Source organism: Oncorhynchus keta, chromosome 35 (assembly GCF_023373465.1).
Source record: "Oncorhynchus keta strain PuntledgeMale-10-30-2019 chromosome 35, Oket_V2, whole genome shotgun sequence".
Taxonomy (NCBI): Eukaryota; Metazoa; Chordata; class Actinopteri; order Salmoniformes; family Salmonidae; genus Oncorhynchus; species Oncorhynchus keta.
In genome coordinates, this window is record NC_068455.1 from 39238666 (window position 1) to 39306166 (window position 67501).

At 42.6% G+C, this 67501-nt stretch overlaps 2 protein-coding genes, 1 long non-coding RNA gene and 1 pseudogene across 7 annotated transcripts in view; 3 read left to right on the forward strand and 1 right to left on the reverse strand.

Annotated features, from left to right (window-relative positions):
• The first annotated feature begins 10534 nt into the window (after positions 1–10534).
• LOC127915502 (zinc finger protein 79-like) lies at positions 10535–11492 on the forward strand (annotated as a pseudogene).
• Positions 11493–12483: 991 nt separating this feature from the next.
• On the reverse strand, positions 12484–34222 carry LOC118371410 (saccharopine dehydrogenase-like oxidoreductase). Its single transcript, XM_052496982.1, has 12 exons — positions 33789–34222; positions 29075–29187; positions 18740–18820; positions 18422–18551; positions 16534–16583; positions 16257–16387; positions 16047–16164; positions 13879–13998; positions 13731–13787; positions 13510–13621; positions 13338–13419; positions 12484–13236 (listed from the first exon to the last, which is right to left on the reverse strand). The coding sequence occupies exons 1-12, from the start codon at positions 33985–33987 to the stop codon at positions 13146–13148; spliced, it is 1284 nt and encodes a 427-aa protein (XP_052352942.1). The 5' UTR covers positions 33988–34222; the 3' UTR covers positions 12484–13145.
• A 260-nt stretch (positions 34223–34482) lies between these two features.
• On the forward strand, positions 34483–49934 carry LOC118371409 (uncharacterized). Its single transcript, XR_004822992.1, has 2 exons — positions 34483–34694; positions 48853–49934. It is a non-coding gene; the product is annotated as an uncharacterized LOC118371409 (long non-coding RNA).
• Positions 49935–57282: 7348 nt separating this feature from the next.
• Positions 57283–67501, forward strand: part of LOC118371403 (consortin-like) — a 30057-nt gene continuing 19838 nt past the window's right edge. For 3 of the 5 annotated variants that reach the window (XM_052496985.1, XM_052496986.1, XM_052496987.1), the window contains exons 1-4: positions 57283–57413; positions 59216–59302; positions 60303–60635; positions 62635–63260. In XM_052496985.1, coding sequence (XP_052352945.1) covers positions 59293–59302; positions 60303–60635; positions 62635–63260 — 969 coding nt within the window. In that variant the 5' untranslated portion in view covers positions 57283–57413; positions 59216–59292. The remainder of the gene's footprint in view (positions 57414–59215; positions 59303–60302; positions 60636–62634; positions 63261–67501) is intronic. The other 2 variants (XM_052496983.1, XM_052496984.1) reach the window with 2 other exon arrangements.

Genomic DNA, 67501 nt, shown 5'->3' on the forward strand with positions numbered 1-67501 from the left:
CAGTAGCGAGGCTATAAAAGTAGCGAGGCTACATACAGACACCGGTTAGTCAGGCTGATTGAGGTAGAATGTACATGTAAATATGGTTAAAGTGACTATGCATATATGATGAACAGAGAGTAGCAGTAGCGTAAAGAGGGGTTGGCGGGTGGTGGGACACAATGCAGATAGCCCAGTTAGCCAATGTGCGGGAGCACTGGTTGGTTTGGCCAATTGAGGTAGCATGTACATATATGTCCATGAATGTATAGTTAAACTGACTGTGCATATATGATAAACAGAGAGTAGCAGCAGCGTAAAAGAGGGGTTGGGAGGGGAACACAATGCAAATAGTCCGGTTAGCCATTTGATTACCTGTTCAGGAGTCTTATGGCTTGGGGGTAAAAACTGTTAAGAAGCCTTTTTGTCCAGACTTGGCACTCCAGTACCGCTTACCATGCGGTATCAGAGAGAACAGTATGACTGGGGTGGCTGGGGTCTTTGACCATTTTTAGGGCCATCCTCTGACACGCCTGGTGTAGAGGTCCTGGATGGCAGGCAGCTTTGCCCCAGTGATGTACTGGGCTGTACGTACTACCCTCTGTAGTGCCTTGCTGTTGGAGGCCGAGCAATTGCCGTACCATGCAGTGATGCAACCAGTCAGGTTGCAGTTCTATGCTCTCGATGTTGCAGCTGTCAAACTTTTTGAGGATCTCAGGACCCATGCCAAATCTTTTTAGTTTCCTGACTGGTTGCATCACGGCGGCAGCGTAGCCTAGTGGTTAGAGCGTTGGACTAGTAACCGGAAGGTTGCGAGTTCAAACCCCTGAGCTGACAAGGTACAAATCTGTCGTTCTGCCCCTGAACAGGTAGTTAACCCACTGTTCCCAGGCCGTCATTGAAAATAAGAATGTGTTCTTAACTGACTTGCCTGGTTAAATAAAAGTTTTTAAAAATCACTGCTTGGTACGGCATTTGCTAGTTTCCTGTATTTCTTTAAATTGCTTTTTTGCCTCAGCAGTTGTCCCAATGTGTTTTACAGATACTGTGGGAGATTATTCAATGTAACTAGGTGCAGTTGCTATGCTGAGAAAACATCAAGCATTGGCCGGATGCAGAAATTATGTCATCTAGTGCATGACTTCAATATTAGCAGGCAGTTTTTAGACTGTCCACTTTGAAGAGCGAAGACAGAATGGCTATATAAGGAATGGAACATATAGGACCAGGGTCCCGCTGCCATTATAAACTATACAGTTGTCAAATGTGGGCGTTAACAAGCAAGAACTGAAATGAAAAGATAATGATGGAGAAAGGTCAAGGGAAGCTAGGCTTGGCTTTGTTACGTTTGTAATAAAGTCTATTTTGAATTCACAAGTTCTAGTAAGAGTGTTATATTTCTGAGTCAATATTCCACCACAATCATGTAATAACCAAAAACGTGTTAAATCAAAATGTATTTCATATTTGAGATTCTTCAAATAGCCATCCTTTGCCTTGATGACAGCTTTGCACGCTCCTGCGTTGGCTGTGTGTCTTGGCTGTGTGCTTAGGTTCGTTGTCGTGTTGGAAGGTGAACCTTCGCCCCCAGTCTGAGGTCCTGAGTGCCCTGGAGCAGGTTTTCATCAAGGATCTCTTTGTACTTTGCCCCATCCATCTTTGCCTCGATCCTGGTGAGTTTCCCAGTCCCTGCCACTGAAAAACATCCCCACAGCATGATGCTGCCACCACCATGCTTCACTGTAGGGATGGTGCAAGGTTTCCTCCAGATGTGATGCTTGGCATTCAGGCCAAAGGGTTTAATCTTGGTTTCATCAGACGAGAGAATCTTGTTTCTCATGGTCAAAGTCTTTAGGTGCCTTTTGGCAAACTGCAAGCGGGCTGTCATGTGCCTTTTACTGAGGAGTGGCTTCCGTCTGGCCACTGTACCATAAGGGCCTGATTGGTATAGTGGTGCAGAGATGGTTGTCCTTTTGGAATGTTCTCCCATCTCCACAGAGGAACTCTAGAGCTCTGTCAGAATGACCATCGGGTTCTTGGTCACCTCCCTGACCAAGGCCCTTCTCCACCGATTGCTCAGTTTGGTCGGATGGCCAGCTCTAGCAAGAGCCTTGGTGGTTCCAAACTTCTTCCATTTAAGAATGATGGAGGCCATGGTGTTCTTGGGGACCTTCAATGCTGAATCATTTTTTTGGTACCCTTCCCCAGATCTGTGCCCTCGACACAATCCTGTCTCCGAGCTCTATAGACAATTCCTTCAATCTCATGGTTTGGTTTTTGCTCTGACATGCACTGTCAACTAAGGTACCTTATATAGACAGGTGTGTGCCTTTCCAGATCATGTCCCACCAACTGAATTTGCCACAGGTGGACTCCAATTAAGTTGTATTGTCACGTTCTGACCTTTATTTCCATTGTTTTGTCATTATTTATTATGGTCAGGGCGTGAGTTGGGGTGGGCAGTCTGTGTTTGTTTTTCTATGATTTTGGGATTTGTACGTTTCGGCCAAGTATGGTTCTCAATCAGAGGCAGGTGTCATTAGTTGTCTCTGATTGAGAAACATACTTAGGTAGCCTGGGTTTCACTGTTTGTTTGTGGGTGTTTGTTTCCGTGTCTGTGCTTTTCACCACACGGTACTGTTTTCGGTTTTCGTTCGTTCTACGTTTATTGTTTTTGTATCAGTTGTGTTCATGTTGAGATTTTCTTATTAAAAGAACCATGGACACTTACCACGCTGCATATTGGTCCTCCGATCCTTCTCGCCTCTCCTCTTCAGACGAAGAGGAAGAAAACCCTTACATGTATAAACATCTCAACGTTGATCAATGGACACAGGATGCACCTGAGCTTAATTTCAAGTCTCATAGCAAAGGGTCTGAATACCTATATGAATAAGGTATTTCTGTTTTTTATTTTTTTTATAAATTTGCACAAATTTCTAAACCTGTTTTGACTTTGTCATTATGGGGTATTGTGTGTAGATTGCTGATTGCTGTTTTATTTAATTAATCTATTTTAACTTAAGGCTGTAACGTGAAAAAAGTCAAGGGTTCTGAATACTTTCTGAATGCACAGTAGATTATCACTTGGGAATGATGCCAAGCGTAAACCAAGAAACAAAGTGTTTTTTTGCAACTTTTTCTAATCATAGTCGCACACTTCATGTAGCCTAGCCCATATGTTTTGATAAGGCTTGTATCACAACTAAAGTGGCCGAATAACTTCTTAAAATGTAACACATTAATCCGCTTTACAAGGGGTGCAGAGCCTAACTGGCATACATAAGCAGCGCATGAGTTTGGGTTAGATAACTTTCACCATAAAAAAATGTTTTTAATAGAAGCATTAGAGAATACAATAGACGACATGTGTCCGTAAGTGATTGACGACCTATTTTATGTGTCACGTGGTTATGTCCATTTATGTACATCCTGTCTGGATGTTCTCACGCTATTTCCATCCTGTCCAGATGTTTTCACGCTATTTCCATCCTGTCCAGATGTTTTCACGCTATCGAGTGAGTGCTTATGTAACCTGATAGTGCAGCTGTTTTGGGTAACGCATGTGTTTGCAATAAAGCTGTCCTGGTGATTGTGTTGTGACCTTTTTGAACTGAAAGAAAATGTGAAACAGTGGGACAATGTAGTGAACTTATGGATCTGCCGTTTAGGGATCGTGTATATGAAAAAGTAATTTCCGGGGTAGGTATGGATGAGTATAAGCAGGTGTTAGACTTGTCCAATGACAAGTCTAACACATATAAACCACAGAAAACATGGCTCCAATTCATTCATGACCAATTCTAGGTGTATTGTGATTTACCGTCAATCAATGAAATCGCTGTCTCTCTCTGTCTCTCGCCCCCCCTTGGGGTGTGTGTGTGTGTGTGTGTGTGAGGCCTGGTGTCAGGTTATGGGAGAGAGAGAGAACCCTTCCAGAGGTCTTCATTTCTAAGACATGAAAAGATCTGTCTTTCCAACAATTGAAAGTAATTGTACATTTAAAATATATATTTTGTGGTAATGTGTGATGTGTATGATATTTATAAAGGTTTAGTAAAAAAAACTAACAGGTATAGTTAAATATTGCATGGTAACTTTTAATAATAGTAATATGTTAATGGGGAAATAAAGGGTTTTAAAATGTAATTGACCTTTTAATGAAATATCATGCTCTGTCTCTGTGTGTGTGTGTGTGTCTGTGGGTGTGGGTGTGTATATGTGAGCATGAGCATGTGTGTGGGTGAGGCATGGGGTTACTGAAAACATTATTTTCTAAGACAAATACATTTAAAAAAACAGCCTTCCTACAATAAACGAATTATACATGTAAACATTTAATGGGAATTAAAGTGTAGTATTGTTGTGATAATAATACGTATGATTTATATAAATGGCATTTACAGTGGGGCAAAAAAGTATTTAGTCAGCCACCAATTGTGCAAGTTCTCCCAATTAAAAAAGATAAGGCCTGTAATTTTCATCATAGGTACACTTCAACTATGACAGACAAAATGAGAAAAAAAGTACCAGATAATCACATTGTAGGATTTGTTATGAATTTATTTGCAAATTATGGTGGAAAATAAGTATTTGGTCAATAACAAAAGTTTCTCAATACTTTGTTATATACCCGTTGTTGGCAATGACAGAGGTCAAACATTTTCTGTAAGTCTTCACAAGGTTTTCACACACTGTTGCTGGTATTTTGGCCCATTCCTCCATGCAGATCTCCTCTAGAGCAGTGATGTTTTGGGGCTGTTGCTGGGCAACACAGACATTCAACTCCCTCCAAATATTTTCTATGGGGTTGAGATCTGGAGACTGGCTAGGCCACTCCAGGAGCTTAAAATGCTTCTTACGTTGCCCGGGGAGTGTGTTTGGGATCATTGTCATGCTGAAAGACCCAGCCACGTTTCATCTTCAATGCCCTTGCTGATGGACAGAGGTTTTCACTCAAAATCTCACGATACATGGCCCCATTCATTCTTTCTTTTACACGGATCAGTCGTCCTGGTCCCTTTGCAGAAAAACAGCCCCAACGATGTTTCCACCCCCATGCTTCACAGTAGGTATGGTGTTCTTTGGATGCAACTCAGCATTCTTTGTCCTCCAAACACAACGAGTTGAGTTTTTACCAAAAAGTTATATTTTGGTTTCATCTGACCATATGACATTCTCCCAATCTTCTTCTGGAACATCCACATGCTCTCTAGCAAACTTCAGACGGGCCTGGACATGTACTGGTTTAAGCAGGTGGGCACGTCTGGCACTGCAGGATTTGAGTCCCTGGCGGCGTAGTGTGTTACTGATGGTAGGCTTTGTTACTTTGGTCCCAGCTCTCTGCAGGTCATTCACTAGGTCCCCCCGTGTGGTTCTGCGATTTTTGCTCACCCCTCTTGTGATCATTTTAACCCCACGGGGTGAGATCTTGCGTGGAGCCCCAGATCGAGTTAGATTATCAGTGGTCTTGTATGTCTTCCATTTCCTAATAATTGCTCCCACAGTTGATTTCTTCAAACCAAGCTGCTTACCTATTGTAGATTCAGTCTTCCCAGCCTGGTGCAGGTCTACAATTTTGTTTCCTTTGACAGCTCTTTGGTCTTGGCCATAGTGGAGTTTGGAGTGTGACTGTTTGAGGTTGTGGACAGGTGTCTTTTATACGGATAACAAGTTCAAACAGGTGCCATTAATACAGGTAACGAGTGGAGGACAGAGGAGCCTCTTAAAAAAGAAGTTACAGGTCTGTGAGAGCCAGAAATCTTGCTTGTTTGTAGGTGACCAAATACTTATTTTCCACCATAATTTGCAAATAAATTCATTAAAAATCCTACAATGTGATTTTCTGGATTTGTCTCATTTTGCCTTACAGGCCTCTCTCATATTTTTTAAGTAGGAGAACTTGCACAATTGGTGGCTGACTAAATACTTTTTTGCTCCACTGTATGTTTTGTTCGATAAAGTTCATATTTATATCCAGAAATCTCAGTTTACATTGGCGTGTTACGTTCAGTAATGTTTTGATTCCAAAACATCCGGTGATTTTGCAGAGAGCCAAATCAATTTACAGAAATACTCATAAAACATTGATAAAAGATACAAGTGTTTTACATGGAACTTTAGATAAGAAGTTTAATGCAACCGCTGTATCAGATTTTTAAAAAACGTTACGGAAAAAGCACAACATGCAATAATCTGAGTACAGCACTCAGACACAAAAACAAGCCATACAGGTACCTGCCTTGTTCTGGAGTCAACAGAAGTCAGAAATAGCATTATAGATATTCACTTACCTTTGATGATCTTCATCATAATGCACTCAGAGGAATCCCAGTACCACAAATGTTTGTTTTGTTCGATAAAGTCCATAATTTATGTCCAAATACCTCCTTTTTGTTCACGCGTTTAATTCCAAAATCCAAATTCATGACGCGTAAGACCAGACGAAAAGTAAAAAAATTCCATTACAGTTCGTAGAAACATGTCAAACGGTGTATAGAATCAATCTTTAGGATGTTTTAAACATAAATCTTAAATAATGTTTCAACCCGAGAATTTCTTTGTCTGTAGAAATGCAGCTAACTCTCACGGGGGCGCGCCTGAGTGAGCTCGTGGCACTCTGCCAGACCCCTGACTCAATCAGCTCTCATTCCTCAATCTTTCACATTAGAAGCATCAAACAAGGTTCTAACGACTGTTGACAGCTAGAGGAAGCCTTAGACACTGCATACTGGAAGCCCATAGACACTGTATATTGGATAGGCAAACCTCAGATTTCCCACTTCCTGGTCAGATTTCTTCTCTGGTTTTTGCCTGCCATATGAGTTATGTCATACTCATAGACATCATTCAAACAATTTTAGAAACTTCAGAGTTTTTTTTATCCAAATCTACTAATATTATGCATATCTTAGCTTCTGGGCCTGAGTAGCAGGCAGTTTACTCTGGGCACCTTATTCATCCAAGCTACTCAATACTACCCCCAGCCATAGGTTTAACTGCCTTGTTCAGGGGTAGAACGACAGATTTTTACCTTGTCAGCTCGGGGATTCGATCTTGCAACCTTTCGGTTACTAGTCCAACGCTCTAACCACTAGGCTACCCTGCGGCCTCTCATGAGTTACATTTTTTTTTGTGGTCCCCACCCCCATCAAATGTTGCCTATCCTTGATATATTCGAATGCAACTGCCTTTGGGTTGCTAGAGGTTCGGGTTAGACATCCACCCACCCTACTTTGGTGGTTACTTAAGGCAAAAACTAATCTCATGTGACCATACCAAAGGTACCAATTATTTTTTTGTGGCCCCTACCCCCCATCAAAGTTGCCCATCCTTGATCAATATGAACGCAGCTGCCACTTCATTAAAGACATTAGATGCAGTTTATCATAGTTCATCATGGCAATGCCTTTGACGCTATGTTAAGTTTGGCATTTAAAAAAAATAAGGAAACTATTAAAAATTCTCTTTTTGGACTATAATGCTGTTTAAAAGAATCAAATCTTCTCATGGACTCATTACAATAGTCCCTAAAGTGTTTGAGAAAATCTTGTTGATGCATTGATGGCCACTATACCAGTAAATGCATGTTAGGACATATGCTTTTATGCAACAAAAAAAACGTGTAAAAAATCTTCTTCTAATGAACCACAGGACCAAATGACACCACGTTTAAAATGTATGCCCATGGTACATGTCTTAACTTAGTTTGGGAAAGGCGAATGGATTCAAAAGATGACTGATTTTATTGACCAATCAAAAAAAGAATCTGATTTTACGTGTCCATTTAAACCACTAAATTCCCTCCACAGTGCCTATCAACTTGTCATCGCTATCACCGACATCCCTAAGATGAACCACACTAAATATGTTATTGATATCTCAAAAACAAGGAAACTATTAACTCATTCTGTGCATATGTAACGCTAATGCTAAATATTTCAAATATTGCCTCACTGTATTCAAATATTGCCGCACTGTACCTAGAGGCACATATGCTAATGCTAAAAGAATACTTAATCTTATAATGCTTTCACTAATTGCACATAAAGGACGATACAGTACCAGGCAAAAGCAGCCAACAAGTACATGATTCCATATGTGTCATTTCATAGTTTTGATGGCTTCACTATTATTCAACAATGTAGAAAATTGTTTTAAAAAAAAGGAACCCTGGAATGGGTAGGTGTGTAAACTTTTAACCGGTACTGAACATGATAGTTCTTGCTTTGTTATCCAACTCATCTCGTCCTTTGTCAAGTTGTGAACCCCGTACATTGCTGCTTGCAGATATATTTCAGGCTACACAGTGGAACTAAGCATTTATCAGTTATATTTTTCAATAATCAGTGCTTATATATCAAATTCTGACAGAAATGTATCAATTGCAGATAACCGAGAGCAGACTCTTTAATCTTTATATTTATCTTATGTGAAAATGGTTAAATCCATATTTATGCTACATTTGACAGTTACCCATCTCAGCAAAGATAGTTAATGACTTAATGCAACCAGAATTGGCACATTTATCCTAGGGACCTTTTAAAGCATTCAATTGAGTGTATGTATCCGTTAATGAGTGAGACTGGTTTGATCACGAAAGTAAATAATCCCAACTAGTCTATCATACCTAAACTTGCCACTATACCCTAAACCGAGAACCAAATACATTTTTATTTCAATATTCGTATCTTAATGTAACGATGTGTGTTTGTTATTTTAGGATAGAGAAGACAAGCGCTCCTTCCCTCTCAAGAGGCTGACTGTAATCCTGACAGACTACAGGAAGATACAGGTCATTATTCATAAACCAACCAGACTCTACATCCTGGGAAAAATAAACCCAGTCAACATTTGGTGTTGATGGTACATAAAAGCTCTTTTAATTTAGAATGTGGATACTTTTGAGATTGGAAAAGGTTCAGAATTCATGTAAGACAGCACAGTTAAAATACATGGCACATGGAAATCAAGAGAGGGTGGTCTACAGATATAGGTGGGATGGGCTGAGAGAAGCTGAGGGGGTGGGATTAAAAACTCATGAACTGTAACAGTTAGGACCGAAAGCACCAGATCATGTATATCGTATGTCTGAATCTATTTAATGTGTAAATCCAACAATATTTTATCATGTAACACTGTGTATAGAAGTACCATGTGTGTGAAATAGATTATTCATACATGTAACAAAGTGGCTGGGAAAAAAAAACTAAATGTAAAAAAGTTGTGTTTGTCCTCTGAAGAGAATGGGCCAATAAGACATCTTTAAATCAATGCAAAACATTATTATGCATTTAGATATCTTATACCTAAAAGTCAAAGTTTCAATTAATGGAATATGCTTGTTTTTGAAAAATATGATATGAGTGTGGCCTGTAGCCTAGTGGTGTGTTTTATAATTGTAGGATACAGAAGACCAGTCAGAGCCCAGAGAAGCCGAACTGGGTTCTGACTAACAGTGGAGTCCAGCACTCCTTTCCTCCCCCCAAGAAGCTGTCTGTAAGCATGACAAACTGCAGGAAAACAATGGACATCAGGGATTGGATTTCTCAGAGTAAGGGCATGTTTTATTAGAGCTCTGTGCAATGTTCCCTCTACTTTTCTTCAGCACTGAGCAAATTTCAGGTCTGCTGAGTGCAAACTTGAACGCTGTGAAAACTCTGTGCAACTTCCAGTGTGTTTAATTGAAACACTGAGGCTGTATCTGCTTTGAATTAGTTTCAGACAATGGTCAAGTAGGCTACTGTGGTAAACACAGTCCAGTTCAAAATGAACGGCACAGATGCGTATATAGAAATGGTTTATTTGCATATAGGCCTACTGCAGCTCGGCTTATGCCGCACCAGTGTGCGTCTCAATGCAATAGAATCCTACTCCCATGCGTTCTGCCTACAACAAAATCTCTTGCATCGAGTTGTTTCGGTATGTTGCATTGAAAGTGGCTAATATTGCGTTGATTCGATCACAATTCCCACAGTAAAGGGAAACATTAACTAAGAGGTAAACTCCAGAAAGTTGAATGAAGTTCAATCTTGTTCTTCTCTGCACGGTCTGATATTTCTTCTGCGCTGCAGTCCCGGGAGCTACGCGCAGCTTAGAGGGAACATTGGCTCTGTGCACTTTAAGGATATTTTCAAATATGCAACATACCACAATATTCAGCCACAATTCTGGAATTACAAATAGATTCATAGCAATTTCATAAACCCAGGTTTTTGCTGAAATCCTGTGCAAGTGTTTGATTGTGCTACCCCAGTCTCTCATTTCAACAGAAGAAAGACCCAACCCTCACCCTGCTCCAGGAGAAGCCAAACAACATCAGAAAACCAAAGCCAAGAAACCGATCAACTGCTCTCAACGTGAGAAGAAATGTATGTTTAACATTCCTGAAAATACACGAGCTTGTACATACAGGAGAGAAGCCATACCACTGCTCCCAGTGTGGGAAGAGATTCCGTGGTTTATCAGGCCTGCATGTACACAAGCGTATACATACAGGAGACAGCCCTTACCCCTGCTCTGACTGTGGAAAGAGTTTCAAAACAAACTGGATTAAAAATACAGAGTTCATACGGGAGAAAAACCTTACCACTGCTCTGACTGCAATAAGAGCTTCTCTCAAGCAGGAAATATGGCAAAGCATCAGAGAGTACATACTGGAGAGAAACCATATTACTGTTCTGAATGTGGGCATAGATTTTCTCGATTAGCACATTTAACAAGACACCAGCAGATACATACTGGGGAGAAACATTATCACTGCACTGAATGTGGGAAAAATTTCAGAGCAATGAGTGCTCTTAAATCACATCAGATGTTACATACAGGAGAGAAGAGGTATGGCTGCTCTGACTGTGGGAAAAGGGGTGTTACCTCAGGAAGCCTAATCAGTCACAAGCGCATACACACTGGAGAAAAACCTTACTGTTCTTACTGTGACAAGAAATTTGCACACCGCAATTCCTTAGCAGCACACAAGCGGTTGCACACAGGAGAAAATCCTTATCACTGTCCTGACTGTGGGAAATCATTCTCTCAGCTCAGTAACCTAAAAAGACACCAGCATGTACACAGGAGAAAACCCCTACTACTGCTCTGACTGTGGGAAGAAATGTATCTCCATGAACACACCAGAGGATACACACTGGAGAGAAGCCATATCACTGCTCTGACTGGGGATGTGTTTTGCAACATTAAGTGTATTAGTAGTACGTAAGCGAGTTCATACTGGAGAGAAACCATACAACTGCACTGAGTGTGGGAAACACTTCAATATGTCGCCATATCTTACTCTTCATCATAGAGCACATACCGGAGAGAAGCCCTACCATTGCTCTGACTGTGGGAGGGGTTTCACATTCGCATCCAACTTGAAAGAGCATCAAGAAAACAGTGTATGAGAGATCATGGAACTTAAACCATTAATGGAGTTAAGTGATTAGAATCCCAACCATGGATAGCCTTGACAAGAGCAGTAGAGTCCCAACTGTATGTTTGTATAATATACTTTACACTGGAGGTAATGAGCCATATTCAAAGATCACATATTCAAAAGTGGAAAATAATTCATATTGGATACGTTCCCTGAAATATTAATATGCAGTACTGCAGATTCTGGTACTTCTGAAGATCAAGAGTAATAATAGTAAAGGCGTACTACCCTTTTAATGGTGCAGTAACACAACCAGGCATGTTTATGACCAACCAGGCAGGTTTACTTAAGTAGGCTATACCTGGGCATGTTCGTCAACAAAAAAAATAATTCCTGTGTCTAAAACAGTGCACCCGCCCTTTGATGGAGGCAATTAACACAAGTGTAATGACAGACACACTTATAGCAGGAGTTGATTGATGTATCCGTCTGTCCCAGCCAGTCATTTGACTGTTTACCTCAAACCACACCGAACTGAAGCTATTACCACCCATTTAAGTTCATTCGCTAATTTCTCATGCAGTAATGATAAATGGTGTATTAGCCTGTTTTCTTTCCATCTTTGTTTTAATTATGATAGGCTCATGTTTTACCAGTATGCCGTAATGGCCCTTTTATGCCAGTAATCACCCGATTGAATCTGAATGGCACAACCAAAGGGTGATGATTGTAATAAAGATTGTTAACCGTTTTCAATTCGGACGTCTGGTCTCTTCTTGCCCAGACTCTAACCATTTCCAGCCTTCCAATATCCTGCATGCACATTCAAGTAATTAAATGGACCTACGTCCATCAACACTGCTTTACATTTCAATATACCTCAACACTTGAAATAGTTCTGAGCCAACTACATCAAATATTAACTGTAGAGCCAAAATAAAGCCAATGTTCCAGTGTTTGCGGAGACTGCAATCACGGCAAACGCTGCACGTCGAGTCAATCTGAAATTACCTTCATTTTTTTTATTGCAGATCTTCTGCAATATGGATTTAATCCCCCGTTTAGAGTTGTCAGACCGGGACCTCTGTGAAACTAAACTGACTGGTCAAGTGAGGAATCAGACACGAGGCTAGTTTATTTCAGTAGTGTTGGGTTTTATTCAGCCAAGTAGAGAAGACCTACAGCCCTAGGAGAACAGAACCTGTCCAACACACACTCAGTGAATCACAGAAGACACTGCAAAGTTGTGGGAAGTGTCATCCCAGCTTTGTGTGTATGTAGTACCCAAACAACCATTTAACAAGCAGCAAGCACTACTTTGTTGATCATTCCTTGATCCTGCTAAACTATATTTAATTACAGCACACCATCGTTCAAAGGAGGAATTTCTGATCCTCTTGAAGTAAGGTAGGTTTCAGACAGTGTTTGGAAATTAAACCAGCATTGATCAGAGGAAGGACAGAAGCATCATAATGCAGTCAAGCTTTTTTTGAGAGAGAAACAGGCACTCACAGGCATTAATCTACTGAGCCATGACAAACTGCACATCCATTGGCGAGTTAGAGCGGGGGCACCATTATTTAACAAGAAGGAAACTGTCTCTTTAAAAACTAGTCACAGACAAGCAGAAGGTCTTCATTATTGGGCCATGTTGCAAAGTTGAAAGGACCCCCCCCCAAACATCAGATTTTAAACACTGAAACGTAACCTTGATTAACTAAATGTTGCCGCTAGCCAAGTTTCACTTTGCAGCATGACCATCTAGTGATAAGTCATGGGGGTCACGGGTCACACATTAGATGACAGAGAACTGGATGCCATGCTTGTTGAGACGCTCCACCAGCTTAGTTTTGGCAAAGGTTGCTCCTGGGGTGTACACACCTCCCCTAAAGAGAGAGGAGGTTGAGATAACATACATCAGATGTAATACATGCATCAGATGTAATACAATAGCCACACAAACACTACCCTGTGTGTGTGAACTCACTTCTTGGGGAGGGCTGTGGGCTCGTTCAGGATGGTGATAGCGGCCTGTACCATGGCGATTGGCGTGGCCACGTAGCCCGCCTCTGAAACAGGGAGAGAAGCATTGTGTTAACCCCAGCGGTGGCAGATTACGTGGAGGGCTTGGACTAGTACGTTTTTGAGTGTTCAAGTACCTGGTCCTTGGACTAGTGTGCGGATCTTAGCATTGGGTCGTCCCTGGCTGGGGTCCTGTCCCTCAGTGTAACCTTCTCCGTAGAAGGCAAACTTGAAGGACGAACCCTCCATCTGAGTGACACAGAAATACACCAACCACTGACTAGAAGGACCAACCATCCATCTGAGTGACACTCAAACACGGCAATTTTGCAAACAAGAGATATTCATAAAACTGTACCTGCTTTCTTGTCGGGCCATCCTTGGAGAAGAAACCAAAGGAGAAAAACTCTGGATACTAAAGACAGAGAAGAGAGAGGGAAGATAGTGAGAGAGGTTTGAATATATATATATATATCATGTGTGTGTGTGTGTGTGTCCTTGTTCACCTTAATCAACAGGTCTTGTCCAAAGCTGAATTTGACCAGGAACCAGAACATCATCCCAGCGAATAGCATCTTGACAATGTTGGCCACACCTCCTACTCCTGCATATGCACCATACTGGACCTGGGGTCACACAAAAGGCCAAACAGGTCACAGAGGTCCATTTCTCAACTGGGTTTGGACGGGAGAGCCACATCACACTAAATGTGCGGATTGCCCAGAGAGAGAGAGTAAGCGAGAAAGGGGGGCTGAAGCTCATTAGCTAGAATTTGAATTGCAAGGGGGTTGGGCCCACAAGGGAGGAAATGTAGGGAAAATTGCATGGCATAGCTTCAAGAAAAGTCACTTTCAAACCTAGGGAATTCATGGCTGATCGAGGTGAAACAGTCGTTCTGCTCATGGATTATCCTCTTAAATGGAACGACATCATTTGAAACCACTAGTAATGCGGTGTACTCCATGAATGGTTCAATTGCCGAGGTGCAGTCACTTGAACATAAGCTCAAGTACACAGTACAAATATTTTACTGTACATTATGTATTTCCTATTGAACAAAAACATATGAATAAGGCTTGAAATGACATGTTTTCTCAATATAGTATTATCAAATTATAAAAGCACTAACTATAAGATGTAACCTTCCTCATAACTGTGAAATACATACTTGTATGTTTAGTGTTAGAGAAAATGTGCATATATTCAAAAGATTTCTCGATTAAAACATCTGCCCCCATCGCTATGAACGTCACAGAGCTGTAGCTTGGCTTCCTGAACTCGTGAGGAACTCACCTTTCATCTCATAATAATCTTGTCCATCTATGACAAACAAAGTGTTTAAAATCTATGGATTATTTTTAGATGAATGGCTACAAACCGATCTCAATGTGCTATAGTGATGAAACCACTCCCCTGCTGTGCTACGATGTAAGGATTGCAGGCATGTGCTTTGTCAGTGGCTGTGACGCAGGGCTCAGCAAGGAGTTGATGGACAGTCGGAAAACGGAATGAAATGGTAGGAGGGACATCCCAGCTTCAAGTTGTTTCAGATTTCACATCCTATGTCACACAGGTGCAAAAAACATACTACCGTGTCTGTGGGAACCAGGGCTATCGCTCAATCGTAACTGGTTACAGAACCACGCAGGTCCCCTAAACAGAGGACTTTACACCTAAGATTATGTATGTAGTAACTACACATTGACACAGAGCCCAAAGCGGGAGGTTTAAATTTTTTTAACAACTTTGTTATTCGTACCAGAGCGTGTCTTTCTTTGACTTGAATGCCGTTGTAAACTGCCAACCTTCCAGGACATAGACATGTCTTACATGGGAAGAAAGCTTCAATTGTTGTTACTCTAACTGCACTGTCCAATTTACAGTAGCTATTGCAGAAAAATAATACCATGCTATTGCTTGAGGATAGTGCACAACAACACATTTATTACAGCAACTGGTTTGATATATTCACCTCTGAAGGTAAATAATGTCCTTAAATTCAGTAATCTTGCTCCGATTTGTCATCCTGAGGGTCCCAGAGATAAAGTGTAGTTTTGTTTGATAAAAATATATTTCTATATTCAAATGTAGGAACTGGGGTCTACAGTTTGACCCCACTGCTGTCTCTGGCCCCACACCCACCCCGCCATCTAGATGTGTGAAGGTTAGTTAGTATATTTTCTGTAGGGAAGCTAATGATCCATCATGTTTGACATTCCTGGGAGTGTGTAAACATATTATTTTATTAGAATAGCATTTTTAGTATGTTCTCTATAGTTATGTAGTTGACGATGTATCAATTGACCAATTCGGTACAATTATTAATTTCACATTTCCACAAACTTCAGTGTTTCCTTTCAAATAGTATCAAGAATATGCATATCCTTGCTTCAGGTCCTGAGCTACAGGCAGTTAGATCTGGGTATGTCATTTTAGGAGGAAATTGAAACAAAATGGTCCGATCCTAAAGACGTTTTAAAATAAATAAGGCTTACATCAACTAAATGTACTCAATTATCATATCCTATTTCTCACGTTCAGACAGAGCCACATCCCACTAAAATTGCACTGTGCAAAATTGCACTGCAAAATTGCACAAGAACACACACTGGTCTCTCGCTCTGTGTGTGTCTGTGTGTGTGTGTGTGTGTGTGTGTGTGTGTGAGAGACCTACAGGAGTTTCCTGGTGTTCCTCCAGCAGAAAGCGTTGAGATCTCTTCACCACCGAGGGGTCGGCTCCCATGAATGGAACTGCATACTGCTGAACCTCATTGCTGTAGAACAGGGCACTCCTACACACACACACACACACACACACAATGTAAAGTTAATATCAAATAAACACACGTGCAAGCGCAAACACACAACACACAGCTCCCTGTACCTGCGTTTGATCTTTGAGCCCACCACAGGGAGAGGTTTGTGTCCAAACTTCTTCCTGAGGCTCCGCAGCTTCCCGCTGTCAGCAAAACCATAGATGGCCGACTTCCATGTCCCGTCATTGATAGAACCACCCTGAGACGGAGACAGAGAGAATGGAGTACCAACAAACTTTTAAAAACTGATTCTTACAAGGATGAGGCAGGGATTACAATGATTTACTGTTTACAGGACAAATGAGGCCAGGGCAGTGTGTGGGTTTATGGGTATTGGAGTCTTACCTCAGGTCCTGTGCTGGCTGTCAGGAAGCTCTCTAGAGCTGTGAGTGTCCCTGTGATAAGAGAAGAACACAACTGTGACACACAAACACACACCCAAAGGAGAGCACACACACATAAACAGCTGAAGTAAACTAACCTCAGGGAGATGTATAGATTGCAAAATAGTTGGGAAGAGATTTGCAATGTACCGATTCCATGGCACATGGTTTATGAACAGGTACGCAAAATGACGGCAGATTCAAAACATTGAATTTTTCAATTTAAATTATGCAAAATTCTTGCAACCAAAGGGGGAGGCTTGCAAGCCGAAGAACACCATCCCAACCGTGAAGCACAGGGGTAGCAGCATCATGTTGTGGGGGTGCTTTGCTGCAGGAGGGGCTGGTGCATTTCACAAAATAGATGGCAACATGAACCAGGGGGGACGGGGGTGGGAAATTGTGGATATAGTGAAGCAACATCTCAAGACAACAGTCAGGAAGTTAAAGCTTGGTTGCAAATGGGTCTTCCAAATGGACAATGACCGCAAGCATACTTCCAAAGTTGTGGCAAAATGGCTTAAGGACAACAAAGTCAAGGTATTGGAGTGGCCATCACAAAGCCCTGACCTCAATCCTATAGACAATTTGTGGGCAGAACTGAAAAGCGTGTGCGAGCAAATTTTCCATTTTTACTAGGATGAAATGTCAGGAATTGTGAAAAACTGTATGTAAAAGGTATGTAAACTTGGTATATATATACACACACACACAGATGTAAACTGTGTATATATGTACAGTTGAAGTTGGAGGTTTACATACACCTTAGCCAAATACATTTAAAATCAGTTTTTCACAATTCCTGACATTTAACCCTAGTAAAAATTCCCTGTCTCGGGTCAGTTAGGATCACAATAAGTTGGGTGAATTTTGGCCCATTCCACCTGACAGAGCTGGTGTAAATGAGTCAGGTTTGTAGGCCTCCCCCTTTTTCCTCCAAACATAACAATGGTCATTATGGCCGAACAGTTCTATTTTTGTTCCTTCAGACCAGAGGACATTTGCGATCTTTGACCAAAAAGTGTGATCTTTGTCCCCATGTGCAGTTGCAAACCATAGTCTGGCTTTATGGCTGTTTTGGAGCAGTGGCTTCTTCCTTGCTGAGTGGCCTTTCAGGTAACTCTGGGTCTTCCTTCCCTGTGGCGGTCCTCATGAGAGCCAGTTTCATCATAGCGCTTGATAGTTATTGCAAATGCACTTGAAGGAACTTTCAAAGTTCTTGAAATTTTCCAGATTAATTCATGGTCAGTCAAAGTAATGATGGACTGTCGTTTCTCTTTGCTTATTTGAGCTGTTCTTGCCATAATATGGACTTTGTCTTTTACCAAATAGGGCTTATTCGGTTTTACCACCCCTACTTTGTCACAACACAACTGATTGGCTCAAACGCATTAAGAAATACATTTCTCAAATTAACTTTTAACAAGACACACCTGTTAATTGAAATGCATTCCAGGTGACTACCTCATGAAGCTGGTTGAGAGAATAACAAGAGTGTGCAAAGCTGTCATCAAAGCAAAGGGTGGCTACTTTGAAGAATCTGAAATATATTGATATTTGTTTAACACTTATTTGGTTACTACATGATTCCATGTGTTATTTCATAGTTTTGATGTCGTCACTATTATTCTACAATGTAGACAATAGTAAAACAAAGAAAAACCCTGGAATGAGTAGGTGTCCAAACCTTTGACTGGTCCTGTATACAAATAAATATATATATATGGGGGATTGGAAATGATGCATATAATTACATTGATGGAAGATACCATCTATCTGCAATATTAAACCTGATCTACCCCCTAAAATATTTGTATAAAAACCCTCAGGGAGAGAACACACATACACACCTTTGAACTGGTCCCTGGTGTAGAGGACTCCCATGTCTGCAGGTATGGAGTCGAAGCCACAGGCCCCCACAATGTACACTCCTTTATCAGCTGCCTGACTGTCGTAGTTTAACTGCATACTCTCTAGGAACTACACACACACACACACACACACACACACGTAATAGGGAACAGCATGGCATCCAGCAGGCCTCCCATTACACCTAGTGGTGTGTGTGAGATATTGCTTCCAACTATCAAGTCTACAGGAGTGATGTAGTGTAGGGATCAGGGTCAATTAGGGCTTGAAGCCTTGTGAGTGTTATGTTGTCCACTTACCTGGGGTTCTCCACAGATGTCAATGCAGTGTGCCCCGTTCTCCACGCATGCCTTTACCACAGGTTCGCCCCAGAACCTGTACTACACACAAACACAAACAAAACCCCTTCACCAAGGTGCTTGTGTCACTACAGTATAATTTCTACTCCAATATAATTTCTTTATACATTTTGTATGAAGGCCTTTAGAAGTCATTATGATTTCATGTCATGTTCAATGTCTGGTCACTGCTGGACCATGCAACTGTGTTACACTCACAGCTATCGCTTTTCTCTCGACTGGCTAATCTAGCATGAACCGAATACAGTTCTCGGTTCGGCTTTCCTTTCAAACCTCCCCTGAAACGCTCTGGTGCCCCCCCTGGGGAGGCGCACCTGGGGCTGTGGCGGTCATGACATTCTGTCAGCCGGTTATCGACATGCAAGAGACTGCCAGTCTCACGGTAATTGACCATTAATTAACATGAACAAGTTTAACATCGCCAGGCAGACAAGCCACTGATGCATGCCTTTGGAACATTACATTTTAACATTAAATTTACACTGAACAAAAATATGAATACAACATTTAAAGTGCTGAAATAAAAGATCCCAGAAATGTTCCATACACACAAAAAGCTTATTCCTCTTAAATTGTGCACAAATTTGTTTACATCCCTGTGGGTGAGTATTTTATCCTTTGTCAAGATAATCCAGCCACCTGACAGGTGTGGAATATCAAGAAGCTGATTAAAACAGCATGATCTGCCTCCAGCATCGTTTTAGAGAATTTAGCAGTACGTCCAACCGGACTCAACACCTCAGACCATGTGTAACCACGCCAGCCCAGGTCCTCCAAATTCGACATCTTCACCTGCGTCGATCATTTTAGGAGGTGGGAGGGGGGTGCTGAGGATTATTTCTGTCTGGATTGAAGCCCTTTTGTTGAGAAAAACTCATTCTGATTGGCTGGCCTGACTGTACAGTGGGTGGGTCTATTCCCTATGGCTGCACCATAGATTAGGGCCTAATTTATTTCAATTGACTTATTTCCTTATATGAACTGTAAATCAGCAAAATCTTTGAAATTGGTGTAATTATACAACAATATTAAAACGCAACATAGGCTGCTTAGGTTTTATAGTGGAGCTGTGCATAATATGAGCAAATGAGAAAGAATATATAAACACTTCGCTCACTCCACGCATCAACCACTGTTTGAGAAGCATACTCTCGCTGCGCAACAGGTCATTTTCCGGCCAAACTCTGTAAACCATGGGCTCGCCAACCCTGCTTCTGAAGCTACCCAGCGCTTAATTTAAGAAACCAAATGAAATCTGTAAAAAAAAAAAACATTGATAGTAACAGGGTTTCACTAAAATGTTGACAGCCCCTCTGCACGCTCGATACATTAATAAAGGAGAGAGAGGTGGATATGCATGCTGGATCAGATATTTTGTATAACTGAAAAAGTAATGGGTCACCCAATTAATTATGAAAATGTAAAATTACATACAAATTCCCTGTAGGCTAAATGTAAGCCGCCCTGCACAATCAATAAACTAACAGCATCGCCTAGGGCTATACGTTATCTCCCATACTCATGGATATACATTTTTGGAGCAATAGCAAAAGGCAACCTGTCCATCCAGTATGCATGATCAAATCATCTCAGATCTGTGCATAGGGTCCAGGAGTCCATTTGGGATTGGGACCTGTCTGTTCTGAACAATACATTTCTATCTGAACTTTGTGTAACGTTTCACCTTCCTGAACACGCCCCAGGATGTGTTTGAAGAAGGTAGGGAGTAGACAGAGAGGCTGAGGTGATGATCAGAAATGACAACAGCGCCCCCTACTGGTGGAGATGGGAATAGACACTTTGCACTTCACGCAGAGTTCTGTGGTGAAGTTGTGTATCACAATGACAGGGATTCTACCACACCCAGTCACACCTGACAGCCCTGTAATGGCTGTGTGTGTGTGTGTGTGTGTGTGTGTGTGTACACAAGGTGCACTGGTGATAGCCATCATCATCATCATCATTGCAGGTGTTTCACAAGCTGTGAGGTTATGGCCTTACTGCTATCAGGCCACTATCTGCAACCCCATGGCACAACAGGAGAGCAGAGTGGTGATCAGGTCTGATATCAAGACAGTCTTAGATATGAACATAACGGTAGATGAGAGCAGAGCGGTGATCAGATATAACTTATGACATACTCATTGCGTCTCTGCAGTACTTACACAGTGTGTATGTCTACAGTATTTACCAGATGTCTGTGGGTGTGTGTGACTGCTGTAGTGAATTGCATCTCCACAGTCAGCTCTGCTACCTAACTCAAACCCGGCGTTTTTTCGTCAATAATTAACATACTGGTAGGACTCGGGTATCATTAAATTGATCACTAACATTTTGAAGCCAAGCCATTTGCACAGTGGGGCGGCAGGTAGCCTAATGTTTAGAGCATTGGGCCAGTCACCGAAAGGTTGTTGGATCGAATCCCCGAGCTGTCAACGTAAAAATCTGTCGTTCTGTCCCTGAACAAGGAAGTTAACCCACTGTTCCCCGGAAGGCCGTTATTGTAAATAAGAATGTTCTTAACTGACTTGCCTGGTTAAATAAAGTTCAAATTAAATATATAAAAACAGTCATATCTGCTTCAACCTCATCAAATATAAGACAGGAGAGATTATTTCACAGAAAATAAAAAAGTTTGAGTTTAGTGACGAAAACTATTTAACAGTTCACTGCTCTCTAGGGTTGGGCAGTATCCAGATTACCATATTGTCATACCGCCCCTCATGCCCTTTGGGCATTCATTACCAGAACGCTAACAAAATTAGCACAAGTAATAGCAAATTTCTATGGAGGCTGCTAGCTAAATATGTGAACGAGAACAAACAAAAATAAAACTAATTGCAAAGACAGGCAATCCAGCTCATAAAGTTGTACATGTATAACTAAGTGCTACAGAACGTCAGTTTTGGTGAGTTTGGATATTTACAAGCGAATGTGAACTCGAGAAATTGAGCAAATGAACAAAGTTGACACATGCTTGTCTGAAGGAAAAACAGTAATGGCTCTGGAGCACCATGTGTACACGCTGCGTCTGTGTGGAGCCGGAGTCGCTAGGGCAACGGGCCTGCCTGCTCTGCTCAGAAAAGATGGGGGAGGAGCAGACAGGCAAAGAACGAAGAGGAGAAAAAAAGGAAATCAAAAAATAACAGCTGTACAGATAACTCATCCAAAGGGCTTTGACTTCCTAAACACGGCTGAAAGCTAACAAAATATAATGCACGGTCACCTTATTCATTTCAGCCACTTAAGATGAACTACTATAGTAAATACATTTAAGAAATATGTTGCTGCGTTTTGTAAAAGCATATCTAAAATGCTTTCTGTTGAAATTTCTGCTCTTCATCAGACTAATTGTGTGCTTAAGTTGCACTTCTCCACTCAGATGAGATATCTTGAACGGGCATTCTAAACTCAGCAAAAAAACGAAACAAAAAAATCCCTTTTTCAGGACCCTGTCTTCCAAGGATAATTCGTAAAAATCCAAATAACTTCACATATCTTCATTGTAAAGGGTTTAAACACAGTTTCCAATGCTTGTTCAATGAACCATGAACAATTAATAAACATGCACCTGTGGAACGGTCATTAAGACACTAACAGCTTACAGACGGTAGGCAATTAAAGTCACAGTTATGAAAACTTAGGACATTAAAGAGGCCTTTCTACTGACTCTGAAAAACACCAAAAGAAAGATGCCCAGGGTCCCTGCTCATCTGCGTGAATGTGCTTTAGGCATGCTGCAAAGAGGCATGAGGACTGCAGATGTGGCCAGGACAATAAATTGCAATGCCCGTACTGTGAGACGCCTAAGACAGCGATACAATGAGATAGACAGCTGATCGCCCTTGCAGTGGCAGACCACGTGTAACAACACCTGCACAGGATCGGTACATCCGAACATCACACCTGCGGGACTGGTACAGGATGTGTCGTGGAATTATCAGAATTTGTTGGTAACATTTGTAAGATGTTTAATATTCATCAAATGTGTGTAAGTTACTTCTCATAAGAATGTATTTTTTTGTACTAGAGTGCTGGCCATTGGCAGTTATCTGTTCTATGTCAGGACTAAGTTGCATGGGCCGCTGAGAGGGGAGAGGTGTCATCATGTGTAAACATATATTTTACTCCCTACCTTTCCCAGTGGGGAAAGGAGGGTTTGCAGTGTCTGGAATCATTCTATGCTCCCTCTTATGTTGTTTCTATCTTAACCTATAGCCTCACCCCCTCTCTGTGAGTTTGTATTTAGAGTGGGTTGTATATAAATGACAATTTGATATATGCCTGTTGATATGGAGGAATTGGTTTATGGTTCTGGGGTTTGGGAAAGGAGACAAAGCTGAATGATGAATTATGTCTATGCTGTCTGACTATGTGTGTCTTTGCTATTAAAAGGAACTCAGTTGCATTGTAAGAGGACTCTCAGAGAATCCACTGGGAGACACTGAATTTATCTGAGAGTCACAGGATTGTGATAAGAGCTCATATAATTAAAGATGGACTTGTATAACTAACTCTGACGTGTGTGTGTGTGTGTGTGTGTGTGTGGTTTGCTCCCATGATTTGGTAAATAGAGGAAATTTCCACGACAGATGGCAACTGCCGCCTGAGTTACACCAGGAACGCACAATCCCTCCATCAGTGCACAGACTGTCCTCAATAGACAGAGAGGCTGGACTGAGGGCTTGAATGCCTGTTGTAAGGCAGGTCCTCACCAGACATCACCGGCAACAACATCACCTATGGGCACAAACCCACCGTCGCTGGACCAGACAGGACTGGCAAAAAGTGCTCTTCACTGGGTAGTCGTGGTTTTGTCTCACCAGGGATGATGGTCGGATTCACGTTTATCGTTGAAGGAATGAGCGTTACACTGTACTCTGGAGTGGGTTCGATTTGGAGGTGGAGGGTCTGTCATGGTCTGGGGCGGTGTGTTGCAGCATCATCGGACTGAGCTTGTTGTCATTACAGACAATCTCAATGCTGTGGGTTACAGGGAAGACATCCTCCTCCTCCCTCATGTGGTACCCTTCCTGCATGCTCAACCTGACATGACCCTCCAGCATGACAATGCCACCAGCCATACTGCTCATTCTGTGCGTGATTTCCTGCAAGACAGGAATGTCAGTGTTCTGCCATGGCCAGTGAAGAGCCCGGATCTCATTGAGCACATCTGGGAACTGTTGGATCTCCCCCAGAAATGCCCAAGAACTTGCAGGTGCCTTGGTGGAAGAGTGGGGTAACATCTCACAGCAAGAATTGGCAAATCTGGTGCAGTCCATGAGAAGGACATGCACTGCAGTACTTAATGCAGCTGGTGGCCACACCAGATACTGACTGTTACTTTTTATTTTGACCCACCCTTTGTTCAGGGAAACATTCAAGTCTGTGGAACTTGTTCAGTTTATGTCTCAGTTGTTGAATTGTATGTTATGTTTGCTGAAAATAAAACGCAGTAGACAGTGAGAGGACGTTTCTTTTTTTGCTGAGTTTATAAACAGACAGCACTCCCAACTTTTGTAGAGGTAGCCAGCCTACTTTTTTTCTGCTAAAATGCAAGATCAACTTTAAAAGCTACAATATGTACATTTTTAGGCGACCTGATCAAATTCACATTAAAAAAAGTGAGTTTAAAAATGAATCTGACATCCTCATTGGAAGCAAGTCTAAGAAACGGTAGATCTGTTCAATGTGCGCCATTTCTATGCTGCCCGTTCTTAAGTTTAGCTATGGGTCTTTTACGTTCAGTTTTGTACACCAGCTTAAAATACAACATTTGGTTATGGGAAATATATTTCACAGCTGTTAGATAGTACAATGATTCTCTACACAAGGATTGCTTTTTTTGGTCACAATCTGAAATTAGGCAAACTACTAGAATTTTAGCAACCAGGAACTGGCTAAGCGGTTTCTGCATATTGCATTTTTAAGCAAAACGATAGGAAATGTAGCTGGCTACATTGTTTCTATGATAAGCATTAGAAATATGTCGTCCATGTATTGTTTTTCAAAAAAATACTTAGCTTTTTCATTGTAAGCTAATTTACCTGTGTGGCTGCCATCTAAATCGCTTTGCACTTTGTCATCTGATGAAAATGAAGCTATTTCCTGCAGAATGTGTTTTCTGTGAAGGAAAATACTATCTGCTTCGTCTCCTATTGCACAAGTTGACTGCAGGGGTTTTACTTAAAAAGCAGCTATTGAGCAGGGCAGTCAAGAGGAGCTGTTGCTATGGATACGTGTGCTAACTAGCTAGCGCCATGAGCATAGTGCATGCAGAGCGAGATGCCTGTAGCAGGGAGCGAATGACTGACAGAGGAGCAGTTCATGGATTTACTAAAGAAGGAAGTTATTTCTGACTTCAGGCAGGGCTTTAAATTGGGAAGAAGCAATCGGGCCTAGGTAGGGAAGGGCCTGAATGTTCACAGGTATGGGTAGGGCTCGGGTTTAAATGCATGCCCGTGGAGGGCTCTACAGTCAGTACTTACTGGCCCCACACAGTTGTGAACAATGATAGCCTGTTTGCACATGGCAGACAGAGTCGGGCTCTTCCACATCAGCCACGATGACCTCCACCGCAGACTGACTAATCTAGTGTGTCCCGAATACAGTTTGTTTTGGCTCTCCTTTCACACCTACCTTGAAACTCTGGTGCCCCTCTGGGGAGGCATGCCATATTTTGAAAACCTCTGATATAATGAATATGGTGGAACTTTCACCTAGTCTATCAGAGGGAAAGGTGGAGCTATTACCATATTGATTGCCCTGTGAAATCCTCTCAGATCTGTGCATAGGGTCCAGGGGTCCATTTGGGATTTAGACCTGTCCGTTCTGAACAATACATTTCTATAGAAACGTCGTCTAACGTCGCACCCTCCTTATTTTATTTATTTATAAGCAACACAAAAACACATACAAATGACTACATCATACAAACATCACACCCTCTCAAGCCCACACTACCATTGCCTTCATATAACTTTCTGTCGTCGCCCACGTGCTAACATTTTTTAGACAATAAAGCATTTGACCTTTCCATTATGTGAAAGACGGAGGATTGGCTGATTTCCAGTTTGAGTATAATTTTTTTGAAAGATAAATTTACAAGTAGAGTATTGTCCAACCCATTAGATATCTCACTGCACCCTCATGTGCCATGTCTTGAAATAGATTAATTAAAAGTATATTTACATTACAATATCTATCTCTGACACCCATCTTTCCAACTCCGCACATAACTTTAGAATTTTGTAGCATTCCCAGAAGGCATGAATTGTTGAGTCATTAGTAGTTTTACACTGCAGACACGACTTGTGACATTGTACTCTCCTGAACACACCCCAGGAGACAGTTGAATGTGTTTGAAGAAGGTAAGGAGTCGACAGAGAGAGGATGCAACTGCAGCCCGCAATTCGGGGCATTCCTGCATATGCAGGAAACCCTCTTTTTACTTCTAATATTAAGCTATGACTCCAGTACATACAGTGGGGCAAAAAAGTATTTAGTCTGCCACCAATTGTGCAAGTTCTCCCACTTAAAAAGATGAGAGGCCTGTAATTTTCATCATAGGTACACTTCAAATATGACAGACAAAATGAGACAAATCCAGAAAATCACATTGTAGGATTTTTAATATATTTATTTGCTAATTATGGTGGAAAATAAGTATTTGGTCACCTACAAACAAGCAAGATGTCTGGCTCTCACAGACCTGTAACTTCTTCTTTAAGAGGCTCCTCTGTCCTCCACTCGTTACCTGTATTAATGGCACCTGTTTGAACTTGTTATCAGTATAAAAGACACCTGTCCACAACCTCAAACAGTCACACTCCAAATCCACTATGGCCAAGGCCAAAGAGCTGTCAAAGGACACCAGAAACAAAATTGTAGACCTGCACCAGGCTGGGAAGACTGAATCTGCAATAGCTAAGCAGCTTGGTTTGAAGAAATCAACTGTGGGAGCAATTATTAGGAAATGGAAGACATACAAGACCACTGAATCTCCCTCGATCTGGGGCTCCACGCAAGATCTCACCCCGTGGGGTCAAAATGATCACAAGAACGGAGCTGGGACCAAAGTAACAAAGCCTACCATCAGTAACACACTACGCCGCCAGGGACTCAAATCCTGCAGTGCCAGACATACTGGCTTAAGCAGGGGGACACATGTCCAGGCCCGTCTGAAGTTTGCTAGAGAGCATTTGGATGATCCAGAAGAAGATCGGGAGAATGTCATATGGTCAGATGAAACCAAAATATAACTTTTTGGTAAAAACTCAACTAGTCGTGTTTGGAGGACAAAGAATGCTGAGTTGCATCCAAAGAACACCATACCTACTGTGAAGCATGGGGGTGGAAACATCATGCTTTGGGGCTGTTTTTCTGCAAAGGGACCAGGACGACTGATCCGTGTAAAGGAAAGAATGAATGGGGCCATGTATCGTGAGATTTTGAGTGAAAACCTCCTTCCATCAGCAAGGGCATTGACGATGAAACGTGGCTGGGTCTTTCAGCATGACAATGATCCCAAACACACCGCCCGGGCAACAAAGGAGTGGCTTCGTAAGAAGCATTTCAAGGTCTTGGAGTGGCCTAGCCAGTCTCCAGATCTCAACCCCATAGAACATCTTTGGAGGGAGTTGAAAGTCTGTTACCCAGCAACAGCCCCAAAACATCACTGCTCTAGAGGAGATCTGCATTGAGGGATGGGCCAAAATACCAGCAACAGTGTGTAATAACCTTGAAGACTTACAGAAAACATTTGACCTCTGTCATTGCCAAAAGGTATATAACGAAGTATTGAGAAACTTTTGTTATTGACCAAATACTTATTTTCCACCATAATTTGCAAATAAATTCATAAAAAATCATACAATGTGATTTTCTGGATTTTCTTTCTCATTTTGTCTGTCATATTTAAAGTGTACTACCTATGATTCAAATTACAGGCCTCATCTTTTTAAGTGGGAGAACTTGCACAATTGGTGGCTGTGCTGCCATCCTGTTAGAAGGTAACAGATTATTTTATTACAATGGTTAAATTGGATTTTCATTGTGTTCAATGGTGTTATTTGCCCCCTAGTGGCGCTTTCTGGTACTTAGAAAGACGACGCAAACAGGAAGTACAGAATTTGTTTTGCACGCATAGAAACAGCTACAAACAACGCTACGGTGCAGGTCTTTCAATGTAGTTATTTCTTGTCACGCTTCAGCATTGGAAAAATATTTGTTTGTAAGTTCGATTCAAGCATTTAGCTAATGATGATAATCTTGTTATTGATAGAGTTGCTTACATATCAATGTTGGTTGCATTTACTCACAAATTGCAATGCCTTTAATGTATGTCGTTAGCTGTATTACTTTGCTCATGCGTCATGCAAACGAATTGTAAAATATACAATGCTGTAGTTTTGTTACTGTTTCTAGTGTAATATGCTTTGTTATTCTACATAGATGGTTATACATTATTAGTGTAATGAAAGGAGCCAATTGCCATATGGTTAACAACTAGCTATATGGTTTGGCATCATGCCAGATGCATGGTACCTTAGCGCGTGCTTTGTATTTATGCAACTTCAAATGTTTAATGTACAGCTACAGTATGTCGGTGTGAATTGAACACTGAAGTATATTCTTTTCTGTATTTTGCAGTTTCACAACATAAACGTTTACAATATATTCATTCAAGAAAAGTCACGCCTTGGGAGTTTTATTGAAGACTTAGCTGTTAGCTATCTGTCTAGTTTTGCATGGGAACGCAACTCAAGGGCAGAATAGTGGCTGACTAAATACTTTTTTGCCCCACTGTACATGGGAGGCAAAGGGCGCTCTAGTACAGTAAATGGTGGTAATGCACCCTAACATTGGATACCAACCCCATAAACCCCACAGAAGAAAAGGCGGGGGAGACAATGGTAGATAGCTATATCTAGTACACACCAGTAGTGTCCTTTGCTGTAATGGATGTGGGTGTGTGTACAAGGTGCACTGGTGATAGCCATCATCATCATTGCAGGTGTTTCACAAGCTGTGAGGTTATGGCCTTAGTGCTATCAGGCCACTATCTGCAGCCCCATGGCACAACAGGAGAGCAAGAGTGGTAATCAGGTCTGATATCAAGACAGTCTTATATACGAACACAACGGTAGAGGCAGCATATGAAATATTGCTTACTTATGACAGACTCATTGTGTCTTTGCAGTACTTACACAGTGTGTGTGTCTACAGTATTTAAAATGTGTGTGTGTGTGTTGCATCTCCACAGTCAGTACTTACTGGCCCCACACAGTTGAGAACAATGACAGCCTGTTTGCACATGACAGCCAGAGAGTCAGGCTCTCCCACATCAGCCACGATGACCTCCACTGCAGTCCTCAGCTCCGGCTTACCTAATAACATAGCAGAGGACTCAGTCATTTCACCTTTATATTAGAAACATCTACTTACCAATACACCTCGTTATGTGTTTAACTAAATCCCTGAGGACTTGTCACGGACCAACACCACCACCACTGGGCGCAACAGAGTCTCTACTTCTTAAGGCGGCTGAAGAAATTCAGCATTGCCACCCCGGGTCCTCTCCAAATACTACCTGTGCACCATCGACATGGCCTGGTACGGGAACAGCTCTGGCCATGACCGCAAGGCCCTCCAGCGGGTGGTGAAGATGGCCCAGTACATCACTGGGAACGTGCTCCCACCCATCCAGGACATCTACTGGAAACGGTGCCTGCGGAAGGCCTGCAGCATCATCAAGGACCCCACACACCCCAGCCACAAGCTGTTTACTCCCTTACCGTCAGGCAGACTGTATCAGAGCATGAGGTCTGATACCAACAGGCTCAGAGACAGTTACTATCTACAAGCCATCAGACTGTATCAGAGCATGAGGTCTGATACCAACAGGCTCAGAGACAGTTACTATCTACAAGCAATCAGATTGCTGAACACGTTCACTGGACTGAGCACCTGCTCTGACTCTCCACACCTTAGCACCCATACAATTGCCGCTACCAGACTCTTATGATTGATTGCTAAATGCTTCCCCAAAACATGCAAATAAAAATTAATTGTGGCTTCCTGTATTATACTGTTGGATTCGACAATTTGAACATTGAGATATTAAATAAATGATAGGAAAGAGGCATAGAAACAAAGGAGAAAGAGACTGGACCTCTGTAGAAAGACATAGCTGTGGAATGTGTTGGGGGACAGGAGCAGAGCACCGTGTTGACACACGGGGAGACAGATGGACACCTGTGGATTAGATGAAGGAGGGGCTGAGGTCAGGGGGCGAGGACAGATTCCCTTAAGGGAGTAATAAGGGTTTGGTATCCCTGTTACCCTCTTTCTTCATAACATGTAAGGATTGGAGAGAAGGCGTGTATTAAGTAGGATGTATGTAACTGTGATGGAGAGAAATGTTTTTGGTGTCTGAAAACAGCTGTACAGAACCTTTGGGAAGGATTAAACTTGGTTAAAGCTTCTCTAGCGTCCGTGAGTTATTTACTCCGAAAAATAGGAACCTAACAATACTTATGCTAAAAAAATTTATTCTATTCTACTGAGCCATTTACTTCATGTTCATATTCTTATCTTTTATTATTTCTTACTGTTGCTGCATTGTCCAGAAGGAACCTGCCAGTCAGAATGTCGTTGGGCAGTGTATACTATGTGTATCCTGTACATACAACTTGAATCTTTAACTAACTATGGTGATACATGAACAACCTGGTTTAAAAAGCCCAGTGACCAAAGAGTTTGTCAGACCCCTGAACTGAATTCTGCATGTGTAGCCTGTGTGTGTGAGATCTGTGTGCACGTAGCCTATAGCTTGGGGGGAAACAGACATTGCTATCCGTGTTCCCCAAGCCTCCGTGTCACTGTTGCCTTCAAATGTAGACCAGATAAAAGATCGAAGTACTAAAAGCTGCTATATTTGTATTCTGGTTCAATAAAGTACATTTGAGGAGCATCAACAAGACACCGTTTGTTCTCTTTTCTGTGCTGCTTTGTCGGGCCGGGACAACGCCTATATCGCAATATTTTTTCCACGGCAGAAATGAGAACACGAAGCAAACCAAACTGCTTTGTCCTTTAAAAACATGCTGTATGTAAAATACTGTATTACAAGAGAATGTTGGTTTCCAACATTCCTAAAGAAGTTCTATTTCGCGTTAAGTCTTGTTTCCTTGCCACAGCACCAATGAGTATAGCGATAGTGCTATCGTCCCGGGCCCACAATGCTTTGCATCAGCCCCCTGAATAAGTTAACATGTTATAATGCACATTGGCACATTACCCCCTGTAGCTCATGACTAAACATGGACTGTTGGAAGTTAGGCACACGTTGAACTCTGTGCCGTAGCTATAACAGATAGGAAAGCACTGCCCTATTGAAACCTCACTGATGGAGGCAAAACATGGGCCATAGAAGGATGAATGGCTATCAAATAAGTCATATTGTACACACATGACAAAGTACACTACGTGTCTCTTGCATATCCCAAACAAGCACTCTATACCTGCAAATGTATTATATTTAGAAGATATCGCCTAACCCATGACAATTGTGTCTGAAATGTCAACCTGGCCATGTGATGGGGGGCATGTAGACTGTCACTGTTGGGCAGGGTAACCATTGAGAGGCCAGGGGGTGGGTTTGTATAGAGGCTATTGCACACTGCAGGGGCATGTAGACGGTCACTGTTGGGCAGGGTAACCATTGAGAGGCCAGGGGGTGGGTTTGTATAGAGGCTATTGCGCTGCAGGGGCATGTAGACTGTCACTGTTGGGCAGGGTAACCATTGAGAGGCCAGGGGGTGGGTTTGTATAGAGGCTATTACGCTGCAGGGGCATGTAGACTGTCACTGTTGGGCAGGGTAACCATTGAGAGGCCAGGGGGTAGGTTTGTATAGAGGCTATTGCGCTGCAGGGGCATGTTCAAACAGCTGTTGGTGAGGGCTATCCCGGGAGGGCAGAAGGAACAAAGCACAGCTCCATTCTCCCTGATTCCAACCCCAGCAGAACCTAGGCTATCCCTTTTCTGGCAAGCCAACCACTCTCCGATTTAAAATGAATACTGAATGTATCGAGTGCTGCAACTTTGTAGAGTGTGAGATATCTGGTCTGACAACATATTCCCAGCTACCACAACAACTACTACTGACAGACATTCCTTATGTCCGTGCAATTGAGATGTATACTTCTTTTTTTTCTGCAAGCCCATGGCAGTAAGCGCAATGCAAGTGCAGAAGATCCTTGATCAAAACACTTGGTTGTACGATAGCTGATACAACACAGTGAGTGACTAGGTTTTAAATTAGTCCAGGTGAGTGTCCTGTCTGGCATGACACACAGTAAACTCAGTGTAGACACGACGACACCGAGCTGTCAAGAAAGCTTCCTTGAATCCCCCTGGAAAATCTGATTACAATGCACAATGGTGTCAATCAACTAACTAGACCAAAGGTCATCACTGGTTAATCTCTCGTGGACAGTGTAAACATATTTACGGGAAACTTTAGATCTGAATTAACTGGGATTACTCTCTAGTTAGCATCCAGCGTGACCAAATTAAAATGTGTAATATAAATTGTATTAGCTAGTTTAGGGCAATGTCAATGAAGCCAGTCTGATGATGATGCTCGGTCACCAGACTGAGCGCACTGATTAAGATTTGAATTCTAAAGACGTTATTGTCCCTAGAATTTCTAAGCAAACAGCTGGAGGAAGGGCTTTCTCCTATAGAGCTCAATTTTTATGGAATGGTCTGCCTATCCTTGTGAGAGACGCAGACTCAGTCTCTTAAGTCCTTACTGAAAACTTGTCTCTTCAATAGGTCCTATGATTGAGTGTGGTCTGGCGAAGGTGAAGAGCGAGGCACAGGAACGACGAACTGCCCTTGCTGTCTCTGTCTGGTTGGCTCCCTTCTCTCCACTGGGATTCTCTGCCTCTGACCCCATTACAGGGGCTGAGTCACTGGCTTACTGGTCCTCTTCCATGCCGTCCCTAGGAGGTGTGCGTCACTTAAGTGGGTTGAGTCACCGACGTGACCTTTCTTTTCCGGTTTTGCTTCCCCCCCTCGGGCGGAGGAGGAGATCTTCGTGGGCTATACTCAGCCTTGTCTCATGGTAGTAAATTGGTGGTCTGTTGATATCCCTCCAGTGGTGTGAGGGCTGTGCTTTGGCAAAGTGGGTGGGGTTATATCCTGCTTGGTTGGCCCTGTCCGGGGGTATCGTCGGATGGGGCCAGTGTCCCCCGACACACCAGTCTCAGTCTCCAGTATCTATGCTGCAATAGTCTATGTGCAGGGGGGCTAGGGTCAGTCTGTTATATATTGTGGAATTATCCTGTCTTATCTGGTGTCCTGTGTGAATTTAAGTATGCTCCCTCTAATTCTTTCTCCCTCCCCTCCTGGAGGACCGGAGCCCTAGGATCATGCCTCAGGACTACTTGGCCTGATGACTCCTGGCTGTCCCCAGTCCACCTGGTCATGCTGCTGCTTCAGTTTCAACTGTTCTGCCTGTGGCTAGGGAACCCTGACCTGTTCACTGGACATGCTAACTTGTCCCAGACCTGCTGTTTTCCACTCTCTACCACACCTGCTATATCGACCTCTGAATGCTCAGCTATGAAAAGCCAAATGACATTTACTCCTGAGGTACTGACCTGTTGCACCCACAACCACTGTGATTATTATTTGACCCTGCTGGTCATCTATGAACGTTTGAACACTTTGAAGAACAATCTGGCCTTAAAATGGCCATGTACTCTTATAATCTAAACCCAGCCCAGGCCACCCCTCAGAGCCTGGTTCCTCTCTATCTTCCTAGGCTCCTGCCTTTCTAGGTAGTGTTTCCTAGCCAACGTGCTTCTAAACCTACATTGCTTGCTGTTTGGCTGGGTTTTAGGCCGGGTTTCTGCATAGCACTTTGTGACATTTGCTGATGTAAAAAGGGCTTTATAAATACATTTGATTGATACGTACCGAGGGTTCCGGCGGCCTGCTCTAGAACTTTGTCCAGTTTCTGTCTGCTTCTCCCAGCCACAGCCCATTTCAGCGTCCCATTCGGCCCCTCCGATACGGTCCTGGCCACCTCTTCAACCACAAACTGCCCGGTGAAACCCGAAGCACCAAAAATAACAATGTGATAGGGTCTGCTAGAGGAGGTATCCACATTTGCCATATTTACAACTAGTTATACTCAGGGAAACACAACGACGCGAGAGGGTATGGGAATGAGCGAAATGCAAGGAGCGTGCTAATATAAATGACAGATAGCAAAGCTGTCACTTCCGTAGTCTGATGATGATGCTCTGTCGCCGGACTTTGACTGTACTGATAAAGATATGAAACCTAAACACCGCTGATGCAAATGGTCGGCATGCACAAACAAAGCGTTTTATTGACGTTAGTTTAAATACAGCTTTTTTTATTTGTTACCAACATGTTATTTGATGTCATTAACATATTAAATGACATAACCAATTGAAACGCTGATATCTGAAAAGTAGGTGTGGTTGTAAACGTTTTGGTTTACAATTGGATGTCTATGCTGTCAATCTGTCTTTATTTTGAATCATCGCTTGATAGCGCGGGAGTTCGATTAATCTCGCCCGGGAGCCGTGTAGGCGTGTTTTGCTCCGGATGAAAGTTGGATGCATTCCATTTGGAACCAGGTGCGCCCTGTGTCAGACGGAGAAGTCGGCTCAAAAAAAGTCATGTAATTAAGCAGGTGTAGTAATGAGGGACAGTCGCTTTTGTGACACAGTTGATGACGTGCAGGTCTACATACCAGTAGGTTCAGGGTCGACTGACAAGCTAACAGCTCTCCCTGCCTGTTTCATTCGACCTACACTATGATCAGAGCCGGCTGCAGACAATGATCAGCAGGTAAAAATCAGATTTTCAACATCTTGATGCTCTATATAATTATATAACATATATTCAAGGAATTGTCCACCAAGTTTATGTGCCAATGCACCACAACCAATTAACAAAACAGACTTCGGTACTTCAACATCATGGTTTGCTTTTTCTACACCACAGTCTGCACAATTTGGATGCTGGAATTATATTTTGGATGAAAGTGAGCAAGTAGCCTAATCAGATAAAAACATTGTGACTGGTTGTGTTTAAGCCACATATACAAGGTATATCAAATATATACAGTGGGACAAAAAGTATTTAGTCAGCCACCAATTGTGCAAGTTCTCCCACTTAAAAAGATGAGAGAGGCCTGTAATTTTCATCATATGTACACTTCAACTATGACAGACAAAATGAGAAAAAAAATCCAGAAAATCACATTGTAGGATTTTTAATGAATTTATTTGCAAATTATGGTGGAAAATAAGTATTTAGTCAATACCAAAGTTTATCTCAATACTTTGTTATATATATATATCTATATCTGCAATGACAGAGGTCAAATGTTTTCAGCAGGGTAGCCTAGTGGTTCGAGTGTTGGACTAGTAACCGGAAGGTTGCAAGTTCAAATCCCTGAGCTGACAAAGTACAAATCTGTCGTTCTGCCCCTGAACAGGCAGTTAGCCCACTGTTCCTAGGCTGTCATTGAAAATAAGAAGGTGTTCTTAACTGACTTGCCTACTAAAATAAAGGTAAAAAAAAAAAAAAAGTCTTCACAAGGTTATCACACACTGTTGCTGGTATTTTGGCCCATTCCTTCATGCAGATCTCCTCTAGAGCAGTGATGTTTTGGGGCTGTTGCTGGGCAACACAGACTTTCAACTCCCTCCAAAGATTTTCTATGAGGTTGAGATCTGGAGACTGGCTAGGCCATTCCAGGACCTTGAAATGCTTCTTACGAAGTCACTCCTTTGTTGCCCGGGCGGTGTGTTTGGGATCATTGTCATGATGAAAGACCCAGCCACGTTTCATCTTCAATGCCCTTGCTGATGGAAGGAGGTTTTCACTCAAAATCTCACGATACATGGCTCCATTCATTCTTTCCTTTACACGGATCAGTCGTCCTGGTCCCTTTGCAGAAAAACAGCCACAAAGCTTGATGTTTCCACCCCCATGCTTCACAGTAGGTATGGTGTTCTTTGGAAGCAACTCAGCATTCTTTGTCCTCCAAACACGACGAGTTGAGTTTTTACCAAAAAGTTACATTTTGGTTTCATCTGACCATATGACATTCTTCCAATCTTCTTCTGGATCATCCAAATGTTCTCTAGCAAACTTCAGAGGGGCCTGGACATGTACTGGCTTAAGCAGGGGGACACGTCTGGCACTGCAGGATTTGAGTCCCTTTGAGTTACTTTGATCCCAGCTCTCTGCAGGTCATTCACTAGGTCCCCCAGTGTGGTTCTGGGATTTTTGCTCACCGTTCTTGTGATCATTTTGACCCCACGGGGTGAGATCTAGCGTGGAGCCCCAGATCGAGGGAGATTATCAGTGGTCTTGTATGTCTTCCATTTCCTAATAATTGCTCCCACAGTTGATTTCTTCAAACCAAGCTGCTTACCTATTGCAGATTCAGTCTTCCCAGCCTGGTGCAGGTCTACAATTTTGTTTCTGGTGTCCTTTGACAGCTCTTTGGTCTTGGCCATAGTGGAGTTTGGAGTGTGACTGTTTGAGGTTATGGACAGGTGTCATTTATACTGATAACAAGTTCAAACAGGTGCCATTAATACAGGTAACGAGTGGAGGACAGAGGAGCCTCTTAAATAAGAAGTTACAGGTCTGTGAGAGCCAGAAATCTTGCTTGTTTGTTGGTGACCAAATACTTATTTTCCACCATAATTTGCAAATAAATTCATTAAAAATCCTACAATGTGATTTTCTGGATTGTTTTCTAATTTTGTCTGTCATAGTTCAAGTGTATCTACGATGAGAATTACAGGCCTCTCTCATCTTTTTAAGTGGGAGAACTTGCACAATTGGTGGCTGACTAACTACTTTTTTTGCCCCACTGTAAATGGAATCATGTTGTAACCAAAAAAGTGTTAAACAAATCTTTGAGATTCTTCAAAGTAGCCACCCTTTGCCTTGATAACAGCTTTGCACACTCTTGGCATTCTCTCAACCAGTATTTCAATGCATTTCAATTAACAGGTGTACCTTGTTAAAAGTTCATTCGTGGAAGTTCTTTCCATCTAAATGTGTTTGAGCCAATCAGTTCTGTTGTGACAAGGTAGGGGTGGTAAGCAGAAGAAGCCCTATTTCGTAAAAGACCAAGTCCATATTATGTTAAGAACAGCTCAAATATGCAAAGAGAAATGACAGTCCATCATTACTTTAAGACATAAAGGTCAGTCACTGCGTACATTTGAAGAGCTTTGAAAGTTTCTTCAAGTGCAGTCGCAAAAACCATCAAGCGCTATGATGAAACTGGCTCTGATGAGGACCGCCACAGGAAAGGAAGACCCAGAGTTACCTCTGCTGCAGAGGATAAGTTCATTAGAGTTGACCACACCTCAGACTGCAGCCCAAATAAATGCTTCACAGAGTTCAAGTAACAGACACATATCAACATCAACTTTTCAGATGAGACTGTGTGAATCAGACCTTCGTGCTTGCATTGCTGAAAAGAAACCACTACTAAAGGACACCAATAATAAGAAGAGACTTGCTTGGGCCAAGAAACATGAGCTATGGACATTAGACCAGTGGAAATGTCATTTGGTCTGATGAGTCGAAATTTGAGACCAAAAACACACCTACAGGCTGTGTAAGGGCTATTTGACCAAGGAGAGTAATTGAGTGCTGCATCATATGACCTGGCCTCCACAATTACCGGACCTCAACCCAAATGAGATGGTTTGGGATGAGTTGGACCGCAGAGTGTAGGAAAAGCAGCCAACAAGTGCTCAGCATATATGGGAACTCCTTCAAGACTGTTGGAAAATTATTCCAGGTGAAGCTGGTTGAGAGAATGCCAAGCATGTGCAAAGCTGTCATCAAGGCAAAGGATAGCTACTTGGAAGAATCTAAAATCTATTTTGATTTGTTTAACCTTTTTTTGTTGCTTCATGATTTCATATGTGTTATTTCATAGTTTTGATGTCTTCACGATTATTATACAATGTAGCTAATAGTAAAAATAAAGAAAAATCCTTGAATGAGTAGGTGTGTCCAAACTTTTGACTGGTACTATATATATATATATATATATATATATATATATATATATATATATATATATATATATATACAGTATTTTATGTGCACTACTAACGCAAATCATTTTATCTGCAACAAGCCAATTTGACAGAAATATCTCTGGTGGGAAAATGAGAATATTTTTTTAATGCAGATTTTTGAATATTCGCTTGAAAATCTGGCGCCAATTGGATGGAAACCTAGCTAATGACAAATACCGCTAGTTTCGAAATCAACAAGGGTCAAGAAATGCATGCTCAATCAATCTGTGAGTTATTTTACACTGGCCCGAGTTGAACCGGGTAAAAGCCTGTCAAATCATCGGGTGAAAGTGGGGAAGGAGGAGCGCCCTTCTGGATCGAAAAGTCATCTGCGCCTCTCGTTCCTTTTGTCACAAGGCAGCATGATGCATCGTCCGGAAACATACAACATCTCTTTTCCATGAAATAAATCTTTGCATTTTATAAATCGTTTTCATTGAGAAGGCAGATAAAGAGTTTTTATCAAAAGCAACCACTTTTGCATGGGAAAACAGAATACTACTTTACGCTTAATTATGTCACTTTTGTTTTGAGACGTCTGACAAGAGCAGGGCACCTGGCTCGTGGTCAATGTTATCCGGAATCCTTGGGACGTCCTTACCCTATTGAAGTTGAAATGTAAAATGGTTAAAGTAAGGGTTAGGTATAATATACACTGAACAAAAATATGAACGCAACATGCAAATATTTGGTTCCATGTTTCATGAGCTGAAATAAAAGATCCCAGAAATCTTCCATATGCACAAAAATATTATTTCGCTCAAATTCTGTACACAAATGTGTTAACATCCCTGTAAGATTGCATTTCTCCTTTGCCAAGATAATCCATGCACCTGACAGTTGTGGCATATCAATAAACTGATTAAACAGCATGATCATTATACAGGTGCACCTTGTGCTAAGGCCACTCTAAAGTATGCTGTTTTGTCATGCAACACAATGCCACAGATGTCTCAAGTTTTGAGAGAGTGTGCAGTTGGCATGCTGATTGAAGGAATATCCACCAGAGCTGTTGCCAGAGAATTGCATGTTCTTTTCTCTACCATAAGCCGCCTCCAACTCCGTTTTAGAGAACCTGGCATTACATCCAATCAGCCTCACAACCGCAGATCATGTTTATGCAGTGGCGATTTTAGCATGTAAATCTTGGTGGGGCAAACAAAATAAGTGGGATGCATGCCAGCAAAGCCACACAACAATATACACTAAACAATACATTGATTGCACTATAACGGTGACAAACAGTGCCCACAAACTGTTAGGGCCTACATAAAGTTGTCCCAAAAGAAGTCCAACATATTACCACTGCTACACCTGGCTATCAGCGGAGCCTTGTCTGGCAGTGAAACAGTTCATTCAGCCTCATTTACTGTCTTTAAAAAAACAGAGCTGATATGTCTGACTTGTTTAAACAAATATGATTTCTAATGACAATTGAGATGTTCAAACTATGACATAAGCGGACGACAAGCGCATAAGAGGCAATCCGTAATTTAAATTAAGACATTAATGAGCGAGCTAGGATTGATGTAGTTAATATAACTATTTTGTTTAGCACTTTTGAAATGTACCATCGACAGAATTCAGAACATGGGCCGTTCTTACAGTGTTCTCCCTGTACACCAAGTCAGAAGTGTAGGATAAATAGAGGGGGTATATAAATAATGAAAGCTCTAACAATATTCAATGATTACATTTCTCTAAAACAGGTTATAGTTCCGAGTTAACAGTTGTTTTGAGCATGGCACAAATCATGTTTCATTGACAGCATAGCCAATAATGAATGTTTATCATTTTATCTGTGGCCAATTACCTTGAACCTTCTTAGATGGGCACTTCTAATGTAACTCTATGGCAGCACCCAAGGGGCTCGAATTCTCTAGCTCTACCCTTAGTCTTGGCTGTGACGCAGTGTCTCCATGAGCGATAGAACACTAAGCCAATCACGGTGCAACGCTCCGTATTTTCTGCTGGCTTGCACCACGGAAAGCACTGAGCTAGGCTGAAACACCTGCATTTTGGAGCTGCCTTACTCAAGAAAACAAAAAATAGACCATGTTTGTATTAATTTAATGATATATATATATATATGCACATGGTTTATAACTGATATGTGACACATATTAATGCCAAAATAACATGCAAAACAGGCAAGTCCAAAATAACCTTTATTTAATTGATTTATTTTTGCTAAAAATGTGGACCTTCCCGGAATGGTTTGCTGATGTCAACATTGAACATTGTGAACAGAGTGCCCCATGGTGGCAGTGGGATTATGGTTTGGGCAGGCATAAACTACAGACAATGAACACAATTGCCTTTTATCGATGGCAATTTCAATACCGAGATACTGTGATGAGATGCTGAGGCCCATTGTTGTGCCATTGACCTGCTGCCATCAATTTATGTCTCAGGATCTGGACCCAATTCCTGGATGCTGAAAATGTCGCAATTCTTCCTTGGCCTGCATACTCACCAGACATTTCACCCATTGATCGTGTTTGAGATGATCTGGATCGACGTGTACGACACCATGTTCCAGTTCCCGCCAACTTAGCACTGCCATTGAAGAGGAGTGGGACAACATTCCACAGGCCACAATCAACAGCCTTATCAACTCTATGCAGAGGGGATGTGTCCCGCTGCATAAGGCAAGTGGCGGTCACACGCCCTTACTTTTTTGTGACCAACAGATGCATATCTGTATTCCCAGCCATGTGAAATCTATAGATTAGGGCCTAATTTATTTATGTGAAGTGTTAATTAGTCAAATCTTTGAAATTGTCACATATTGCATTTATATTTTTGTTAAGTATAATAATAATAGTATATGCTATTTTAGCAGACGCTTTTATCTGGGTTAAGGTTTAGGGTAGGGACGTTCCAAGATTCCCGGATAGCACTGACCCTTGACTCACACCCGAGAGGCAGCCCAGTTCCAAATCGAAAGCAATCAACTTTCAGCCGGTGCAAAACACGCCCAGACTGGCGCCCGTGCAAGATTAATCGAACCCCCCTCTATGTCCCTGCCTTTTTACAGCATTCAGGAAAGATGTACGCTGTCCCTAGATGGAAATCAGATCCACACCAGGACAAACCAAACATGGCTATGTCTGATATCAGGTATGCCCAGTTTTTACACGAGGTGAGGGCTTCCCCTCAGGAGAAGATGGTGGAAACCAGAGTATGTGAGTGGAACTGATCTGGAGCGGAGCGTGCCCAATTTGACTGGCGCATGGTGAGAGATTCCCAAAGGCTGGAGCGTCAGCAGTTTTCACTTAACGAGCTCAAGGCATGCCCGCCCCAGCACGCATTTGAAGTCTACTTGTGTGCTGCTATAGCCTCTTGCTTTACCTACTATCATGGTGTTCGACAATTATTTTCATAAAGAAACGTATAAAACACACAGGTGCTAAATCAAGATGACTTATAAAGATGAGGACCAAGAGGAAGAGAGGGAGTGTGGTTATGTATTTGTATGTGTTAGCCGCCGCCACTCTTCCTGGTGTCCAGCAAAATTAAGGCAGTTCGACCATTTTAAAAACATTACAATACAATCACAGATTTCACATCCCAGTGTGTGCCCTCAGGCCCCTACTCCACATCTACAACACAAAATCCATGTGTATGTGTATAGTGCGTATGTTATCGTGTGTGTATGCATGTGTCTGTGCCTATGTTTGTAATGTAGTGTCTACAACTAAAGAATGATTGTGGAATCTGAAAAAAACACATCCCAAAAACATGATGGTGTACTTACTACATACAAATACTAAAAGAAAGGAAAGAGGTGGGTAGATAACTAAGTCTTTCATTGTAGCTAAGTATTTATAAACAACATATATAATCTCTTAAGTATTTAGTTCATTTTCGTTCTAATATCTATACAACAGGCAAGGGTTCGTCAACTAGCCCCATTTTTTTTTACTGAGCTAATAGTTGGCGGGCCAGAACATTATTAGGATATAATATTAGCACAATTAATTGGCCTACACTACAAATTCAAGAACATTTTTAACATCTGATTAGTACATAATAAGTTCCGTGACAATAACATAATCATTTCGATCTGATTACGATCATAAAATCACAATGTCTCTATTCAATTATAATTTGTTATGCTGTTTAATATGGCATGTGGCCTATTTGAAGTGGTGTTTGCTTCCGACATTCACCTTTTCATGTTCATTTTAATACTTTTCATTCAAATTCATATGATTTGGTTTCAATACATACAAACCAATTGGTTAAATTGTGATATTACTGAATGGTGCAAATTTCCACATGAACAGGTGATGAGATAGATTACTCCCTTGGTCTTGCATGAGATGATACCCCTAACAGGGATTTTTCTGCCTGGGTGTCTGAAGAAGGATGTTTTTGTAGTGCTATTGCACTGTGCGCATGAGCCACATTTGTAGTTCCCATTTGGAATGGGTGTCAAGAGTGTCTGAGTGGGCTCAGGGGGCAGGTCAGATCTCACCAAGCTATCTCCAATATTGCGACCATGCTTATAGACCACCAGTGGGGGTTCCTTGAAGACGTGTACAATTTTGTTTTGTCTGATTTCAGAATATGCCAGTTCTTTTTGAGTTTTTAGTAATTCCTCTCTTGGTTTTTGAGGTATTTTCATCATTGCAGCATCAAAAGTTTAGTCCTTGTAGCCTCTCATTTTGAATTTTTCTGTCATTTCTTTAGCATTGCTGTCAAAATCTGTCTGGTGGCCACAGATTCGTTTACCCTGCATAACTGGCTATATGGTAGACCATTCTTGAGGGGAAGGGGATGCACATACTGTAGCAAGGTTTTGTGGTCTATGAGCTTTGTGTATAAGTCTGTGTGTAATGCATCATTAGTATTTGATTTTTCTTTCATCAGTCTGCATGGTGAATTTGAGGTGTTCAGAGCTCCCGTTTAGTAGAGTTTGGAATTAATTTAGTTCCTGCTGACTTCCTTCCCAGAGCACAAAGACATCATCTATGTATCTCTTCCATAGGAGGATTTTAGAAAGTAGAGGACGTGTCTCTGTTTTGTAAAGGAGTGCTTCCTCAAATTGTTCCACACACAGGTTTGCATAGTTGGGGGAAAAGGGGGAGCCCATGGCTACACCCCAAATTTGAAGGGAAAAGTCTGACTCAAAGACAAAATAGTTATTGGATAATAGCAGTTCAGAGAAAGTTGGAAGATGCAGTCATTGCATGGAGCAAGGGTAGAGTATCTTTGCTGAAGGAAGTATTGCAGCACCTGCAAGCCTCCAGTGTGTGAGATGTTAGTGTACAAGCTCTCCACATCAAAAGTGGCCAGCAGGGTGCCCTCTGGTATCCTTCCTAAGCCCTCTATCAATGAGATCATGTGACTAGTGTCTTTGACATAAAATGGGAGATTCTCAACCATCGGTTTAATGTGGTAATCCACAAACTTAGAAATGTTGGATGTCACAGAGTCTTTTGCTGCTTCAATGGGTCTACCTGGAGGATGAGACACTTGTTTGTGTAATTTAGTGACGGTACAGAAATTTGGTATCTTAGGAAATGTCACACTTATTTTTGGGTGATTTGTCCTGATTCCAAACAGCTTTCCACTGTGGATGAGATATTATGCTGGAATTCCAGGGTTGGGTCATAATTCAGTTTGTGATAGAAGTCACCTTTAGATAGTTGTCGGCGACATTCATTCACATAGTCACATTTGTTTTGTATCTAAATTCCTCCTCCTTTGTCACATTTTTTAATGATAATCGAAGGAGCTGACTTTAAGTCCTTATGAGCCATTCTCTCATCTCTACTCAGGTTATCATAGGATTTGTGTTTCTGTTTGTAGGTCACCTACATCATTTTCAACAATCCTACAGATTGGTTTCTATGGAGGCATTGCGTTTTTGGGGGGGGAGGTACAAATGAACCTTTTGCTCTAAATGTGGTTCTCTCAGAGTTCTCAGGAATCTCAGCTGGGTTAATAGCTCCATCTCCCCCTTGACTCATGGTACGACAGGTAAGTCTATTGATTAGTGTGGTAGACCTATGTATACATCTCACAGAGGATGGCATTTCAAGTGGAGTAAATTTCACTCTTATCAAAGAACTCACGCATTCGCAGATTCCGGAAAAACTTGAATAGATCTATCTGGACGTCAAATTCATTAATGTATGCAGTGGGTACAAATTATAACTCCTTATTGAGAACGCTAAGGTGAGCGGATGTCAGGGTCTTACTTTATAAATTGAAGACATTTAGCTCCTGTTGGACTGGGAGCCCGTCCTGGATCTCAATTGTTAGGTGTCGCGGGATGGTAGTGGATTTCTTCATCCCCTGACATATGCCCCGGAGATTACGTGCTGAGGGTGTTGTAGAGGAGCCAGAGTTAGCGCTGTCTGTGGATAGTTGGTCTGACAGAGGAACTCTGCGTCTGTCATCGGCTTGTCTCTTCCGGTTTTGTGGTTTCTTGTGCTCAGGATCTCGCCAGAGGTATATTAGTCCGTTGTTCTTTTCTTCCAAATCGCGTTTATACTTCTTGATTTTCATCTCCTTCAGGTCGACCGTAATCTTAGTCTGAAGGTCAGCGTTACTCTTAATGAGATCATCCAGTTTGATAGGGTCATTAAGCTCGTCTCATAGAGCTTCCTGTGAAATTTCAACTGAGGTTGCGATCATCTCTAATATTCTTTCTAAGTTGTCGGGTCTAATGAACATATGTTTAGTTTAGCGCACCATCGTTCATAAAACTCTTCAGTGCATTGGCCAAGTGAAGGCTCTTTTTTTCCAACGTAGTCCACGTGGGATAACTCCATTTCGAACATACTCACTTGAAGTGGCGATGTGCAAGTGTGTTCTTCAAAGAACAGTGTGGCGGTTAATTTCTGTATGACCAAATGAGGAGAGAGACAAACTTCACACACCAGTCAGAGTTATACTTAAACTACATCTTTAATAATAAGAGCTTTGCAATTGCAATAACTTTCAATGATGCACCATTTCTAATGAACCATTGAAAGTGACAACACAATGGCTACTGAGATCTTTTATAGCAAAGATACACCCCTCTCAACCTACATGACGAACAACAGATACATAGAATGGTCACAAGGTTAAGATTTGTATGAAAGGTATCTATAATACATAGCAGACAGTTACTTAGTATGCAGAAGGGCATCAGACAAAGAAATGGTATGTAGGGGTGCCATGGAACTGGGGATCAGAAATGTCCCATGCAAGAGAGGCAGGTTAAGGTTTCCAGGGTTACATGCGCGAGCGTACATTTAGAAATCCATGCTATTTAATTATTGCACCCACACTCCCCACGCGCGTCAACGAGCGTCTGCGATGCCAAGGGCTAAAGTAGGAGTCATTCCTATTTCTGACGCAGATCGCGCTGAAAGTCCTGCCTCTCCCATCTCCTCATTGGTTTATAGAAGCAGCCATTTCCTCATCGGTTATACCCACATGGCTGATTGAAAGACTAAATGTTTTGCCGGTTGTCGAGGTAAAAGTGTAGATGCCAATCACCATATAAGTTCAAAGATGAAAAAGCCTGGAAGGAGGAGAGATGACTAGAAAAGTTTTGGTTGGACTTTTTATGTGTGGATTAATTGTCGGAGTAGAAGACCTTGTGCATTTCAGGTAAAATAACAACTCAATGTTTATATCCCAAGAAAAATGACCTAGGAACAGCAAGCTAGCTAAATAGGACCAATTCGCTAGCAAGTGCAAGCTAACTAGCTAAATTGCCATACATGTTTAACGCTTTTCGACCTGTCCCCAAATTAATGTCATTGGTTCAGAGTTTGTTTTGATATTTTAACCTGCATGTCGTGATCGCCTTTGGTGTAGGGGGACAAAATACATTTATGCACGATAGCACACGGCGGTTTGGGTTCCGTGTTAGAGTAGTTTAGAAGTTGTCATATGCTGAGGCAGTGAAGACAGTAGAGGAAGATGGGTCATGGGAGAAGGATCCTGAAGAGGAGTGGTGTGAGTAGTAGATCTGTACCAGTACAGAGGGATAGGCCAACAAGTGATATACGTTTCAGAAAGGTTGGATTTTTAGAATTTATAGCAATGTTATCAAATGTACTACAGGGATGGAACGTAAGTTGCAGAAAATTGAGGTTCTGGTGGCAGCAGCAGAGAGGTATTTAGGTGTGCGAGACACTCTGTAACTCTCAGCAGAGAGTTACAGGGTGTGTTAAGTGGTGATGTCCCATCCTTTCAGGCATGATGTAGGACTAAATAGATTTAAATAGTGGCGTAGGGTGGTGTTATTTTGGAGTTGTACTCCAGTCTAGTAGGTGGCAGTAATGCAACATATTGGATGCCAACTGCTGTTAAACATCATTGAAGAAGAAGACATGTAGGAGCGCTTACGGATTAGCAGGATTTCCAACCACTCAACTCCGCCCACATTCTCTGGTGGAAACTGAAGTTTTGTTTGAAACTGCTAGTGACTTGGGTGAAGCTAATAGTGCAGAAAGTGAGAATGAGTCGGTTACCGTGATGAAGAATAAGGGAAACAAGAGAAGTAGAGCTGTGGTGGAAAATAGGAAACCACGAGACCCGTGTTTGGTCGGAGTGAGTGTTTTCGATCAATGCTGCTTGGGAAATCCGTGTAATGAAGGGAAATACGTAATGTGTTGGAGTAAAGTGTTGATTCGGTGTTAGTCACAAATAGTGGTCTTATTTTTATTTTTTAATTGTGTCTGCGGAGCAGAAGAAGCGTGATTTAAGACTCAAAAAGAAATCGGAGTGTAATGATTTCTGTATTGATTTTCATAACAGGGCGCCTCTCTAGGGGGTTATTTCTAGTGTAAAGGCAGAGGATATTACTAAAGACATTGATGGAGTGGTTGGTGCATGTTGACTGACCTGTACGGTGGACGATGAAAATAAATTAACTTCATCCATGCTACTGTTCTATGATGAAGAGTTTCTCCCTTCTCATATAAAGTTAGGATTCATGAGATACCCTGTAAGAGCTTTTGTGCACAAACCCCTTCAATGTCATAAATGTAAAAGATTTGGTAATGTGTCAAGCGTGTGCAGAAGGAAAGAGTATCATATGACAGATGAAGTGAAATGTTGCAACTGTGGACGTGAACATGCGCCTGAATTCATGGAATGCCCTGTTAGTGTGAAGGACAATGAGGTGGCAAGGTTAAGGAGTGTCTAGCATGTCTCCCATCTGGAGGCGGTGAGAAGAATGGAAGGAATGAGCGGCGGGGAAGAAACAAGGGTAGTAGAGCCACCGTGACCAGTGAAGGTTTCTAGTGAAACCTACATAGTGAAGGTTTCTCGTGAAACCTACATAGTGAAATGCTACATGTTAAAAAGGTGGACTTTGTATTATGTATTGCAATGGTCATGAACTGTACAGCACAAGCGGAGTAGAAGTCTAAGAACATTTGAATTATTGTGAATGCAGCTGAACGTTTTTGGGGTCTTTGTGATTTCACAGCCGAGGCCGTGCAAGAAATCCTGTCGGTGAATGTTCCGACATCAGAAGCCCCTGAGCCTGTGTAGGGATGTATTTTGGAGTGGCCTGTGGTTGAACAAGTGGGATGGGTTTTGTTTGTTGAAGTGTTTCATTTTGTATGATCTTTCCCGTAATGGTTTTTAAGTTTGTTATTGAATACCCCGTCCAGAAGGTGGCAGTAATGCACCATTAACATTGGATGCCAACCGTCGCGCGATTTATCATACTTGATGTGGCTGATCAGCTTGCCAGATTTCTCGAAAGTTAGCAAGCTAGCTACTTGCTAAAGACAGTGTTGCAGTTCAGTTTCCGTAATAATACAAGTCATGCAAGCGAACTAGCCAGACATACAGACATCTCCACACTGTTTGGGCATGTTTAGCTATCTAAAATAAAGGTTTAGGCTGGTATATAATGATAATGTAACTAACTAGCTAACTACCGTCCTCCTCTTTGTCTACATCTGTTTGATATAGCTTGCTTACTAAATCATTGATCCGATTTAAACTCAGCTAGCTAAGGGAAATGATTCACACAGCTGCATGTCACGATCTAAAGTGAATTTAACAATGAGAATAGATTTTGGTCATAGATCCTTAGCTAACTGAAGTCACGTGGTGTCGGGCTTGTGTGCCAGCCAGAATGTTAGTTACAATCGGGACATTGTCATATTTCAAGGACATGTGCTTGTGCAGCAGGACATGTTTAGGTTGACAGTACAGTGCATAGAAGTGGTCTCCATCAATTGTAGCTGTCATAACTATTTTTCTAAACTAAGCAAAGATGCAGACAGTCTCTACTCATGAAAAACGTTCTCATTGAGTGGTGTCTAACCAAAAACTATTGCACCCAGAATCATATTTAGTCCCACTCCTAACCATAGCTCCATAACTGTGCTCCAGCTACTGGGTTTGTGTTGATCATGTGGACAATGTCTTATTGGTTTTACGCAAAACAACGTAGAAATGAACAGTGTTAAACAACACAGATTCAGATAAAAACACATCACATCAAATGCTCAGTGAATGTTTTTGAAGGAAGGAGGGGCAATCAAGAGACAGGAGATGGAGGACGAGGGGAGAGAAAGTTATTTTCTATTTTTTACTTTAACTTATTTTTCTTAACTGCTTTGTTGGTTAAAGGCTTGTAAGTAAGCATTTCACTACAAATACCAGTTGTATTCGGCGCATGTGACAAGTAGCTTTTGATTGGATTAGATTTGAATTCGTGTCCACATTGATAATTAAGTTTCCCCTTTTCCTCACTCTCCCCCTACCCTCCCTCTCTCTTACTCTACCCCTCTCTCTCCCCCTACCGTTCCTCACTCTCCCCCTACCCTCCCTCTCTCTTCCTCTACCCTCCCTCTCTCTCCCCCTACCGTTCCTCTCTCTCCCCCTACCCTCCCTCTCTCTCCCAGTATGTGGAGTCCAGACAGTGGTCCTAAACTGCTGAAGGAGATGGGGATGCAGGAGGGTGTTACTGACAGGCCATGTCTACCCAGAGGAGTACAAGCAGCTGTTTGAACTGGTGGAGTGGTTCCAGGAGTTCATTCAGAGCTGGCTGTATGAGGTACTGGAGAACACCCATAAAGAGGGCTGGCATTAGACACACAGCGGCACCTCCAGGACTGGAGGGATAGTGCAGCCGGGAACTGGGCTGAAAAAACAGAGGCTGCTTGAAGCTACAGATTCTAGAGGAATCTAAACCCCTGAGATGTTGGACTAGTGAATCACACCTCATGTCATGGTTTAGGATTGTCCTGGGCGGATGTTGAGATGTGACACGTTTGGTATTTGACCTTTTGTAAAAGGGGCTATGTGTAGAGATGCGTGTTTAAAAGCCACTAGGTGTCTAAAAGTTGGCCGGTGACAGGCAGCAGAGCCTACACCATATAGGCCATTTTCTCAAGAGTTGATTATGGATAGCAGCAGAAAGGTGACTTTATTGGCAAAGCGAGGTTGTAACGAGTCAAGATGTGTTCGAACCGTTCGATCACATTTTGTCACACTGTGTTATCCACAGGTTTTTACTGTAGGTTTTTTGCTAACGCAGCACATGAAATCAACTGGTTCATAATAATGTGTGATGAATGGTACCTACTGCTTGAATAATTTAGTGTACATATGTAGCGTGTTTGCATGTCGGCACAGTTCATTCAATAACATACACAGTTTGTGGGTATTTGAGCCTCTTCTGAATGGTAATGAACAGTATCATTTTGTGGTCACTGGTTGTCATATATGCCTGTAGTGTTTCCGATGGATAAAGATAGTATTAGTGTTGTTCTCGTGTGCGCTAAGTGCATTTCAATTGTCATATTGAATTGTTTCATTCCATAAGCATTGGAGGAAATGTGATTGTATCAAAATAAATATTTTGTCAATGTTGACAAGGGTGTATTATTGAAAAATTCTCAATATTGTATTTCAATATTTCCATATTTTATTCCGATTGTGCATTGTGTCTTACAAATCATCAAATAAAATGTTATTGGTCACATACACGTGTTAAGCAGATGTTATTGCGGGTGTAGCGAAATGCTTGTGTTTCTAGCTCTGACAGTGCAGTAATATCTAACAAGTACTATCTAAACATTTCACTGGCAGCACTGGACAGGCGGGAGCACCTGTAGGGAGGAGACAGAGAGACAGCCTGGTGCGGGGGGGCTGCCACCGAAGGGCTGGTGCCACCGGATAGACCGGACCGTGAAGGCGCACTGGAGGTCTCGAGCCACGAGCCTGCCCAACCCTACCTGGCTGGATACTCCCCGTCTATTCCACTCCGCCGCACTGGCCTGGCTACGGGGAGTATCCAGCCAGGTAGGGTTGGGCAGGCTCGTGGCTCGAGACCTCCAGTGCGCCTTCACGGTCCGGTCTATCCGGTGCACCAGCGTGGAGGTAGGACACTTGGACCATTTCAGTTTGTCAGTGATGTGTACGCCGAGGAACTTGAAGCTTTCCACCTTCTCCAATGCGGTCCTGTAGATGTGGAAAGGGGGGTGCTCCCTCTGCTGTTTCCTCAAGTCCACGATCATCTCCTTTGTTTTGTTGACATTGAGTGAGAGGTTATTTTCCTGGCACCACACTCCCAGAGCACTCACCTCTTTCCTGTAGGCTGTCTCATCGTTGTTGGTAATCAAGCTGACTACTGTTGTGTCGTCTGCAAACTTGATGACTGAGTTGGAGGTGTGCTTGACCACGCAGTCATGAGTGAACAGGGAGTACAGGAGTGGGCTGAGCACACACCCTTGTGGGGCCCCAGTGTTGAGGATCAGCAAAGTGGAGGTGTTGTTTTCTACCTTCACCACCTGGGGGAGGCATGTCAGGATGTCCAGGACCCAGTTGCACAGGGCGAGGTTCAGACCCAGGGCCTCGAGCTTAATGATAAGCTTGGAGGTTACTATGGTGTTGAATGCTGAGCTATAGTCATGACTGGGATTTGGTGTGCAACTCCGATGATGTTTCAAGGAAAAAGGAACTATTGACCGAAACCATTTATTCATGCAGGAAAGAACGTGTTTTTCTCTGGAGGACACAAAAAAATATGAATATGAAATTTCACCTGCGAAATGGCCACACATCTCTGATGCTTGACCTCACCTTATTTGTACCTACACACCATGACTGCATGATGGCCCCAAACCACCTATAAAAAGCTATGCCAAACTCGTTTGGACAGCACAGACAGGGAAGCGTCTGATTGGGAATCCCCAGGCAGTATTACCAAAGATTTTTTTTTTTTTTTTTTTTACAATTGATCTGTTCTCCTAGCAGCAGGATATTATGCTATCAGTACGATCACAGAATATTTTTTTATATAAGACTCCACCTGCAAAGACATGCTAAACTTTGTGAATATCTATTTTTTTGCACTCGTGCATACACAGCATTGCAACCACCTTTGAAGAAGTTAATGGATAATTTGATGAATTACATGTTGTATTATTTACGCCAGCATTTATTTTAAACATTACACAAGTAATGGTATGTTGAAAGCTATTGTGTAGGCTATATGTTTAAAGATATAGACGTTTTATAATATAATGCAAATGTATATTATCGTACTTATTCAATAGTCTGCTAAACTTAAATGGGTATCTTCTGCTGTGCAACTGGTTAAAAGCTGCAATATGTAAACTTTTTGGGCTACCTGAACAAATTCACATAGAAATAGGATTTATTGATCTGTCATTGAAAGCATGCCTAAGAAGCTGTAGATCGGTACACCAACTTCAAACAGCTGAAAATAGAATATTTTTGGTTATGGAAAATATATTTCACAGCGGTTTAGATGGTGCAATGATTCTCCACACTACACTTGCTTATTTTGTCACGTAAACTGAAATTAGGCTAATTATTCGAATTTGAGCAACCAGGCAAAGCTGGAGCGATTAAACTAAAAAGTTCTGGTGACTCCTTACTCCACCCACTCCAATCACTGCCATTCAATACAAGGTATATGGGTTACTTATTGGCTTGTAGAGAGAACTTTTCTACCCGTCACAGCTAAAGTGGGGTGGGAAATACTCAGTAGGGTCTCTACTAAGAAAATATGTTTCGTTTTGGAGGTGAACTGTGTCACGTGGCCTGCTGCTGGCTTTTCACTCTGCCCTCTCTATAGCGCCTAATGCAAAACACTGTAATAGACTGTGCTGTTCCCCGGGCGCCGAAGACGTAGATGTCAATTATGGCAGCCCTCATCAGATTCAGAGGGGTTGGGTTAAATGCAGAAGACACATTTCAGTTGAAGGCATTCAGTTGTACAACTGACTAGGTTTTCCCTTTCCCTTACAATGGATGTATATGGGCTTACCTTTCTCAGCTAAAGTGGGGTGGGAAATATTCATTAGGGTCTCTACTAACCAAATATGTGTCGTTTTGGTGGGGGACTATGTCGTACATATCCAGCAACACAGCTGTAAATGGACTGGTACCATCCATGTTGCTGAAATCAACACACACTCAACAGCAACAAAGGAACACAAAAGCCACACTTTGTTGTTGTTGATCAAAACAAAAATCTCAATGATTGTCAAGTTAAATGTAATGGATATTAACCAGTCTATTAGGACACAGTATAATCACACGTTCTGAACAGCAATGGATATCGGCTTCTTATCTATCAAGGTTAGCAGTACACTGTCAAGGCTTATTTTCTAGTTAATAATCAAGCTTTCAGAACAACAATGGAGGACATTCATTGCAGGTTATAGGCCTCTATGTGTTGCTTTTTCTATCAGGGTTAGCAGTATACTGTTGAGTTCTATTAAGCACGTTTTCAAACCCAATAATAGAGACGAGATTGGAAGACGATACATAATACGGAGACTTGCTGATTATCAAAAGGTCAAAGGCCATTTTCTGTTCAGTTTTAAATGTGTTGGTCATTTTCTCTCTGATAACTGATACACAGTGAAACATACTCTCGCATGCCGTTTTTACAAAGCGTTTTCACATGGTCCTCTAAGAAGGCTGCTTCAGAGAATAAGCACACATAAACACCACAACCACTACCGTCTGACTGTTTTCTAAAATTGATGAGAAAATTCATAGTTTAGTGTCACATCCACCACAAATCTTTCCAGATACTGCAATGCCAGGTATTTCTGAAGTGGAAGTTGTCAATCCTTTAATTCTCTTTCATATTGGCATAAGGAATCGATACGTGTAAGATTTAATGTAATGCATTTAGTTCTACTAACTACAGTATATGTTGCATAGCTATAACTGTCCCATGTGACTTTCATTTCACAGGCGCTATCACATGATCAACACGCCACCAATTGTGCACCGTTCCAGGCACATTTGGCATAACCCCTTTGCCGTCACAAAGCAGACTCTGTAATCCCTGACTCGCAAAAGACACAGGTGACATTAACACACATTTTTACCTAAGGTGTGACTTCAAAAGATAATTGTACCCGGCAATTATTCGGTCATTGAACCACTTATCCTCATTGCTTAATATTTTATAATCCTCCTTAGTAAGTGGAGATGGAAGACTTTTCGACACAGATGAGTCAGTCTTTGTGCATTTGTCTTTCTTAGGGTCCCCTGCGGGAAGGTTGAGCTAATGTAGGCTAATGTGATTAGCATGAGGTTGAAAGTAACAAAAATATATATTTTTTGTAATGTTTGCAAATGCATTAAAAATAAACAACTGAAATATACATTTACATAAGTATTCATGAACCTTTCCTCAGTACTTTGTTGAAGCACCTTAGGCAGTGATTACAGCCTTGAGTCTTCTTGGGTATGACGTTACAAGCATGGCACACCTGTATTTGGGGAGTTTCTCACATTCTTCTGTGCAGATCCTGTCGTGGAGATTTCCTCTAGTTACCAAATCATGAGAGCAAACCACACACAAGTCGGAGTTAGTTATCACAAAGTCCATTTTTAATTATATGAGCTCTATCACAACCCTGTGACTCTCAGATCAATTCAGTATCTATCAATGAATTCTCTGAGAGTTCCTTACACATTGCAGCTGAGATCCTTTAATAGCAAAAAACACACATAGTCAGACAACATAGACATAATAAATCGTTCAGCTTTGTCTCCTTTCTCAAACTCAGAACCATAAACCAATCCTCCATATCAACAGGCATATATCGAATCCATCCTATCTTGACAAGATCACAGAGACACACTGACTGGCACACAGACATTGTGGAGCCAAGAGATACACGCTTGACCTCTCCCCTCTCTCCGGCCCAAGCAACTTAGTCTTGACATAGAACAGATACTGCAACCCCGCCACAGTATTATACAAAAATAACATCCTAACGAGAAGTAACTTACAAACATATGATGAACACTAAAACATCTTACCTATGTTACCAACCAATTCTGATTATTCCCCAACAATCCTCACAAGCTCTGTCAGGTTGGATGGGGAGCGTCGCTGCACAGCTATTTTCAGGTCTCTTCAGAGGTGTTCGATGAGGTTCAAGTCCGGGCTCTGGCTGGGCCACTCAATGACATTCAGAGACTTGTCCTAAAGCCACTCTTGCGTTGTCTTGGCGGTGTGCTTAGGGTCGTTGTCCTGTTGGAAGGTGAACCTTCGCCTCAGTCTGAGGTCCTGAGCAATCTGGAGCAGGTTTTCATCAAAGAGCTCTCTGTACTTTGCTCCATTCATCTTTCCCTCGATCCTGACTAGTTTCCCAGTCCCTGCCCCTGAAAAACATAAAATCAAATCAAATTTTATTTGTCACATACACATGGTTAGCAGATGTTAATGCGAGTGTAGCGAAATGCTTGTGCTTCTAGTTCCGACAATGCAGTAATAACCAACAAGTAATCTAGCTAACAATTCCAAAACTACTACCTTATAGACACAAGTGTAAGGGGATAAAGAATATGTACATAAAGATATATGAATGAGTGATGGTACAGAGCGGCATAGGCAAGATACAGTAGATGGTATTGAGTGCAGTATATACATATGAGATGAGTATGTAAACAAAGTGGCATAGTTAAAGTGGCTAGTGATACATGTATTACATAAAGATGCAGTAGATAATATAGAGTACAGTATATACGTATACATATGAGATGAATAATGTAGGGTAAGTAAACATTATATTAGGTAGCATTCAATTCCCATTATTAAAGTGGCTGGAGTTGAGTCAGTGTGTTGGCAGCAGCCACTCAATGTTAGTGGTGGCTGTTTAACAGTCTGTTGGCCTTGAGATAGAAGCTGTTTTTCAGTCTCTCGGTCCCAGCTTTGATGCACCTGTACTGACCTCGCCTTCTGGATTATAGCGGGGTGAACAGGCAGTTGCTCGGGTGGTTGTTGTCATTGATGATCTTTATGGCCTTTCTGTGACATCGGGTGGTGTAGGTGTCCTGGAGGGCAGGTAGTTTCCCCCGGTGATGCGTTGTGCAGACCTCACTACCCTCTGGAGAGCCTTACGGTTGTGGGCGGAGCCTTCTTCATGATGCTGTCTGTGTGGGTGGACCAATTCAGTTTGTATGTGATGTGTACGCCGAGGAACTTAAAACTTACTACCCTCTCCACTACTGTTCCATCGATGTGGATAGAGGGGTGTTCCCTCTGCTGTTTCCTGAAGTCCACAATCATCTCCTTAGTTTTGTTGACGTTGAGTGTGAGGTTATTTTCCTGACACCACACTCCGAGGGCTCTCACCTCCTCCCTGTAGGCCGTCTCGTCGTTGTTGGTAATCAAGCCTACCACTGTTGTGTCGTCTGCAAACTTGATGATTGAGTTGGAGGCGTGCGTGGCCACGCAGTCGTGGGTGAACAGGGAGTACAGGAGAGGGCTCAGAACGCACCCTTGTGGGGCCCCAGTGTTGAGGATCAGCGGGGTGGAGATGTTGTTGCCTACCCTCACCACCTGGGGGCGGCCCGTCAGGAAGTCCAGTACCCAGTTGCACAGGGTCAGTGATGCTGCCACCACCATGCTTCACCGTAGGGATGGTTCCAGGTTTCCTCCAAACGTGGTGCTTGGCATTCAGGCCAAAGAGTTCAATCTTTGTTTCATTAGACTAGAGAATCTTGTTTCTCATGGTCTGAAAGTCCTTTAGATGCCTTTTGGCAAACTCCAAGCGGGCTGTCCTGTGCCTTTTACAGAGAACTGGCTTCTGTCTGGCTACTCTACCATAAAGGCCTGATTAGTGGAGTGCTGCAGAGATGGTGGTCCTTCTGGAATGTTCTCCCATTTCCACAGAGGAACTCAGGAGCTCTGTCAGCGTTACCATCGGATTCTTGGTCACCTCCCTGACCAAGGCCCTTCTCCCCCAATTGCTCATGTCCAATCAATTTAATTTATCACAGAGTTACTCCAATCAAGTTGTAGAAACATGTCAAGAGTGATAGGATGCACCTGATCTCAATTTCAAGTATCACGGCAAAGCGTCTGAATACTTATGTACTTTGTTTCTCTTGTAAGGTCAAAAGTCACCACTGTAATGCGAAACCCTGTATCCCCATCTCGCTTTATCAATCTTCCAACAGTTGGAGGTTGAACTACAGATTGAGCTCAATAATCTGTCATTCTGAGTTAAATGCCAAAAAAGGACTACTGGGCACAGATTACAGTGCATTCGGAAAGTATTCAGACCCCTTGACTTTTCCCATAACTTTTCCCATAATGACAAAGCGAAAAAAAATAAATAAACAGGTTTTCAGACATTTCAAATAAAAATCAGAAATACCTTATTTACATAATATATGGAGTGCTGGTCCAATGAGTACTGCTGCATATTTACTGCATTTTCATGGTTAAGAGCGCTTTTTATGTTTGGAAGTGGAATGCTTAAACATTTAAGTTTCTAATAAGACAAAGGCCAAGTAATAACCACATGTTTTTTTCTCACAAATGACAATTTGGAGAGATGGGCTACGATCCACGAATCAGTCCAAACCCCAAGTCCAAGAGGCGATCCTTTGGATTGATTGCGACCAAGGTGGGTTTAAGAAAATAGTTGGAATACAATACTGTAAGTATCCCACGTACAGTCTATTACAGTGTATTGCATTATGCGGTACAGAGTGAAGGTGCCGCAGCAGGTCATGCGACACAGTCCCCCTCCAAAACTAACCATATTTGGTAGAGACCCTACTGAGTATTTCCCACCCCGCTTTAACGTTAGCTGAGACAGGTTGAAAAGTTCTCTCTCTCCAGCCCAATATTCTCAACATACCAGTGTCAACCAGTATTTTAATAATAATTCAACCATATTTTCAAAATTCATTATCATAAACTACTTATTGCATGTTCTTGTTGGTACAATAAAAGTGACCATTGATTCAAATTCTGTATCAGTTGAATGCTTTATCCACATTGCAAGGTTTTGAAATGCGGGCGTTTATTTTGAAGGTTTCCTCATTACCGTACGACAGTTACGTCATTTTGTTTGGATCGGTCTCAGGAAGAGAAATCTGCAACATCAGTCGGTCAATGTTCGGTTCAGCACCCTGCGTACTGGATACAAGACACGAAATTAATTACATCGTAAGTACCACCAGTTATTGCTGTGTACTAGAAGGCGACAATTTGCATCACAGCGCGCCGCAAAAGCCAGATGTAAAAAGCGCTAACGTTAGCTTGACAGCCAGCCAGATGTGTAAATTAGCTAGGTGACAGCTAGATCAACATGATCCAACCGTGTGTTAAACATTCATAGTACGCATGTATTCGGGTATCATTTAAAGAAATAAAATCATAATACATATCGATTTTGACAAAACACAGGACCTTGCTAGCCAGTAGGCACAGTAGCGTTAGCTTCAAGCAGCAAAACAGACAGCGGTAGGTAGGTAACGTTAGGCTAGCTGTTAACTTGCTAGCCAGTTAATCAAACCCATTGACACGCCAGTGAAGAAAACGAATCACTGACACCACACGAGCGAAAAGCAGCTCCAGCGTATATCGCATCGGCGTAACATTAGCTCGCATTTGCAGGAACAGTATTGTAACCTTAGCGGCAACGGCAATTTTCCCAATATGTGTTTATTATTATCTTATCTGACTGATTGGTAGCTAAGTGTCGTGCCCAGAGGTTCTGACTACAAAAAAAACATCTGATTTAATGACCGTATGATGTTTGTCACCATCCTCATCTGGTAGCTAGGTACATACGTCACGTTAGCAAAGTGATTGAAAGTGTCAGAGGGAAGACCCTGACCCCTGGGTGAGAACAGTGTAGTAGTTTCATTCGATGAGAGGAACACATATGTCACTATCTAATATCCTCCAGGTAGGCCCTCAGATACACATGGAGCAGCTGTAGAGATGACATGGAGGGGCTCTTATTAGATTCAGATGAGTCACCTGAACAGCCCTCTATTTCTCTGCTGCATAGTGTGTGTGTTGCTGTGTGCAGTTAGGCTAGTTTTTCTGGAACGTACTCCCTGTGTGTGAATTTGCCTAATTGTGAGTGCTAGACTGTGCATGTTGTTACTTGTGTGTTTTTGTCAGTTGAGTTGGCTCTGGATTGATAAATGTGTTTGTGTATGTAGCTGTTTTTTAACCCATTCTTCTCTCACGTGAGACGGACGAAGCTACTGCCTGGTAGACCCGTGTGTGTATCCCCCCCCTGTCTATGTACTATGTACATTATTTATGGACACCCTGGAAGAGAACAAAGACAAAGACAAAGAGAGATGTGATTATGGAGACGGGGAGGGGAAAGGAAGACGGAGAGAGTGAAAAGGGAGAGGGCAAGCTCTGGATAGAAGGGGGGCAAGAGTAACAGAGCGCGATTGCAAGTAGGGGTTGACAATAACAGTTGCCAAGTTCAGCTGGCATCAACATGCCCCCCCCACACATATAGAGGGAGGCGTTGCATAAACCACCACACCTGCCTTGCTGCTCTGTTAAATTCTCCATGTTCCATGTACTGTAATTCTCAGGGGAAACGTCCATTCTATGAAGTCTATTTCTATGGGCCTAACCCTACTGTGCTCTGAAGGGGGACCATAGGGATAAGTGCTCTCTTTTTGACCTAATAGTCACTAAGAGCTAACAGGAGCAATTAGCCTTCTGCTGGAGAGAACCAGGACAACACTACTCCACGGAGGCACTTTTAGGCCTAAATAGGGGAGTGTGTGTGTTGTGTGTGTAAATATTCATGGTTTGACACTTGTAGGAATGACGTTAGACTTGTTTTCTATGGCCTTACGCTCTCTCTCTCTTTCTCTCTCTCTCTCTCTCTCTCTCTTTCTCTCTTTCTCTCTTTCTCTCTTTCTCTCTCTTTCTCTCTTTCTCTCTTTCTCTCTCTTTCTCTCTTTCTCTCTTTCTCTCTCTCTCGTCAGTAGGAGGGCTGTGTCTGGTAAGCGTGGCAGGGGGAGTTGCTGACCTTCATGCTGAGAGGTCACGGAGGAGAAGACCCATGGATGATGGTAAGGAGGAGAGAGAGGAAGGGAAGAGGTAGGGGAGACCATTGGATGAGGGTGACTGGGAAGTAATAGAAGAGGGATCCCCGTCTCATTCAGAATTGAATAAAAAAAAACTCCTGCTGACATTCCAGTACATCCATGGCCCCTCCATACCTCAAATATCTTCTCGTATCCCATAGCCCCGCCCGTAACCTCAGATTGAGCAATAGCCTGCTCTTCCACACCCCCAGGACTAAGCTCCGCTCCTTGGAAGATCTGGCTTTCTGCTCGACCCCCCCCCCCCCACCTAACACCCCCCCCACCCCCAATGCAATCCCAGACCACCTGAAGGCACCACATACTCTGGGCTCCTTTAAAACGGGCCTTAAACCCCTTCTCTTTAGGAAGGCCTTCTGTTAGTAATAGCTGTGTTATAGCCTTGTTGTCCTTGTTCCTTGTAGCGTCAGTTGTGTTCTTTGTGTCAGTTGTGTTCTTTGTGTCAGTTGTGTTCTTTGTGTCAGTTGTGTTCTTTGTGTCAGTTGCCCGGTCTTGTTGTGCCCTTATTCTGTCTACGACTTATTTTTTATTCACTCACTGCAGCAAATTGAGATTGGCTTTCAATGAAAAGCGTGTTACAAATTCAATGTATTATTATTCATTATTATTATTAGTGGAGGCAGGGGGGGAGAGAGGTGAAATATGTGCTACGTCCCGATTCTCAAACCTTTTTCCTGCCGGTCATTGATTTAAAAGCTTGGGATTAGTGTTGACCGGACGGAGTTTCTACCATTGTAAAAACCCATGCATGAAAGTGTGCAAATGCACATTCTGGAAGGAGGGTGAAGAATTGGGACTCAGCCATGGTGAATGTATATCTGAATGGTAAGATGGAGCTAAACCCGTATTGCTTATACCTTAATTCTCTCAGGTTGTCATGAGCGCCTACGGAGCAGATTAGAATCTCCTGCCGTGTGTAATGACAACAACAGAAGCTCTTGTCTAATCTCTCTTTATCTGCTCCCAGGTCAGTGTGAGAGGGAGGGGCCAGTGTTGTCTGAGGGTGGGGTTGACCTCCACCGCAACCAATCAGACCCCTCGGAACCAAATCAGAACCACAACCAGAACCGGACTCAGACTCAACTAGAGGATGGTCAGAGGGTTGGACGACGAGACTTCATCCAACAGAACTCTTTAAACAACAATGTGGAGGAAGAGGAGGAGGAAGGTAGAACGGTGAAGGGAGAGGAAGACGGGGACGAGGATGATGTGATTGTGGAAGAAGAGGAGGAGGACAGCAGCGTGACTCACGGCCAATCACCCGACACTCCTATGACTGACTGTTCCTTCTCAGACACAGGTAAGGTGACACACACACACACACACACACACACACACACACACACACACACACACACACACACACACACACACACACACACACACACACACACACACACACACACACACACACACACACACACACACACACACTGAGACAGCTTGGTTTATAGATATACAAATATATTTTGGGGTTTCTAGAAATATTTCACCTTTACTTATTTTCTGTTTTATTTGGTTGGTTACCATTGATCAGGAGGAGGCAGAGCACCAGTCAATTCTATTCATGAAACTGTGTGTGCTTGTGGCCATGGTTGAAGGTCTGGGTTAGTCAATTGGCTGGACTTGTGCGGGCTAACCCTGTTAACCGGTCAGCGGTTCAGATTTGTAGCATACAGACCGGGTCTCACCCAATTAATCACACCCGGTGATGTCCGACCAACCACATCAGCTACAGTCGGAGAGGGGGAGAGGTAAAGGAGAAAGGGTACAGCAAGGAGGGGGACAGAAGGAAAAGAAGAGGTGGAGAGATAGAAGAGGTTAGTAGAAAGTCGGGGAGAAGAAAGGAGAGGAGGAGGGAAGACCGCGGGAAAAGAAAGTGGTTGAGATGAGTTTGAGGATCTGAAGCTTAGTTATTTTTTACGGTCTATCTCATTGTCTTTTGTGTATGGTGTGTGAACTGTCCCAATACACACACTCTCTGAGCAAGACCCTGTTTGTGTATGGTGTGTGAACTGTCCCAATACACACACTCTCTGAGCAAGACCCTGTTTGTGTATGGTGTGTGAACTGTCCCAATACACACACTCTCTGAGCAAGTCCTCGTTTGTGTATGGTGTGTGAACTGTCCCAATACACACACTCTCTGAGCAAGACCACGTTTGTGTATGGTGTGTGAACTGTCCCAATACACACACTCTCTGAGCAAGACCCTGTTTGTGTATGGTGTATGAACTGTCCCAATACACACACTCTCTGAGCAAGACCTCGTTTGTGTATGGTGTGTGAACTGTCCCAATACACACACTCTCTGAGCAAGTCCTCGTTTGTGTATGGTGTGTGAACTGTCCCAATACACACACTCTCTGAGCAAGACCGTGTTTGTGTATGGTGTGTGAACTGTCCCAATACACACACTCTCTGAGCAAGACCTCGTTTGTGTATGGTGTGCAAACTGTCCCAATACACACACTCTCTGGGCAAGACCTCGTTTGTGTATGGTGTCTGAACTGTCCCAATACACACACTCTCTGAGCAAGACCTCGTTTGTGTATGGTGTGTGAACTGTCCCAATACACACACTCTCTGGACAAGACCTCGTTTGTGTATGGTGTCTGAACTGTCCCAATACACACACTCTCTGGGCAAGACCTCGTTTGTGTATGGTGTGTGAACTGTCCCAATACACACACTCTCTGAGCAAGACCTTGTTTGTGTATGGTGTGTGAACTGTCCCAATACACACACTCTCTGAGCAAGACCTTGTTTGTGTATGGTGTGTGAACTGTCCCAATACACACACTCTCTGAGCAAGACCTTGTTTGTGTATGGTGTGTGAACTGTCCCAATACACACACTCTCTGAGCAAGACCTTGTTTGTGTATGGTGTGTGAACTGTCCCAATACACACACTCTCTGAGCAAGACCTTGTTTGTGTGTGTGTGTGTGTGTGTGTGTGTGTGTGTGTGTGTCGGTTCAAGTGCTCAATGATGCGTTATACTATGTATTGTATGTTCCCAGCTACCAAATGCATTTCCCACCATGGGATCATAAAGGATTTATTGACTTGTCAGGACGTGGAATTGCTCAAATGGGCCGTATGGCTTCCACAGCTCAGAAACACAATGGGAAAGTACTTAGCGAGAGTGTGTGTAGTCGTTAATGCCAAGCTGAAGTAGGTAGAGGATTTGCTCAATCTCGCTTTTCACTGCTACTCTATCTGGTTTCAGACTTTTATAACAGTTTAACGTTGATGTTTGATGTGCAGTGCTCTCTCTTTTCTCTCTCTCACTCTGTAGGCAGTCCGGTAGCGCTCCGGCCCTCTGTGTCTCCAGAGACTACAGATCCCATCAGCTCCCAAGCAACAAGTCCAGACGAACCCTGCTACAGTGTCCCTGCGGGCGAGACACACACCTCCACCACAGGACCCACTATCTCCAGTTCAGAACCTACCACCTCAGACCCCACCTGCACCACAGGACCTACCACCTCCACCACTGGCCCCACCTGCACCACAGAACCTACCACCTCCACCACAAGCCCCACCTGCACCACAGAACCTACCACCTCCACCACAAGCCCCACCTGCACCACCGGGCCTACCACCTCCACCACAGGCCCCACCTGCACCACAGGACCCACAATTTCCACCACAGGCTCCACCACCTCCACCACAGGCCGCACCTGCACCACAGGACCCACCATTTCCACCCCAGGCCCCATCATTTCCACAGGACCTACCACCTGCACCACAGGACCTACCACCTGCACCACAGGCCCCACCTGCACCACAGGACCCACCATTTCTACCACAGGACCTACCACCTCCACTGCAGAGCCTATCCCTAGCCCTGCCCTCCTGGCCACCTTAAAGGAGTTAGGGGAACGGGGAGATCACTCCCACCTGCCTCAGTACCTCCATCAGGTGTGTGCCCCTCCCTCTCCATTCTATATATGGTATTTCTACCTGCCTGCGCTGTTCTCAAGGGAGCGTTCCTCTGACAGCCAGGCGTGGTTCCCTCTACGTGTGGTGAGCTGTGATTCTGTTTACCAGACTGACTACACACACACACACACACACACACACACACACACACACACACACACACACACACACACACACACACACACACACACACACACACACACACACACACACACACACACACACACACAGCCATCCATTACAGGGCTGTCAGGTGTGACTGGGTGTGGTAGCATCCCTGTCATTGTGATACACAGCTTCACCACAGAACTCTGCATGAAGTGAAGTGCAAAGTGTCTATTCCCATCTCCACCAGTAGGGGGCACTGTTGTCATTTCTGATCATCACCTCAGCCTCTCTGTCTACTCCCTACCTTCTTCAAACACATCCTGGGGCGTGTTCAGGAAGGTGAAACGTTACACAAAGTTCAGATAGAAATGTATTGTTCAGAACAGACAGGTCCCAATCCCAAATGGACTCCTGGACCCTATGCACAGATCTGAGAGGCTTTGCTGGGCAATCAATATGGTAATAGCTCCAACTTTCCCTCTGATAGGCTAGGTGAAAGTTTCACCATCCTGCAGACTTTCAAAGTGATGCGCACCTCCCCAAAGGGCGGCAGAGAGTTTCAGAGGACGCGTAAAAGGAAAGCCAAATCAAACTGTATTAGGGTTCTCTAAAAATGTGTAAATATTACAGTGTATTCTGGAAAAAAATTCAGACCCCTTGACTTTTTTCACATTTTGTTACATTACAGCCTTATTCTAAAATGTATTAAATTGTTTCACTCGTAACTCTACACACAACACCGCATAAAGACAAAGCAAAAGCAGGCTTAGAAATTTGTGCAAATACTGCTAAATGACTTAAATGTAAATGTAACGGAAATATCAAATTTCCATAAGTATTACTCAGTACTTTGTTGAAGCACCTTTGGCAGGGATTACAGCCTCGAGTCGTCTTAGGTATGACGCTACAAGCTTGGCACACCTGTATTTGGGGTGTTTCTCCCGTTCTTCTTTGCGGATCTCCCCCCAGCTCTGTCAGGTTGGATGGGGAGGGTACACTCTTAAAATGGCACTTGTGGTGTTTAAAAAAAAAATGCAATTCCAACCTGATTTTCTAGCATGGCTTAGGATGCGCAACTGGGCAACATAGTTTTTAAAGGGGCAACGGCGTCTTAAAAGGGCAATGACATACTTTGTATAAGAAACAAAAATGGATACCTGGATATTCTGAAAGCACTTTTATGGATTACATGCTTCTACTAAGTCAGTTGCTTGTTTAAGTCGTACAGAGCATGATTTAAGCCCAAATGTAGGAGTGGGAGACTAATGCCTACAATCAGGATGCAGTGTCCAAAACTGAAAAAGTTGTTTTAAACAGTTTCATTGCAACTATTTGTTTTACAACAGAATGGAATGAATGTCTCTTAAAAAACAATAATTTACTTCAGTGAGAGGTGGGGGCTTGGTTACCTTGATGTTCTCTGAAGGGAGACTCACTGTTTTAGACTTTGGAAAGTCTTGGCTTATACCAATCAAATCTTGTCAGACCTCCACAAGCACATGGGGTCTAGGGCGGGGATCATCAACTAGATTCAGCTCCGGCTGATTTTCTTTCTTGAGTGGATGGTCAGGGGGCTGGAACATAATTACAAATCATTTGTAGACCGGAAATTGGCCGCAAGAAGCCCAAACGGATATAATATTTGACTAAAACCTAATCATTTCAAACCTTGCTTATGTTTGTTTACAACAGGGGTTCCCAAACCGTTGTGGCCCGCAACCCCATTTTATGGAACACTTTTGCAACCCCACTATGTGAAGAAAGAGATGTAATAATAAATAATTAAATATTGGGCTATTACAAATCAGTCTGACGGTCCTTTGGACAGTATTTCAATCTGAAGGAAGTATGGTTTTACGTGACTGAAATGCATCAGAAAGGTATTGGGAAGTTCAGAAGCTCATCAGGCAATAATTTTGTATCCTCTTTTGTGTAGAAGAGAACATCGTCACTAACCATGTTCCCATCCAACCATTTAATGCGGATGAATTACCTGACACACAAAGTCAACGACCGGGCTGATGGAGACATGAAATGCCCGAACAAATTTTATAAATGCCGACAGACAATTCGACCGTTCGACATTGGCGGGATCCATTTTGTGTTGGTAAAATTAATTATGCGATAAATGGCGATAGAAACTCCTTAATGTGCAAATATTGATATTATAACCATCAATCATATTGAAGTAAACTTGGAGTCACGCGATGATATATTGTGTGGTCTACTGATGAAATAAGTTATGATGAACTTCACAGGGTGGTTAATGTGCAAGGTGATGAGCTTGATGCTACTTTCCAATAAATATTTAGTGTCTTATTCTGGTGACGTGAAGATTGATGCTTGGCTGCCGTTTGACAAATATAATGTAGGTAGCCTACCCACACCGTATCTGTCAGCGGTTGGCTAGAGCGCATATTCCAAGACCAGAGTGGGCCGATTTGCTACATAACGCAACAGGTTTTGTGACAAAACAATCAGAAGAGTTGAAAATGCGACGGAAATCCATTTAACTTGTATTTTTTCATTAGGTGCATGGGAATTTAACAGTAAAGGTCATTTTTGTGTGCACTACGTCATCATGCATAGCCTTTTATCCGTAAAAAGTCAGTTTGATGGAAACATCTTTGGTGGGAAAATTCGCATATTATTTTATGCAGATTTGAGAATATTTGCACGAAAATCATTTGCAAATTGGATGGAAACCTAGCTACTGATCTCGTCCCCCCCAATCTAATTTAGTGCCTGGTCTTGTGTGTAGAAGACACATAAGTGTTCCTGAGAGTAGTAGCTTTCATTGACGAGGTCATAATATTTTGTAGCTGAAACAGTTCAAGAGTCACATGTGTAGGAGGAAAACCCGAAACCACTCTGTTTATTACAACCTCATCTAGCAGCTACCAGGGGTTACTGACATAAACCCGCTTCTATCAACCAAGTGCCCTTTTATTCATTTCATTTGGCTTTCTCTCGCGACCCCGTTTTCAGGGTCGCGACACGCTGGTATACGATCACATCTCTCTCTCTATTATACGTTGGAATACTTTGGAACAGATTTCCAAAATTCAAATCACTTGGAGCTGATTTGCTGTTGTTTTTACAGCCTTTTATGTCCCCAAAACACAAACTTGGGGGGCCGAATAAAATCACCCGCAGGACAAACTCGGACCGCGGGACACCAGTTGGGGAACCCTTGTCTAGGAGGTCATGTGGGATTGGGCCATGGTTATCTGTTGGGTAGAACAGGGAATCGTGTCAGCTCTATTCATTTTCTTTCTGAAACGCTCTGAATGTTTCACCTCACTGAACAAACCTCTAGAGTAACCAACTTGCATCTGTTCACCTCCCTAATCTGATTGGTCGCTAGCCAGATAGCGCTTAGCAACCCCGGGCGTTCTGACCAACCTGAGCCAGCCCTTGTAAGGATAGAATGAGAGTTTGTTATGTCTCCCCTGGTTGAGTTTTAAGGGGGAGCTCTCTAGGAAGAGATTACATTTGATACGGTTAAACTTCCTATAAAAACATTTAGCACATGAGTAAGTGTACTTTTCTCTTGTCTTAGGGGGCAACATGAAGAAGTCTCTGCACACTTCCAGTCAGATGCTCATTTATTTCATTGTAACGCTATGCTTTCGGTCAGTCGACCTCCGTCAGAGCATCTGTTTTTTAGGGGTAAAAAGAGCACATTTGCACTGCTGTAATGTGGTGAAACGATTTAAACAGTTGAACTGTTTAGAGAAAGCCTTATAAATACCCCAGTGCCTCAGGACAGCAAGGCAGCACAATGGTTCAAGCCTATTTCCTTTCTCTCTCACTGCCTCCCTCATTCGCTCTCTATTTCTCCTTCTCTCTCTCCCTCCCTGTCGCTCTCTCTCTCTTAAACACCCACCACAAGCAAGCGAAGTGAGCAATTCATATTTATGTAAATGTAGGGGAGCTTGCAACAATAGAGAGCGAGAGGGATAGAGTCTGTGCGAGAGAGGCCAGTGGGTTATTACCGCGCTCCTGCTCTTACAAACGCTCCTATTCTCTCTCTCTCTTTCTGTCTCCCCTTCTCTCTGTCTCTCTCTCTCTGACGAACTTTCACACACGGGGCTGTTCTCTCTCTCTGT

What these genes read in the sequence shown, in the direction of transcription:
- LOC118371410 (XM_052496982.1), bottom strand. Translation starts at nt 33,987, where the DNA reads ATGGCAAATGTGGATACCTCCTCTAGCAGACCCTATCACATTGTTATT. An exon ending in GGCTCAAAGATCAAACGCAG is followed by an intron (nt 16,165 to 16,256) that starts GTACAGGGAGCT and finishes GTGTGTGTGTAG; the next exon opens with GAGTGCCCTGTTCTACAGCA. An exon ending in GACAAGACCTGTTGATTAAG is followed by an intron (nt 13,788 to 13,878) that starts GTGAACAAGGAC and finishes CTCTGTCTTTAG; the next exon opens with TATCCAGAGTTTTTCTCCTT.